Source organism: Pezoporus occidentalis, unplaced genomic scaffold, assembly GCF_034315485.1.
Source record: "Pezoporus occidentalis ecotype Australia unplaced genomic scaffold, CSIRO_AGI_Poc_V1 ctg7, whole genome shotgun sequence".
Taxonomy (NCBI): Eukaryota; Metazoa; Chordata; class Aves; order Psittaciformes; family Psittacidae; genus Pezoporus; species Pezoporus occidentalis.
Genome location: NW_026916052.1, coordinates 1061452 through 1125596, shown reverse-complemented (window position 1 = coordinate 1125596; position 64145 = coordinate 1061452). Strand labels below are relative to the sequence as shown.

The following is a 64145-nucleotide window of genomic DNA, read 5'->3' as shown; positions in this document are numbered from 1 at the left end:
AGATAACTGACCAAATAGTTTCCCGCAAACTATTTCTGTGTTCAGTAAAAATGGGCTGTGCAGAGCCCCTAAACACTAGATTGGTTGCCAACATTGCTATATTCATATTGGGATGTACTTAGGCTATCATGTCTACATTTGCTTAGTCTGAACAAATGTTCACACATGAGCCATCCTAGAAAGAACTGTCATTTCCCAGACAGCATTTATTCTAAGTATTAATGTGACAGTCTACTTCTATACTTGATACCCACTGTGGTAAGGTGAAGTAAGGGAAAAAAAAAGATCATTTAAACCACCTTTGAAAGTTTCTTAACCTTTCCTAGCCAGTTATTTTGATTGAATGTTCTTATTTTAAGTGGCAAGAGGAAAAAAAAGCAAAAGAAACAAAAAAGGAAAAAAAATACGAGGTGTGTCACATTTGTGACTGTAGGCTGAGAGAGACCCTGGGCTGATCGTTTAACTTGCAAAATCAGACAACGTTGAGCGGTGAAGTAAAACGTCTCAAAAATGGTAATTCCCTGGAAAGTTACCACTATTCATTACTGGCATAAAAGCAACAAATGGGGGTGGGGAGCAGTGGTTAGACAGTAACTTATCTTACACTGTCAAGTGTTCACCAGATATTTGAGTAAACCAGTCATCTATCAGGCATGGCATCATACAATCACTGAATGTAGCTCTGCACAGATGGCTGCAGCGTTCTGCCTATGACATAACATAATGTAACGTAAGATAACATCTTTATGTATTTCCTGCATTACACCAGACCAAGCGTGGCATGGTGGCAGCCCTCATTTCCCATCATTTCCTACAAAGAGGTGATCTGGGCACAGGATAGCAGGAGCTCAGAGTCAGCTTCACACATGAACAATAAAACAACGGCTACAGAAAGAGATGCTGTATTGTAAATGATGACAAGTTGCTCTCACAAAGGAGCCCAGCTGGAGTTCAAGTAAGACATGACTGCAGATTTGAAAAGACCTTTTTTCTGGAAAACAGCTTGATCTTGCCTGAAAACACATACCAGACTGCAGATATTTCTATACGCAAAAGGAGGAATCTGGCTGTGAGTGAAGTGATTAAACAACAGCTTTAAGGTTTGGTGACAAATGTCTCAGCAGCATCTGAAGGCATTTGAGAGGCCTGATACTCCTTGTTTTACAGAGCACCAAGGAGAGAAGAGATGCCTTTAGAAAAACAATGGAAATCCAGTGTGTGTAAGAGCAAACCCGGCTCATTCTGACACTGTGGGACAAATCCTTGTGCTCTTGCTCACTTTCAGACACTGCCTTTGGTTCCCCAGGAAGGTCCTATTTTAAGCTCCTTAAAGCAGTCTAACAGCTAAGCAGCTTGCTGCATGCCAGAGCACGCTGGAGTCTGTGGTGCCATGGGCTGGAGGCCCAGCTGATCCCTCTCAAGCCACCAAACCTGTTGTCTTTGGGCTCATCTTGTTAGTTTTTGAGGATTCTGTGAGTTCTGTGGAAGTTTTCTGGCCTTCAGCTGCTGGAGCAGGGAGCAGTGGTAGGAGCAGGAAGGTAGACAATGGAGTGTGGAGGAAAGGAGTTATTTATTTCCCTCTAAATAAAGAATTGTCTGACTTTAGCTAAACTAAACACACATACACACATGTACTCCCATAGAGCTGTCACTTGCATAAGACAAAGTATAGGAAAAATTATTATCTCAAAAGTAGTTTAGCTTTTGTAAGTAGCTAAATTAAGGGACTAGGACTTGATTTTAAAGTGGATAATAGACAGACATGATATCATACTATTTTTGGATACTTAAAAACTGTTAAAATCTTTCTAAGCCATGAATTCCTCCAAAAATGTCTTGTCCTGTTTGTGCATGAGCATTGTGAGGCTGGATTCTCCTGATGCATCTCTCCAGCTAAGGGCAGCATTTGGTGGCTGAGAGTCTGGCTGAGTCTTTCCAAGCGCAGGGAGCACTTCAACTAACCAGTTAAACCATCTCCCTCTGGGCATCACAACTGATTAAGACTCAGTCAACAGAAGAGCCTGTAGGGTCCAAACTTGGTGGGTGTGATTTAGGACACACCTTATATTGTTCTGGGACATGAGAATTAGAAAAACTAGTTCCCTAATCTCCATCCTGACAGTTCAGTGAAGGAGCTGAGTCACTGCAGTGACAGGAATGCTGATGACATTGGATTCTTGGGATGGAGGAGACCTGTCCTTTCTGCAAGAACTATGTCATGGATTCAGCAGGAGGAAAAGCAGATTTTTATCTGTCCCTTACAAGCCTCAGCTGGTGGATCAGGCATGGCATCCCTCAGCCTTCAGTGCAGGCTACAAAGTAGTCCAGTTGTCCACTCAGGATTTGGTTGCTACGCACATTTTGAAACACGGAAAAATGCATGTTTAAAGTAACCCTACTTTGAGAACCCCGTCTTCAAGGCTCCCTGGACAGAGTTATCCCTCTGGTTGTCAATGGAGCAGAGCTGACGGTGGTGGGCTGGTGGTGGCAGGATGGAGGGATGGGCTTGAGCTGCCTGGTGTGCCCAAGATAGACCCTATTTGGGATGAGGTATCTATCTATTTTTGAGGTTTCTTCTTCCCTGAGGCTTTGAGAGAAGGAAAGTTTCAAGGACTAACCCTTGCTGTAAGCCCCTTTTATAAAGTGTTGAATGCTCTTATTTGCTATTTTTAAGGATGCCACTTGCTCAGATGTGTTCACAATGTAAGCTCCTCAGTCAAGACCCTCTGGATGGAGCTTGGCACTGTAGATTTCCACCCAGGGCTGTGGCTGCAGGCACTTCAGTGATGCAGACTGTAACACCTGTAAGACTTGCCAACGTGATGAGTATCTGACTGTTTGCACAATGCACCTTTGTACTTGGGTGATGTTGAATCAAATCCTCGATACACTCATAGGGTGACAGGGATATTCCTGTTTATAGTTGCTTAATTGTTTTGAATGGCTTAGAACAGCAACTGCAACAAGCACAAACAAGCAAACCATGAGAAGGAATGTTTTCTCCAAGATCCAGGCAGCGTCTACGCTCTTTCCACAATATGCATTTGTTTTCTGGGGGAAATGAAGCATCTAGGTCAGGGCATGCTTTTAATAGGCAGGACTAGTGCAGGAAAGCCTTGTAATACTCTGCTAGTGACATGCTAGGGAGAAATGACAGTAATCTCATGGAAATATATGGAAATTCGACATCCCACCTCTCTGTTTCCCTCCCCTCCCCGCCCCCTGGTATGCATGACTTTGAATCTGCTTTCGAGAGCCCCCCCCCCCCGGGCAGAGGCTGTCCATCCAGCTGGCAAGGTTACAAACACATTTCAGCACTGTCTACAACATGCCTGATGTAACCTCCTTTCTATAGCCTCGGCTCTCCTCACAACCTTTGTTTGACGTGGAGGAGTGAAGACCTGCAAAGCAAAACCAATGAACTGTGAAGAATCGCAGGGCCCAAACTGCCAAATCCCAAGAGGGGAGAAGGGGGGGATAAAAAGCACAAAAGGAAGAAAGGGGGAAGGAGGTGGAAGAAAGAGCTAAAAAAATACAAAGAAGGGGTGGGGGAGAGGGGATAAAGAGAATGCCAGCAGAGATGGTCTGCGCCCTCGCTGCGGGGGTTTAGCACTTGGTTATTACTTGCTTTGCAGCTATGTTACATCTGTCAAAATCTCAGATTCTGCCTGTCGAGGTATTTACATTATGCTCACTCATGACAGCACTGAGCCTGTCACCAGCTTCCCCTCTCCTCTCCAGGGCTGTTCAGGAGGGAGCAGGCCTTTGTTTATTTGTCAATTGTGCTTTTTTTTTTTCTACTGGGAGACTTTCTCTAGCCAGGTCATGGAGTGGGCCCCTGCTATAGGACCCAGGCACAACGGCATTGCAGGTGTTGGTGGTTGTTGCGGCACTTGGGAGGAGATGTTGAAGTTCCCGTGTTAATCAAGAGTTGTGCCTACTCAGCTAAGAGCTAAACTGCTAATTTAGTTGTTCAGTAATTTATTTTTGTTTCTTTATGGCACCGAGGCAAACTATTCTGTGCACATCAGTCAGAAGTTCTATGGTTCATGACTTCAGGATGTTTTATTAGGAATTAGCCAAGAAAAGGGGAACAGTCAAATCTCTCTCTGATGTGACTCCATGGAATAGCTGTTTGTATACTGACAGCCGGTGCACTGAATACAGAATATGTGAGTCAGAAGCATTTGAGATTGAAACAGTCTCTTGGTTTTCTCTTTCTAAGAAATTTAAATTGTCCGAATAATTTATGGAGGAAGCCTGGGTCTTTCTAGCTTGATGCCTTTGAATGTCAGCATGAACAGGGGAGGTTTTCCTGATGAACCTGCAGAGGGAAAATTTGCCCTCAGGAAACAAAGAGCTTACCTGGTAATTTATAGAGGGGCAGTGCACTCAATTTTGACGCCGTTCTCCAGCAGGCCAGCTTCCGCTGCTGGATGAAACTTGCAGGCACTGTTCAAATGCAAGTGCCAGTCTAGGCAGTCATACATCTGTAGCAGGGGAGCCGAATGTGTTAGCAACTCATACAGGAGCATCTTTCCACTTTTCCACCTCAGTTTTTTTTCAAGAGCTCTGACTCAGCCTCACTAAAAATATGCCATTCCAAAATAGAATATTCCCCTGTGCCCCAGCTTTTGAGATGGTGGAGCTTCCTGACACCAGACCTCACATGGGCCACGAGCAGCTTTCCACTGACTTTTGAAAAGAGAAATTAATGTCTTTGACCTTCACTGTTTGTACATTACACTGCTCATACTAAAATGGAGCACCTAAAAAGGCAGGGAAAGGGGCTGTATGGTTACTGCCTTTTGCTTTTGCTCAGAGCTTTAAAGGCAGTTTGAAAGCAAAGGCAGAGGCTACAAAACTCTGAGCCAGGTCTCTAACTTCTGGAAGAGTGGGAGTTTAGATGGAGTCAGGGGAGCCATCTCCCTTTTGGTAACAGCTTCGGATCTGGCCCCAGGCTTCTGCATTTCAAAGAGGGCTAATAAGGAAAACATCGCTCAGTGGTTTTGCAGGTTATTTCCCTTTCTTTCGAACCGGAATTGAAGCTGATTTTTGTTTATTCTCTGCGGAAGCACACAGGTTACTGTGAAGTCAAAATCTGCTTACGTAACCGTAGAGGAAGATCATGTAGCTGCTTGCAACCTTTCATATCTATTAAACTTAATCCAGTCTGCCAGGCAACAAATAAAAGATGGGATCACTCCTGTGCTCTATTACTCCACTTAAAGGCCTTTTAACAATTTGCTATTGTTCGAAAAAAATTTGCATGTCATCTGTATTAGTCACACTTTTCCTCCCAGGAGCATAACCTTAATTACTGTTACTAGGTTTGCATGCCTGATGTGTTTGATCCCACCTATTTTGCTTATGAACCTGTTATCTTCAATCACTGCTTAAAAAAGAAGTGCTTCGTTATTATGACTGTGTTGTTTCTTCACTAAATACCACGATAGTTATTTTCCTCTGGGCTAGAAGGATGAGCAGAGTGTTCCGATTGCTTTGTTTGGCATAGTAGCATCCCTGGTTGTCCCTGTTACTCAAAAACTATAAATATAAATGGTTAAAAAAACCAAACCAAAACAAAAAATATCCCACAAAACCAAAGCAAGTGATAGTGGATCATTCTCATTTTATGACTAGCTGAAACTGAAAACCTTATTCTCTGAATGGGAGCTTAGAAAGAAGCTTGGTGGCAAATTCCCACCTGCAGCAGCTACATGCTCCAGTGAGGCACTCAGAAATAACCCCACTCACCTACAAATCTGGGGCTTCTCAGGCATGCCTCACCAAGCTCCACCTTGGCTCCTGGGAAGCTGCTTGATAAAGAGGTGGCACCATGACTCCTGCTGCAGGATGTGCAGTGGGAGACTGTTTTTCTCTCCTTGTCTGCACTGTACCATGGTCACGATGACTGGCTTCTCCATGTTGTTTGCTTTTCCATAAGACAATGCTTCGGATTGGCTTTTTCTTTGTCTCCAGAGATGTCAGTTTTGGACTCCATTTTCCATCAGCACTCTCAATCTTAAAGCCTGTTACAGTGCCATTAATAAGAAGAATTTCTTTAGAACATTAGGTCATTTAACACGGAGTTCAGCGATACTGGCATTTTCAACCTCCTTTCAGCCCAAACCTGATGAATGCCTAACACAGGTGTTGTTTTCTGAATTCCCACTATTTTCAAGAGCCCTGCTGAGTGAGGCTGAATATATTCTGCTTGTGTCCTAGTCAGGTGCTGAAAATTTTCCAAATGCCAGGCATTACAGGAAAAAGCAACACTGAAAAGCATTATTAAGGTTGCCAAATCACATGCTCAAGAATTTGGTCATTAGAAATGTATCATGTCTGAAAACACCTTGCCCTCATCAATTTTCTTATCATAGAGCCTACTGCAGTGACATAGTAGTTTGTGATCCCTTGATGGGCAGATAGTCAATATTTTCTATTCCAAATGCAGCCTTCTGCAAATGAAACCTACCTTTCTGCGCCCTATACAAACCTTTCTCAGAAAGCTGGGTGTTTCCTCATCTGGCTGTCTGCCAGTTAGGCACTACAGTCTTTGAACCCATCTCAAATGCTGGTCCAACAATCCCAAGCTGCTTTTCCCAGTACAGCCTTTCTGGCAAGCCCCATAATACCCCTCATCCTTCGCACTGTGTCCAACACAATGTGACATCCTCTGCCATACTGCTTCCAGCTCTGTAGCCATGCTCTGGGCCTCACAGTACATCCCATGGGCCACACACCTCCCCACAGGCTGATTCACACCTTGAGACCTGCTGTATTGTGTGTGACTGCACCACAGCAGCGCTGAGAGGGGGTGGAGGTTGTCTGATCCTCCTTTCACAGGCACAGAAAGGATGAGGTCAAAAGGTAGCACTGATTTCGGCACCTTGTCTGAAGTGATGAGGAGGTGATGATTTGGACATATTTGGAAATTTAGAGCATGAAACACACCCATGAGCACTGTCCATTGTCAGCCTCCACAGCCAGGAGAGCTCCAGCATCTCAAGTCAGGCACCAAAAAAATAGAAAAAAACCCCACAGTATCAGTGATCATCAATGCCAAATTTGGCGTAAGTGGCATGTCAAGCATGACACAGGATTGCTTTGATGATTGTAAGGAAAGAATTGGATGTTCAGAGCAGTGATCGGTTGCTTCAACCTTGACATAAGCTGTTAATTTCCTGTACTCCAATGACTAATTCACCCTTTACCTGCCAATTTCTGCAGCAAATGAATCTTCTTTCTCTTCCCCAGTCTTCCCCCCTCCATCAAATCTACTTTCCCTCCCATCTCACTCCATCCCATCCCAATTTCTGCTCCTTAGTTTCTCCTTGTGCTGGTACCTTTGCCTGGGATGCTCTCTTTCTTCAGTCCCAGCTTCCCCTCTCCCTAGGTCCTCACAAGCCTCAGTCATTCCTGGTACTTTTGCCTCATCTGTGGGACCAACCTCCCCTCCCCAGCTCAGCTCTAGTTCTGCTTGCCAGCCCTGTCTTTGCTCAGTGCAGGTTTTCCCTTCCTCTTCCTCCCCATTCCAACTTGCTCAATCCATCCCCTAGCTCCTCACCTCAGATATGGTCGCACAGGGCGATAGGGCACCAGCCGTCTCACCAGCCACTTCCCATGATAAAGGCAGTGTAGGGTGAGCCTGTCCGCAGGATGCTAGGGTGGGATGACATTCTCTACTTAGCATGGACCACTGGCTTCAGTATCCAAAGTATCCTAGTGGGCCTGGGGCAGGACAGAGACAGCTCCCTGCTACTGTTAGCACCTTAACTGTTAAACTAAACCAGCTAACCAAAATGGTTACACATACGCAAATACAAGATGTTTCCTGCCCTAAGCTGCGAGAACACAAGGGCTATTCCAATAATAGTAAAAGCTGTCCAAATTTTTACAAGACAGTAAAAACGTTGCAAACTGAGAAACTATAAGAAAAGCAAAGGAAGGTGCAAGTATGCAAACTAAAACACATGTTCACTTTTCAGATGTGGCCATTTGTTACCTTTTTCCTATTTAGTTATCTAAATAGTAGATATCTCCTAGTCAGAGATGTTTTTCAATGATAAAACGAGAGCAAAAACCAATAAAAATTGTACTGTGATAAGAATAACAACATACAGAACTTAATATTTCCAATTACTTGAAGAAATTATGAGCTACAAATAAACACATCTATGTGAAAAAAGACCACTTTTGTGCCTCACCAAACCATCATCTCCTATTCCTTTCATCTCTCTGCAGTTTGTACTGCAACTTATGGCTGCACTTTCCTTTAGCTACATTCAGTGTTTGTTTTTTCTTTTTCCACTCTTGCCTCAGAATTGTTCCTGATGTTTGCATGCTTTTTCTCCTGCTATTCTCTCTTTAAATACTTTCTTCCTATTATTGAAATAGAAAAAGCTGTCTGTCAAACAGTGAAATACCCCATAGCAAAAAAAAAACCCCAAACCAACCCATAAGACAATTTTGCAGGAATTGCCAGTTTTGAAAGAGTCCCCATAAATAGCTAACAAGAAGTGGGAAAGGTAATGAAATTACCACAACTGTGTGGAAAAAAAGGAGAAGTTGATACAAGGGATGAAGCAGTCTGTGAGCATTTTCATTGACCTTTTCAGTTTCACTTTAACAATTTCATGGAGTAGAAGTTAAGCAATACTAGCTCCACATGCTCTTAAAACTTACTTGTAATTCACCAGGCAAGCACCCCTCTTCTTAATAAAGCAAAGACTTCAGAGTCTGGCTCCGTGCAAGACTGTTTTCTTGGTGAGTACCAGCCGCTGGTCACTTGCTGCACCTGGACTCCAGGACTTTGAACAAGGCATTCTGGTGGATAGTCCTGAGTCAGTCAAGACTTTAGTGGGCTCTGATGAAAGTTGTTGCCAAGATGCCTGCCTGTCTTCTGATATTCAAAATTTAGTGATACTTCTACTGAAGGCTGGCTTGTGGTAAGAAAGGTGGCGTATTGTAAAGGCAGGCACCTATTCTCTTCTGAGGAAGAAGTTATCTACAAGAAAGGGTCATTAATCAAATGATGGGGAATTGTAAGGAGTTAAGCCACTACAGCTGTTTTCTGTATGAATAATAATCAGTCCCCTGAGTCATTACAGAACCTGTTGAAACACTTTGAATATGCAAAGCATGCACTGAGTAACTGATACTGTGCTGTACCAGAACTTAATTTGCCCTCCAAAAGAACCTCTGTCTAGCCTAGGAGGCAGGGAAATGACCACAGAAGAAGATGCATAGATGGCTTCTCAGATACTCCTCCAGTGGTTACACCTGATCAGGGAGAGAGCAAAGCTTCTCAAGTCTTGGTGCTCTTTTCCCAAAACAGGACTGGGGGAATATCAGTGACAACAACACTACCTTTGCAACTCTGAAGTCATACCTCTTGTTCACAGGGCCATAACTTGCCATCGTCTCTTTGTCCATAACACCAAAGGCATGTGGGTCTTTAGATACCTATCAAGATTAGAGCTGCAGTACTACAAACTTTGGTCTATCACAGGTACATTCAGGATAGCGAAAGCAATTCAGTTAAGGCTTTTTGGTGTATGTGAGATGGCATGAGTGCTGCATAATGCCAGGTAGAGCACAGACACCCATCCACACTAGCTCCAAAACCAGAAGCCCTATCATCATATCATTGTGCTATCACTATTACTATAGCTGCTTAGCTCTGCTGACAGGCAAGACTAATTAATTACCTTAGGTGCTGCCCAGTTATCTTCCAGCTATACATCCTTAGGGAATCAAATTAACATTTGCTACTGCTAATAACCTGCAGCCCATGTCATCAGGTGGCCCAAGACCAGTCAATGGTAGCCTGGGATTCCTGGCAGCATGTTTATGTATGAGGTAACCCCAAGATTCTCCCTGAGCATTCCCTATACCTAGTGGGCAGCAGCAGTGCTTTCCCCTCATTAGAGTCTGGGTGCCATTTTCTGCAGCATTCCCAGAGACATAATTTCAACAGTTATGGACAACAACAGTAGTCTCCTGTGTGACTTTTTGTTCTGTCAGTTCCCTTAGACATAATCAGATTTTTATTGTTTTTTTTTTCCTGATGATCTATTGATCTAATGTACTGCAGTTTCATTGACATTCCCATGTTAATTCCACTCCTGTCTGGCATCACAGAAACTTTTGCTTGCTCGTGCAGTGTAAATTAGCTTCAGCTCAATTAACCTCTTGACATACGTTGTTTTCCCCAATTTCTCTTCAGACCTGCTAGTTTTCCTTCAAACCAACAGCACGCAGCAACTTTGGTGAACACTCCTCTGTAGTGCAATACTGTGCTGTTTCAGCAGTGGTTGCTACAACACAAGAGTACAAAGCCACTTTCCAGCACAGGATTTCTGAGGAAAGCAGCTGGGCACACTAGTGCATGAAAGCTTATGGCCTCTTGGTCCAGAAACTCTGCATAACCTCAGTAAAAACAGAAATTAGAGAGTAGAAGGGCACAAGAGCTAGGGGCCCTGAAATGAAGCCTGTGGACTTGTATTTCCGTTTAATGCCTACGACTGTATAAGAAGAATTTGGCTTAGTTCTATCAGGTTAGGTGTGTACAAGTTGCAGTGTACTGAAGCACTTTACTCACTCATCTTCATTAGCAGCTTTCCTTTAATTTCCCCCAAATCTACAAGGGGAGCTGAATCCATTATGGTCAAGAAGGGTATTACTGCATGTGAAGAATGCATAGATTTCTAGGGGTGAGCTCCTATTTAATTGAATTCAGTGAATGACAACACCATGACATTGCTAAGATTAATGACTTAATAATTTTTGAGACAAGGCAAAACATGAAGTAAATTGATTGCATTAATTTTACTTTTTCCCCTTGGAAACAGTACTGCATACCAGCTCAGCAGAGTCCTGAGGAGGATGCTTTGCTGTTACACAGGGAAGCCCAACTACCCCTTCACCATTCAACTTGTGCACTCTGACATCACTGTGGAGTAACTTTTAATGTAATTTCCTAGTTGCAGATATGTAGGCTGACAATAATTGAGCTGAGATCTCTACAGACCAAATTATTAATGCAGATGGCTTTTGGGAGTGGAAACTTCAGTTATTATTAGATTATTCAAGAGAAGGAGAGAAGGTGTCAGAGCATGAAACAGAGGACTGCAGTGACTGCACATCTCACTCTTGAAAAAGTATGAATAGTTTTTAATTTCTGCTGTCTTGTTAGTTAACTCTTATTCACATATAAATCAGTTCTTGCCTAAACACAATGTCAGATGTAACATCTTGTTTAAAAATCCATTTAGAGACAGTGAAATAGCTTCTTCTTTCCTACATGTGGCGTAAGTTGAGATGACTTTTCACATAGTATCTGTGACAGTTGTGTCAAAAGTGTCTCTGTAAAATGTAGTGTTTACTATTGCTCAGCATCATCTGTAGTGTCACGTTAATTTTTTACAAGATAGTCACCAAAAAAAAAAGAAGATTGTAAGTCTAGCAAAAAGAGCAGGCATCATTTCACAGGCATGGTGTTTTGCTTGCCTGCAGCCAAGTATTCCAGACAAGTATACATAAAGACAAGTATTCCAGACCTAGGATTTTGCTAATTAAGATACAGATGAAAAATGTTAATCAAAGGATCTTGAGAAGCAGGGAAGACAGAAATAAGGTAACTCTTTATATGATGCCATTTGGAGTCCAGAAACTAATCACAGTGTTGATAATAAAGTTTTCTGGAGTAAGCTATGTGATAACTGGGGTATTTGAGCTTTGGATGGCTTGAAAAATAGTCTTAGCTTTTGCCCTCTGCCCTTCCCTCCCTTGAGTGAATAAGGAGCGACAGAGGAGACAGTAGCGGCGGCAGTCATCTCTGGCAAAGAAACTCCCTTTTATGACAATAGAGAAAGATTCTGGTGCCTAACACAAAAGAAAAACATAAAATGGCTGAGATTCACAAAGGATTTTTACCAGAAAGTATAATCTTAACAGTGGGATTTTTATTTTTCTGTTTGTATCCTACTGCATTATTGCAAATACTTTTCCCTTAAATTTTGCCTACTATTAAACTTACCCAAAGTTAAGTAACACATATCAACATGCTCCTTGTCCAAAGTTTGGTGACCTACAGAGCAAGGGTCCTCATATGTGTGCCCTCCTTCCCAACACAGCCCTTTCTGGAAGAGAAGGGAGCTCAGGATCACAGAAGCTCTCCCTCCAGGATCTTCTTTCTCAGGGCTCACCAGGGAAGAAAGACATCTTGAAAAGTAGGCACAGAAGAAGAAAATCTCTGGCCATGTCTGAAGGGTTGCACTCCTGTACCCTGTGACTCCCAGAGAAGGTGATAACAATGCCATATCTCTTGCCATATCCCTATTCATTCTCTGGACTTCTCTGCTTTTAATCCCAGAGAAAATCCAAATGCTGTGCGATGGCGTAGAACAGACACTGCTGAAACAGAGCCTGAGAACAGCATGACTGGCCACCACTACAGAGGTCTCAGGTCCTGTGCAAAAATTGGAGTCAGTCCATGGCATTGCTCCTGTGACAACTGTAGAAGAGCCAATACCTCTGAGAAACTGAGTCCTTAGAGACTACTTGTGTCCTTCTGGCTAGGGGCTGTCTTCTTGCCCAAGGGATCTAGATGTAGGAATTTGGGTGGTACTTCAGATGGATAACAACAGATCTGAATTCAGGCCTACTGCAATGTGATAAGCCTTTGAAATTTAGTGCAAACCAATTGTTAATTCAACCAATATTTGGGAGCACCTGCAGCCTAGGATTTCATCTTTCTTCTTTGTTGTCTGACTGAAGGGAATTTCATCACTGTAGATATATATATGAATTGCAATTATGGTTCTACCCCAGTGTGCCTTCCTTTGTAATAGCCAATATTGAAGAAAAAAAAACACAACAAAACAAACCAAAAGCATTTTCAGTCTGAAAACAGAACATTTTCTACTTCAGTGGCTAAATGTGATCTCCTTGTTTCAGTGCTGTGTCATTTACCTTTGCTGTCCAACTGCAAGCCACCTCATCCAAACCTAAGTGTACAAGAGACGACATGAGCAAGGAAAACTGCTTCTTTCAGTAATATTGCAGCAGCACAGAGGTTATGATCCTGAAAAGATGAAAGTTTACAGCTACAGAACACTGAATCATTACAAGCTTTGAAGGAAGGAGGGCAAGGACAAGCCTTCCCTGAACAATAAATAAACTTATGAGGTTCAAATACCTTCTGGTATGAGCTGATGATCAGCACCCAGTGTCTCAGACACTGATTCTCAGATTCCACCACAGCGGCAGAACTTGTGCATTCAAGGATTTCTGCAGCATTGTTATCACGTGCCTGCAGTAAAGCTCACTGTGTGCTTATAACCACATTTCCATAAATGTCTACTCCTTCCTTTGGGTACTGTCAGCTCGCAGTCCCAATTTCAGACATGATGGTCTGTCTAAGTAGTGCTGGAGGCTCAGAAGTCTGCATGAAGTTCACAAGTAACTGAAGTTAAAGATTGTCTCTGCAAATCAGAGCATGGGTGTCACCAGCCAGGCATTCAGAGGTAACCAAAACAATTTTGAAAACTATGACCTTTGGGGAGATCATGTCATGTGCAGATTGACATGAATTCATCAATGTTTGGCCAGGAATTCCAGCTGTCTGAAGGGACTGTTAGCAAAGGAGTGTGCTAATGATCTACATTTCTCTTAACCAAAGGGAAAAACACTTAACTATAGCCTTTGGTCAGCAGAAATTGCTCCAGCAATGTTCTCCAGTGAGTCTAGGAGCAGCTCTAAGGCATGGAGGAAGCAGGAAACACAGGGAAGGGGCAGAGTCAGCTCTGGCCAAAGGCTTCCCAGGCATGTAGGGATCTATAAACTAGCCTTATTACTCCTCCTGCCACTGACAAAATAGGCAGGATGAAGACAATGACTGCCCTTTGTTACAAGGGTTGCCCCAGCAGTAGCTACTGCCTTGTACTCTCTTACCTTCTCCTTCCCGCGGGAGCAGCAGGAGCCAGCCTGGTTTCCCAGGGTGGTGGCACAGGTAAAACAGGCAGAAGGGAAAACCAGCAAAGGCCTAAACTAGGGGTGTGTGAATCACTTAAAGGTGCTGTTCCCTCCCACTTTCATCACAGCTGACTTTATGAATTTTCTGTTCCACCCTATCACTTCCCTTCTACCTATTGGAGTTAAGGATTTTGGTAAGTGCTTGGTCGCCAAAGGAGAATATCTCTAATGCACTCCTCATTAAAGTTGCAGAAATGGGCAGCGCTTCAGGGAAGCCACACACAATACATAGGACTCTGGGGTTTATTGTGAGACAAAAGGCAGGAATCTCAGCAGGGTTATATTTGCCATCATTAATCAGCAGAACTAAAAAATCCTTCAGCAATGCTGACAGTTCCAGTTTTGGCTTCCTGCTAGATTCAGACCAGATGTGACTTGAGTAACCAGCCAGTTGCAGAAAAAATAATAACTGTTCCTTTTTATTTTGGAAGTGAGAATCCTTCAGACGCTCAGTTCCTAATTAAATAATAGTGATAGTGCACTAGGTGGAGGAGACACCCAGATGGATTGCCAGTTCTCAGTTTTATGTTGCCACAGTATGTTGCATGCATGCTTTCACTGACTTCAGTTCAGTGTATAGGTAGTTTAGATGGAGTGTTTCCCTTTGCTCTTCACCCCAGGCCAGAGGTGTCCTAGGTTTCCCACAGGAGCACAGGACTACTTGTGCCTTGCTAGGAAGCAGAGGCTGGGTGACTTCTATCATAAGAATTTTAGGGGCTTGCAAAGATAACTGAGTAACCCTTCTCTTTTCAGTGCTGGAAACTCCTCTGTCCCATTCTTACCTTGCTGCCACACAAGCAGCAGCAGCAGCAGTGATTCTCTGAAACTCTGCCATGGACAAAGTAGGACATGGGACTAGTCTTTTTGCTGAATGCTCACAGACATCAACTATAGATAAACACTTACTGTGATCTATAATACACCCAATTACACTGAGTCCTGGCCACACTGTTTGCCTTATTTCATGATGCAGCTACGCTCAAAGGAGGTGACTGAGAGAGTTCAGCCAGAATCCCTTCTTCCTCTTCTTTTAGACCTTTGCTAAAATGACATCACCTATTCAAACACATTGTCTGCATTCCCTCTGAATGGGCCTGCACCCTTCATGGCTTCTCAGGCATTGGAGCTTTTAGGATGTTTTGTATGAACCCAATGTTGTTGTGCCACGGCTCGTGATGGTAGACAAGATTGCGGTAGTCCTACAGTACAAATCAACTGCAAACACATCTTAACCTGCTGTCTAAGTTACATTGGCCTTTGCTTTGTGTCATCATTTAGAGTAGCAGTATCAGGAAGTCTTGGTGAGTCTTACCATGTTGTTTATCCAGCAGGAAAAATCAGATCCTACCTCATCCCTTGGTTGTATACACAATGAAACTGGTAAGAATCTGTGAGGTAAAAGCTGAGTACTGACTTATTTGAAGTCAGGCATTTTTAAATGTGCTGGTCCTACACTGATTGCACTAAGTGTGGGACTTAGCTTACACGTAAGAAAATTAAGTGGGTTTCAAGATAGTTTTACAAAGATTTCTGGCATCAGCTTTCTCCTTGACAGTGTCTGCAAGACTCAGACTCATGAGGAGCATTTATGCAGCCACAAGAAATTCTATTTTTATTTGAGGTACTTTGCATAAATTTTTCCAAGCTCCTGAAACAATAGGCACAATATAATTGGCCTTCAAGGAATCTCTAGATACATTGCAACTAACAAATGATGGGGATGTTGGTTCTATATGTTGTCTTTCATCCAAATAAAACAATATTCTCAAAACGCTGGGCAAGTCCAATACAACTGTACACGGTCATGAATTGTCTGGCTACAGAAATCCTGTCTATCCTGAAACCCATGAGGAATTGTGGAGAGAAAGGTAGGAGGAAATGTGTCCCAGAGCAGTGGGTCTGGGCTGTGCCTGGCAACGTTATGAACACACCCAGCACATGGGGAGCAATGGCTCATGCCAAGAAAACATCTTCCAGCTTTGAAGTAAGCAGCAAAAGTTAAGCTTAGGATACAAGATCTGAGGCACACGCTGGAGTGGGTGTTTCTCTCCTTGTCTGTGTTCAGTGAGACTGTAGATGAAGAGAAACGTGTGTTTGTATGTGATGCGTGCACGGGTACGGCTCACTCAACCATCACTAAACCACAATCTGCTCTGAAGTGGTAGACAGATGCCTCTAAAGTGGATGCATGCCTACGCAAAAGGTTTGTGATCATTGCTTTATACAAATAAGCAATAAGGAAACTGAGACATGTAAACTGTAATAATGTAACTGGAACTCACCCAGGGCACTCAAGGCAGCAGCCTTTCATTACTGCTGTGAAGATTGACGTGGGAGCTGGAACAGCTCTACAAACGTTCAAAAGACTGCATCTCTTGACAGCCAACTGTCCCCTGGCACTATTTTATTGCACTGAGTGAGAAGAGAAAAAAAGGCTAATGCTGACCTACTTCTTGTGGCACCTGTATTTGCCGTGTGTCGTTCCAGGGACTGAAAAAGGTGCAAACTTGCCTCATTTATGGTATTTAGCTGCACTTCCATGCAACGTTCAAAGCTAGGCTGTGGGAGAGAAAACGTACAACAATAAAGTGAAATGTGCTACAAATAAAATCAAATAACTGAGGCTTCGGAATGATGGTAAATGACCAGGTCTCATAGAAATGATCATTTCACTACTTTGAATTACAACATAGCAAGGGAATTGTCATTGAGTCCAGTTTTATTAACACAATCCATAACTGATTCAGGGAAGGCAAAATGCAAACTCCCTCCTGAATAACCAGTGTGAATTTGTGGGTAGACTAGGCCTCAGTCAGAACAAAAGAGAAAATAATCCCCTTGTAATGCAGCATTTAACACCTAGCAGGCAGGTGATAATTGCTTCAGTCCAAGGGGATTAGCACATTGTAACCTCATTATAATGTAAAATGTAACTTCCCTATATGGGGTTGTCTACATGGAAAACTTACAGTGGCATAAACAAAGGTATGAATTCAAACTGATTTAGTTTTCCTGGAATAATTCCTAGTGTGAATTTATTTCTTTAGAAAGAAGACCGCCTTTTGTTTGTTTGGGTCTTTTTTTTTTTTCTCTCTTTTCTCTCCTTTTTTCCTCTTGGAGTTTAGTCAATAAGTTTTTAGAATTAAATTACAATAAATCAAAACTACCACTATTATATTCAAACAAGAATGTTCACATAAAAAGTTCAGTCCGATGTAAACCACATTATTTAAGTCTACATCATTTACTAATGTAGCTAATAATATTTTCCTGCATGAACAAGCTTTAGGCAAAATGAAACTTCGCTTCAAACGGGTGATGCAGTTTCACGGTAGGCTTAAACAGCTCTATATGTGTCTTACCACTGCCCTTAGTAATGGCAGTAGCATTTTGGGGGTGCTGTATATGCAATCAGATCAGGTACTTTTAAAATGATATTACAAGTAAAGAATGAAAGGCAAGGGAGGGGGCAGTGATGGTGGAGAGGAAAAAAGGAGGAAGGATCCTTTTCTCCATTTTGGGGAGTCAGGGTAGCGACCTAGAAATGGCAGGTTGCCTCCATCTAGGAGGGGTTTAGACTGGTGTCAGCTGATTGTAAAACCCCACGGTATTTTTCTTGTATCCTGAGTATGGTAACTTAAGCTGTCTAAAAAGCAAACAACCTGGTCTCAGTTAGTCTTTCAGGGTTTGTTTTTTTTTTCTACTGTCAATGGAGAGACACGGTCTCACAGGTTCTTGACCTCCCTTAGGCACTTAGTGCATCCTGTGTGTCTTCACTATTTAATGCTAGGTGAGATGAACCCCAGCCTGAATGTCCAATGAAATATGCTGAAACAATTGAGTTCACTTTTAATTGTGTCATTTTTTTATGTGTCTCTCTCAAAATGAGAGACACTGGATGTCAGCCACATCCCCCACCGGTTGACAATACCAGCATATTCCCAAGCTAAGGAAGTATATGGTTTAAGTAACTAAGTTTTTATTAACTAGCAAACATACTTAATTGTATGGACCCAACTACTAATGCATTTAAGCAATACACATACACGGGAACACTAGACAAACATGCATTCTTGATAAAGCAAAATGATTTCTGATCTCAGTGGGAATTTTTGCTTAATTGCTGGTGCAGGATCAGCTGCCCTTGTACTCTGGGGCTGCTTTGCTTTGTCTGCTAGTGCAATACAATGCTAATGTTTTTTTTGTAGACAAGTCCTGAGGAGAGTTTCCAGATTACACCTTACACTTGAATGTATTTCTGTTATTTATTGCACCACGGCTGTTCAGTAGGAAATAGCAAAACCTCATTTTATGAAGGACCCTCAACGATCACTAATTAAGGCTGTTGATTTTGTAAGTAAGTGATCTAAGTGAGGAAAGGGGTTAAGAGAGCTCTGGCTCTCCGCCACAACGTGAGGGAATGGGAGGGTGCTGGTTGTGAGGGTCTTCCCCCAGATAATACCAGAATCAAGAGTTTTATCATACATTTCTTTCCATTTCTCCCTGAGGAGCAAGCCCCGATGAGGTCTCACCTAGGTGTTGTTTTATGCATAGCCGAAGTCACAACAAAGAGTGAAATGTGAACATCTAATCTGCTTTGCTAATGCAAAATAACTTCTTTCTGTATGTAGCCTCACACAGATTTCTGCCAGTCAGATATAACAGACTAAAAATTGCTTTCAAAGGCTTAATTCAATTTCTGTGAGTTTGCTGTCAACTCCCAGAGAACAATGTGAGTGCCTCCCTGGTTTCCTGAAAGGAATACATCTTTGGGATGAGCTCATTGATTTCAGATGCACTCTTACACATGTCAGTCAGCTCAGATGCATGCTTCATAATTGAATTACCTGGGGATTAGGCTACCTTATAAACAATGCATGTTGCCATTTACCAGGCATTTACATATCAGTGAAGTCTAAGGAAAATCCTTCTTCCACGTGCTGCTGTAAGCTTTCTCTTAGCAAGCAGGAGTATACACAAGGGCACACTTTTTTTAAAGAGGATACCCATTATGGATACAACAGTATGTAATAGCCCAGCTATGTTTTGCTCTAGTGTTCTTTGGCCCTTTTTGTACATGGGTGTATGTGGGTGTACAAAAAGCATTTGTTAATTGTTCCATTAACTTCTCACTTCTTGATGCATTCAATGGAATTAGGCACCAAGGAGCATGTGAAAATCCAAGCTAGAGGCCTGTCTCTTCAGACTCTCTGAAGATACCATTTCAAATGGCCTGTATACAGTTCTTTGCAGCTTCTTCTGAAGAAATGTCATTGCTAGCACAGAATATTGGCTGCACAGATTAATTTTTTTTATTGTAGATTTCTCTCCTGTATATACTACTGATGCCAATGGAACCTTGGGATACATGGTATTATACATGGGATCAGCACCAATTCCTGGGAAGCCAGGCTGTCAAGGCAGAAATGACGGTAAAGATAGAAAAGCAGTTGTATAAACTGATTCAAGTGTGCTTCCTTATATTGGAAGTGTAGTTGGGAATGTGCAAGATCTTACCAGGTGGCTTTATCGAATACCCTCCTTTATAGTGGTGCTATATTCAAGTAGTTAGGAATGACAATTCCTTTCATATAGATTGTTAGGATCATTATCAAGCAATAAAGCATCTGTAAAAAAGAAACATGTTATTTGATTTGACTGGAAGTATCAAATGGATGTGGCTATTTGGAAAAAGGTCTTTTGACAGGAAACAAATATTCATCTCCCTACAGCAAGTGCAGTGAATGGTTTACTAATTCTTTATAAGAGGTGCTAATCTTTTTGTGCTTGTTCCCTCAAACAACTGGAAGAAATTGTTTATTTTCAGTTACTCTGAAGCATCTTAACTACATTATTCAATTCAGCTTTAATAATAATAATACTTATCACAAATGCAGCATTTTACATCTTCATGGTGGCCTACAGCATTAACAAAACATCCTGTACTCGAATTAAATACGTACACTACTACAGGTAAATATCTATTTCCTTTGCAGCTTTTGTGGTGTAATTTAAGATTACACAAGTATAACAGAAATCACATTCCTGTCATATGTCCAGGACCAGATCCAGGTCCTGGGATTTCTCCCTATTCTGTTTACATTCAGCTGTTGTTTGATGTAACTTTCCCATCAGATACTCCTGCCGAGGAAAATAGCTCTTCTGGGATAAAGTATGTCCAGTGCTCTTTTAGGAAACTATAAACTGGAAGCAGTTCTCCAGCCTGGGAAAGGAGATGGTTATTTTTACTCTTAAATTCCTCTAGGGGAGAGGCCCTCAGATATGAGTGTGACAAGAGCCATTCAAGTACATAGTGAGAGAGAGCGAGAGGAGGAAAGCAGTGATTAATGCAGCTACACTACGAACTAGAAGATGAAACCAGCAAACCCAGCATGTTGACAGAAAGATTTCTTTTCAACTATGGTCACTTCCAAGTTAAACATACCAGTGGTGCTATTAACCCATTTTTCAAGGATCTCTGACAATAGCCATCACCACCAGCTAGGAATGACTGCTCCTCCTAAAGCAAATGGTAAGAGATAACCAGTACCAGTTGCTTTTCCCATGCTGCCTGGTATGCTCAAATCACTCCCAGGCTCCTCTCAGGTCTTGCTGGAAGTGACCAGTCTCCAGGGAATCTTGCCAGAAATCACCTGAGTGTCAATGCCTCTCTCATGAACCAACTGGGAAAGAGCTGATCCACAATGAAAAACAGTACAGGAGTCCCTGCACTGTGCCACAGCCAGGACCCCAGAGCATTGCATCCTTTCCCTTCCTGCTCTGCAGAGATGCTAAAGGCAAAACTGCGAAGCCAGGCCATTGCAGAGCCCCAGACACCAACACATACAGCTCCACCACCAGCACCAGCAATGGTGGAAAGTGCGAATCAAACAGGCATATTCAAATACAGATATGGAAAGGTCATTTCTTCTTGACTTTTCATTTGACTTGGGAGCAGATGAGCTGGTCATGACTAATCCTCATGACACAAACCAAACAGCTCTGAAATTCACAGCAGACTAGTGGGCATGAAGACGGACTCATAGCTGATTTTGCCTTTTGGTTATTTAAAGATGACAGAAACGTCTAGAAAATTCATGTAGCAAACTCAGCTATGTTTCTAGGAAGGTTATGCGGTTTTATACTTCGTTTTTTTTTTTGGTGGGGTATCTGTGAGACTGCAGACATAATTTATAGATGTATCAAACGGCAGCCTAAAGAACCCTGAAACATTTTCTGCACTGTGGACATTTCTCCTCAGGAGCTGTTTGTGCCTCGCTGTTCCTGTCAGGCAGGTTAATGTGCCTCTAAATTTCACCAGACAGAAAATGTATTACAGTGTCAGCTGCGGTAGAGAATGACAAACACAGACTGATGGTGGCACTATCAGACACCTCGAGGTTGCTTTCAGCAAGCACAGGTGGAGAAAATAGCCTGCTTTGGTTCCAACAAAATAAAAGGACGTGGCCATCTCGAGGACACACTAAGATGAGATCAGCAACTTGTAAAAGCACTCATTAATCTCTCTAAAATAAGCCTCCCAGGTTCTTGAAGGGAGGGCATGTTGAGGTGGGATTTGTGCGATCTGCTTATAGGCAGAAAACCAATTTAGAAACAGTGTTTGGCATTGAACAACTTCTGCTGTTTTGAAATCCCCTTCCACCAGTCCATCACCCAAGCAGACACAGCCTGTGCAGAACAGGGAGCTTGCTGGCTCCCATGACTGGCTGGAACCTGCTGAAATGGGGCACGCTCTGCAGCGAGGGTGCCTGCATGCTGCCAAGGTGGTCATCTTGCTGTGGACCAGGGGAGCTCCTAGCATCTTCCCCTGCTTTTTGGACCCAGCCTCATAGTTGCCTGTGTTGCAGATGTGTCAATCTGCGTGGGATTAGCTGGAGATACCCCAGTGTGTTACTCCCTTTAAATGAGAAGACCAATGCCTTTAGCTTTGTTCACATTGACTTCAGCTTTTGTACTGAAAGAGGTAAGTTCACTCCCTGTACACGTCCTAACTGCGATTAGGATCATACAGAAATTGTGTTTATCTTTCTAGAACTGGGACATTCAAGCCACAATATTTCTTGGTTTTGTACTTCAGGTTCTTGGCTGTTACATCCAGGCCCAGGTACAGAATGATGATAGCTCCTTTACTGACGGTCCCAGGGGCACACTACACCATTGACTGAGTAGCGGGAATCATAGATCTGGAATGAAACTGGGTGCAAAGAGGGAGTATTCCAGCTCTTGTCTTCTCTGGCTGCTCTGGGAGTTGTTACAGAGAATTTTTTTCTTTCCCTGACTGATGCCTCTAGCTTCTTCCACTGTGAGATTCTAGTCTGCCTGCAGAGCTGGATTTATTCCTCTTGGTTTTTTTTTAAATCCTTTTTGTTTTAAGTCTAAAGAGTGAAAAGAAAAATACTAAAGTAATTGCAGTCAGCACTCATTTGTCTATCTATATATCTTTATCTAGTCAATGATGCCTTTTTTTTTGCATAGATCTCAAAGAAATGGATGGTGGATGCAGGGCAATAAGTGAATACTTCCAGCCAGGCATTAAAAAGGCTTAGAGGTAAAAAAAATCATTTGTAAGCAAACTGGTTTTGAGCTAATGACAAAGATCTCTATCATACAGTGCAGATAGTCTGGATAACCTGTCTGCATTGTGCTTGTTCTTCTTCATCCCTCCTGGTGCAGTGAGGACCAGCAGCTCAGCAGAACAAACATCTGTCTCTGGTGTACCTCCCCACATAAGCTGCCGTGGGAGATACGGTGGGTAACCCATCAGTTTCAGCCAGATTTGTGGTGAGTCTATTCCGTGAGTAATCTGCAAATTCTTTGAAATCTCTGGCTTTCTGGATTCCTTCAGAGTCCTTTCCTTCACACTATAAACAAAGACAAACACTGTAAAAAAGATTTACTGGAAGAATGGTATCCATCTGCTGCTACATCTCCACAAACCCACACTCAATAGGTTGAGATTAAGCAGTTGGACAGACAAGATAGCCAATGAATCAGCAAACATAGCTGTAGCATAAATAAAACCAGTGTGTGAAGGCAGTTAATGAGAAATGGGCCTGTTTCTCAAAATCCCTGAAGTTCTCCCCAGAAGCCTGAGGGGTCTTTTTCTCTAGTTGCATTCTTCCTGACCCTACCACTGCCTTGGCACCCAGCCTTTTCTCTTTCCCAAACAATCAGACTGGCTTAAAAGCCCCAGACCAAAACAAAAGGTTGTGTTCTTTTCAAAATCAGTATGTTTATTTTCCTGTGAAAATCAGAAATGTGGTTTTTGAAAAAAGAAAAAAAAAAAGAAATGAAATGAAAAATTAGCCTTTAACTGTTCAGGTAACCATTTGTTTCCACAGCTATACTCTCATTAAATCATCAGCTATCATAGGACTATGATGGAAGGTAAGAGCTGGTAATGTTGAGATGTCACATTAAATCACAGTTGTCAGAAGAAGGCTGGAAGAGGCAGCTGCAAGTGAGTCCTTTGAAAGGCCCTGTCCTGGGGAGGGTCTGCTCACCATTTGGGGTGTTGTGTTACGTGCTGGGGATCTGCAGCTCAGAAGCAAGGGGAAGGAACTGCTGCAGCCTCTGTCAGACCACGTGGCTCAAACTCATTTATCACCAATCTCAGCAAGGATGCTGCAGAACAAGAGGAGAAATACTTCCTTCTTGCAGCCTGTGCACAGTACCTTTCAGCAAACATGCCTTGGCCCAGTCTCCTGTGTGCATGGTTAGAGTGAAGCAGGTTTAGAGACATACTTATTTGTCCAGAAAGGATGGGGAGGGTAGAGCAGGCAAGCTTGTTGTTCTGTCACCCACAATGTGTTTGTCCTGTTGCCGGAAGACTACACTTCTTGTGCAACATAACATGACAATAAACAAACATTTAATGCCTTGAGGAAAGAAATAAATGCACTAGTGCCCAGAGTAGATCTTAGTACACTGCTGGTGAGGCCCTGAGGAAAAGATGCCTATTTTTATATCTGTGTTGCAGGCGGGAGGCCAAGCCACCACTCCAGGGCAAGCATGCCACCAAGGCCACTCTTTCCTGTATGCAAGTTGTGTTCTCCGCCATGCTTACAGCCATGGTGTCACCTGCTATTCTCTAACAGAGAGTTTTTCCTCCTCATGGTGGGATGACTATGTGTGGATGCTGAGCACTGCTTATCACAACCAGGTTAAAGCACACATTTGTGTGAGGCTTTCACTCTGCCCACTGAAAAGACAGGCAGGGGGCTATGGAGGGGTCAGAGAGAAGCCACTTCACAGCATCTTTGGCGGCTGTTTTCTTTGGTGGATTTAGGTTACCATATATCACTGCCTCTTTAAAGGCCCTGGGTAACAACTTCTCACTGTTGTTTCTCAGGGCATAGATTTAACACTCATTGGCATCCCACTACCCTTCATTCCACACACCCTTTACCATAGGGGATGGAGTCTTCAGTAGCAAGCTTTGCCTTCAGGCCACCAAAATGTGAAACCTCTAATGTGCTCACAGGCTGGCTTTGCCTTTCCATCCCTAAGGGCATTAAGGTCCAGAACCTGCTCCCTTGGGTGACTCCAAAGGCCATTAAAATTAGTGGAAAGGCATGCTGTAGGCAGTGACAGGATCAGGTGGGCAATCGCTTCATAATTGAAAGGACTTAAAAAATTCACGATCAGTTTGTCAGGGGTGGAAACTCATTAGCAGGCAACTGATTTTTGAGATGCTGCCAGCCCAACCTTCAGAAAGCATCCCTAGTTCCCCATGTGCCGGCAAGGTCGAAGTGTATTTGTTGTGCCTGAAATGAATCCCATGTGCATCGTATTGTAACGGTCAGCACCCAAAGGCTTTTCAAGTTTGTGGAACTCATTCCCAAAACTTTGTCTCCAGAGTGTTGGTTGAAATGCTTTGTCATGTACAACTTAGATCTTTTTTGCTGGAAGTCCTCGTGGTTACCCCCGCTGCTTTACTGAGCACATATTGTTACTATTTTTGAGAAACAGCATCTCACTAAGTTCTTCCCCTAGTCTAAGAATAGAAGGTTTTCAGGGAAATGGCTTTATTGCAGAATGGCCTTAAAGCAAAAATCTAACTGTCCCTGTTCAAGACAGAGGGTTTCCAAGTTTGTTAAAAAATAGGTGCATTTGACAATTTTACTGTAACTTATTATGAGTGTGAAATAAAATAGGGGGATTTTTGTGGTTTGGCTTGCATTTCTGCTCTTATATATGGTAATTAAATGTAAAAAAATGCCAATTAGAAACAAACTTTGGCAAAAGATTAGTCAAAATATGCGCAGTTGAATTTTTTAGAGGCTTGAGGGGGCATTCCTTTGACATTTGCTTTTTAAAAAAGTGCCTTAAAATATGACACTTCAAAAGCAGCTGCTTCATGTGTTCACAAAGCAGTTTCCATATGCAAAGTTCATGTTAGCATGTCAGGCGTACAAACGTGTATTCGCCCAAATGACCATAACCATTGGTAATAGGTTAAATAATTATTTGCATAGGGCTTTCTCAAGACTGATGGATCTCTGTTAGTGGTCAGTTTATACATAATAACTAAGGACAGAAGATGAACTTTATGTGTAATAAATGCCCCTCTCCAATGCAGTGTGCAAGGAAATGAACTAGTTTTGGTGCTGTGAAAAAGAACAAGAGATCTTATACAGCTGTTAGGATTTTCTGGCTTTTCTTACCTATTTGGGTAAACACAATTGTGCCTTGACCTGGTTGCGTAACTTTTCTGTATCTCGTTTTCCTCATTTGTGGAGTGGGAATAACCATCGTTCTAAGGGCCATCCAATATAACAAAGCAAAGTACTCCAGGAGTGTGGAAAATCATTAGGGAAAAGGGTTGTTCCTTGTAATATACAAAAATTGCCTAATTAGCTACTGCTGTTGTGAAAGATAGGAAGGCACAGTGCTCAGATGGAGTGAGAACTCATAAAGTTTTTTTTTGTTATTGCAAAATATTGTTTAAAATAAGATGAAGGATCAGATGTGCTATTTCAGGAACGGGTTGTGCCCAGCCTGTCGTGCTTTGTTTCTGTCCTGTGGGCCTTTGCGCTCTCAGTAGGCAGCAGTCCCAGCTATGATCTGTCCCTGCTCCTGCCAGAAGGCTCTTTCCAGAGATGGTTCCACACCTGCCTTGGGGACCACTCAGCTGCTGGGCCATAACAGCTCTTCTTGCTAGAAAAAAATGCAGCTTCTGAGAGCAAAACCATCTGCTCTGAGAAAACCCCTGCAGGAAAGTCAGGCAAGCGTGAGGCCTCATGGGGACTGGGAGTGTTAGTGCAATATACAGTCATCACTCGAGACAATTAAGAAATCTGCTCACAGGAGAAGAGATGGTAAACACAGTTTTGTGCACTACCCGGTGTTTATCATAGAGATTTTGAATTTAAAAGATACATAAACATGCAGTTTCTGAGCAGCAGTCAGGAAGGAGGTACAGAGCTGTGTCCAACCAGGATAGAGGTCTGGTTTCAGCAAGAACAAGGAGGTGTGACTTGTGACAATACATTCATGCACCAAGATCCCTTTGCTAGACTGCAGCTCTCTTCCCCTGATCAGAAGCCTACCCGAATGTGGAGATGTTCTCAGTTCAGCTCCCTTTCTCCCCAACTTTCTGCCTGCTCTGAACCTTATAGCTTAGCTATTTGCTTTCAAGTTTGCAGTACTTTCTGGCCCCTGCAGCAGTGGTGCCTGGGTGCTGCTGTGAGCTGCTCTGCTGGGTGAGGGAGCCTGGCTGCCCTGTCTGGGTAGGGAAAAACATATTTCTTCCCACCCAGCCCTACCACCAAATTGTTCCCAGTATGGACTGGTCTGCAACTGTCCAGATGCAGAATCAACAAGATGGGTGCATTGGGAGTTTTTCCTCCAAATAACTAGAGATATGCACTAAAGTTCATGCCTAGTGGTTTTATAACAAATATCAATATTGCTATAAAATTAAATATTAAATATAATTATCACAGTAGAATCTTCCAGTCACTAACTGCAGACCAGTGACCCTTGGCATCTCAAGGTACTAGGGTGAAAGGAAGAGGATAGGGGGAGGAAGAAAGAAAACATAAGATTCAGACATTTTCATAATAAAAGAGGAATATAACCTGAATATCCAATCATGGACCTTAACATCCAGATGCACACACTTATAAAGAAGATAATAAATAAATAAATAAAGACGCAATTGCCCTCAAGCATTTTGGCACATCTTCATTCCTTTAAAGCCCAGAGGATTTGATGGAGAATTTTCACGGCAGTGTTTGCAAGGAATGTGTTGCAGTGCTGGAGGGACAATTTTTCCATTTAGTTCTCTGCCACTCTGGTTGTGAGCACCAACGAGGTGCTTTTTTTCCTAAACGTCATTTTTGGTTTGTTGGTTTTGGTGATGGTAGTGCTGCAGGAGTAGTGCCTTTCCCAGGTGATGTGCTGAAGGCTGCCTCTCTCTTGGCAGGAGACAGGAACTGTCATAACCAACTGGAGGGAGCACGCATCTTGTTCAGGTCCCTGTATCTGGCAGTCCCCTCCATGGACTGCTTAGGAAGTATACGGCAGTAACCCAGTGGAAAGCAATTACAAACTGCCCTGCTCCATATTTTATAGATTTACAGAATCACAGAATCAATCACGGAATCACAGAATGGTTGGGGTTGGAAGGGACCTCTGGAGATGACCTAGTCCATCTCCCCTGCCAAAGCAGGTTCACCTAAAGCAGGTTGCACAGGATTACATCCAGACAAATGTTAGTATCTCCAGAGAAGGACATATTCAAGGAGATATTCCTCTGCATCTTTCTTTGAAAACTGCCATGGAAGGAGATTTCCCACCTTCTTCTGATTTCCCTGTTTCTTTATAGCATTTACTTTCATCCTTTGGCAGAGTTTCACAGGCCATGAGCCCATTCTTTGGGAAAGCAGTTTCATTTTCCCTTTGTACTATTTGGTTCATCACTCGTGGGACCAGATGCTGAACTAGGAGAAAGCAGTTTAACGCTTCTCCAAAATAAAACCTTCTTTTACAACTCACCCTTTCAGGTCTTGTCAGCAGCTCCAGGACTCACCAGAGCATATTGAAAAGCAATTTGTGACATCTGCATTCAGCAATTTAAGTCTAGGTCTTGCCACAAACAGCTTAAACTGGAAGAGCATTAAAAGGTTAAAAGGACAAAGCTGCACAGAGTAAGTTCTCCAAAGGGATCTAATATTACTTGGTTGCATGGTCTTGGAGGTAGAGGGAGGTTAAGGAATAATTGCAGGCATACCATTGAGCATGGCTGAGAGTCACTCTCCTGTTGCCATCCAAACTGGGCATGGAAGAAGCTGAATCTTAAGAAAGATCCTTGAGCCACACACACATCCCTTTGGGCACAGGGCCACAGCTAGACCGCCTGCCCACCAGTCTTGTCCTCCTGAATGGTGCAGGATGCATGGAGGTTGGTGCTTCCCTCTGAGCCCCCATCCTGGCCTGAGCAGATCCTCCATCCCATCCCTCCCATCTACCCCACCATCTGCTTGGTCCCTGACAGCCTACAGTCTCAGCAGTGCTCCCTGCAGTGGAGCAGAGCATGGGTGAAGGCAGGGACCCCTTCCTCTGCATGCTGTGCCTGCAGGGGGGAAGGAAGCTTTGCTTGATAGTGGGGTGGTGATGAGAATCTTTGTGACTGCAACTCTCTGCACAGAGGGGAAAGAGAAATCAGACACAGTTGGTTTTGTTCTTTTCCTCTTCTCCATCATACTGCCACTGCTGAGCAGTTTAAACAGTTTAAGTGTTTTTAAATTGTATTTTACAGAGTAGGCTATGATCTTAATGTGTAACATTTTACAAAACTATGTCAGTTAAAATTCTGTTGCTATAATTCTGAACTGAAATGTTCTTCTACACTGTTTGAAATCAAAACCAGCTCTTCTTTCTGGCATACAGGAACTAGAAAAGCAGGAAACAAAACAACTCTGTCTTGTAAAGAAAGACCACTCAACACTCATAAAATACAAGAAAGAAACATCAGTCAGAGGAAAAGAGATTCGATTTTAAAAGCTTACCTGTGTCATTCATAACACAGGTAGATAATTTACTTAACTATTTGAGCTGAAGTCATATTATTTTCATTTACTCACCTGAAAACAGTTTGATCCCTACTTTGTTACATGTGACCATGTTACATACATGTTGCATATAACCACATGGCAACAGAGAACAAACTAAAGGAAACTTGGCCTGGGTTTGAAGTTTTCCTTCTGAGAGGTGAAGTTTTGCTGCCCTGAAAACCTGATTTCATGCCATGTATGTTAGAATCATCAGTAGCTTGCTAGCAGGTACGGTTGGGAGATTAAATAAAAAAAAAAAAAAAAGAAAAAACAGGTTAATATCAATTAAAGAAAATTCCTTGTCCATCAACAGCCTGCAGAGACCAGCAAGAACATCCCCGTACAAGAGCCAGCAACGCGTGCAGCACTACTTTGGATTTTTTCTCTTTCCAGATATGATTTGTTCCACATGCTGTTTACCCACTGACTCTTCCAAACCATGTCTTGGCTAGAAGGCAGGTGATGACAGATCATGGAAGAAGCAGAAGAATTTTGCAGCTTGTCTTGGCTGTACTGAATATGCCCTCATACTTGGAACAAATCAAATCAAAAGCTTTGTGCCATTGACAAACTGTGGCAAGTCCAGTGAGCCTTTCATCTCTGGCAGGGACTGGAAACATGCACCAGGACTATAAACAACAGAGAGTAATAGGATGAGTTCAGTGCTTTGACACTCATAGTGGAGAAAAAAGGGTATGGGCTGGCTTTTTGAGTAAAGCACACAAGCGTTCTTTACTCTGGATGGGTGGCAGGGAACAGGGAGGGGTTGTTCTCCATGACCAGTATGTTTCACGTGTCTTTCTTTACTGCCTGCTTGGGAGCTGCCCTTGGAACAACAACAGTGCCCTCATATTTCTCCAGTTTTCAAAATGATACACAAACTTCTCCAGAAAATTCCTTATCCTACAAGACACTGGGATGTCTCTTGCTGAAGACACACTCTGGGAAGTAGCTGATGAGTATGGAGAAGTTTACCTGTTTCATTGATAAAATTTCACAATTGCGCTAGGTATCAAAACTTCACAGTCAGTAACATCAAAGTAACACCACCATGAAAATGCATAAATTACAGCTTATGCAGCACAAACCTAATCTTTTATAAACAGACACGAGGAAAACTCACTCTTTTGCAAGTTGTCCTTACTCTGGAATATGCAAAGAGAAGAAACCATACACCTCTGTCTCCACTGGCTCCCTTGGAGAGTAGAAGAGCTATGTGCTTCCTCATTAATATCTTCTCTTCTCTGGGCACCACTGAGGGAAAGCCCAAGATTTCGTATGACTGGGATCTCAGCAGTGGATGTGAAAGGCTAAGAAAATAGGTGGAGAAATGTGACAGCTGGAGGCTGCATGGCTGTAGTGGCCCTGTTTCTGTCCCTCCGTGCACACATCCAGAAAGGGCAGTACAAGCCACAGGACCAAGCCTGAACATGGACTCAATAGCGGCTGAATAAATGTTCACGGATTTACGTCAGTGTGTTATTTTTGCTGTTGAACCCCGCTGAAATTGTTTGACCTGGAAGTCACAGAACATCTCCCCAGCTGGGAACAGAACAGCAGTGAAGGGTGTGATCTATATAAAAATCTAAGAGAAAGGAAGAAATTTGTTGACGTATATTTATGTGCCTGTGCCAAAAGATCAAGCCTACAAAATCATTGGATTGTTACACCAGTATGATATGCCTCTGTAGCTAAAGTGGAATAGAGACAGAGATGAAAAAATTGTGTTCCTGTTGTGCCAGGAAGTTCACCTAATTCATCTCTATGAAAATGTACATCCATTTTCTGCAACTCATTTCCTAGGTTTTGGCTGTTTTTTAATATTCCAAGAAATGAAACTCCCTCCCTTTCCCATGAAAAGTTACTTTGCAAGCAACTTTGCCTGTACTTGTGGGGTTTGTTTTTTAATTTTTGGCAGTTCAGGCAAACTTTTGAAGATCCTGGTTTTATCTCATCGCTAATAAATACATGATTCTTATTCTCACTTAATGCCTGAATCTTTCAAAAATCTGCAGATAACCACCCCTTAACCGATAGGGTCCTTTCAATTAGACTTTTCAGTGACAGGATTATTTTGTTCTGCCTGAATTCTACCAGTTTCTGCCTGGTAATACAATACAACAATTCCTTAAACCCCAGCCATCAGCTACTCTGTGGGTTTGTTTCCTATGACAAATCAGTGTCTGTGATTGCTTCTTGGCTGGTTTAAGAGTCTAGAATACTTTAGATGTCATTGGAGGTCATCAGGATTTACTTTCAGGGAAAAATAAAATAATCCAGCACTTCAAAGGTGTTAGAATCTGGCCATTTACTGATAGGAATATTCTACTCAGCTACACCCTCTTACCCAGCTATTTGACATGCATGTTTCCTTTCCTGACTCAAAAGCTGTGAGTACATCAAAGGCTGTCCAAGGAATGAGCTAACACAATGCCACAGGCCCACATTACCTGAACTTATTACAACCTTCATCCCACATCTCTGTCTTTCAAGTTATTTCCCTGGTAGGACTTACCGATGCAGTCATCCAGGATCCAGCTGTGTTGCTTCTGGGAATAATTCATAAAAAAATATTTATAACCTAAAACGTGGTAAAATTCCTGCCTTCTTTGAGATTGTCTCTTTATCAGGTTGTGATCTGCAGTTTGGAGTTGGCATATCAGTATTTCCTTGCATGTGCCAGCATCAAAGGGAAGTACATGCTCCTGTCTCCAAATAAGAGACGTTTTCCATATGCGCGCTCTCCTTTCTGTCCTGCCTAATGACTATACATTAAGATAATATGCGGGAAAGGTTGCAACATTTTGCAGCATATGTCTGCACAAGTGAGAAGCATGTCTCACACCTGCTTCTTGGCTTTGGGACATTATTCCTCATAACTCTTTTACAGCCTGGCTGGCTCGTGGTGCTGCAGGCTTCAAATGGCAAGCCAGGGCAGCAAAGCAAGCCTTTCCCTGCTTGGGGCGGCAAGATATGCAGAAGCCTGCAGTCCCTTCTCTGGTCTTGTGCTCACTGGGGAAGGGGTGCTCTGTGGGAGCTAATGGCCTGCGCCCTCCAAAACAACACTGCCAAACCACCTCCAAAGGAGGCTTACGATTATTCCCATGGAAAAATGGTTACAACTGATATTCTCATTTGAAATTCAGAAACCTGGTTTGAAATAGAGACCATTTTCCTTTAAATAAATGTAGAGCAGTGTTAGAGCAGGGTTACATCTGTCACAGACAAAAATGCTCTATTTATGCCTTATTGTAATCCATTCACTGGTTTATGGTCCTCGTGTCCTTCAGGGAGTGTTGGAAACCCACATGGTGTTCCCGAGCGCTACATTTTGCATTCGGATCTCTGATTCTGTTGACAGATGTGTACAATCACACGCAGCAGTCAGACAGCTCCCTCTTGACTCTGTATTGGAGGAAGAGCGAGAGGGCAAATTATTTCAGCTGAGGTCAGCATTAACTTAAGCTCAAAATAACTCCCTCCAGATCCACCTGTTTCAGACAGAAGCATGCAAACAAGTGGTGGTCTTTGGTGAATTGTAGCCACTTCCCTATTTCACATCCCATTTTGGGGCTTTGCCATCACAGATGTAGACAGCAAACATGTGCTCGATTAAACAAAAAATGCTGCAATCAGCCTGATAAATAAAAGGAATAATAATAAAAAAAATGGCCTCACTCTGTAATGTAATGTGTTAGCAAACACATATTTCCCATTTAATGTATAAGCATTGAACATGTAAATGCAGGCATTTCCTGGATGCTTCAGGGAAAACATAAACTTTCTTGAGAGGAATCCATTTAAAAAAGTGTCTGATGAGTGCATTGATGTTAAATTAAACAAAGGTTTCTGAGAAGATACCCTTTAAACAAGAGTTTCCAGATTCTCTTAGTTTCAGTTGCTGAGAGTATCAACTTCCTCCTTCCCTGTCTTTCTATATAAAAAGAAATGCTTCTTGTTTCATTCCTTATAAAGGGCCATTCCTAATTGTCCTGGGTTCAGCAGTAGCAGTCATGTTTCTCCTTCTTGGTAGCTGGTACAGTGCAGTGTTTTGACTTTCGGCTCGGGAACAGAGCTGATAGCGATGTTTTGGTTTGGCCAAGGACTTTGTGAGCCTCATGCTCCGCCAGGGAGGAGGGGAAGCCGGGAGGAAGCAGAGACAGGACACCTGACCCAAACTGACCAAAGAGGTATTCCATACCACAGCACGTCATGCCCAGGATGTAACTGGGAGTTAGCCGGAAGGGCTGGGAGACTGCAGGGCTGGAGGAGGTATCGGTCGGTGCTTGGTCGGGCTGAGGGGAGCAAGTTATTGGTTGGCTGGTGCTGAGGTGTTGTATTCTCTTCCCTTGTTATTTCCTTTATCATTATTATCATTGGTGGTAGCAGTAGTGATTTGTGTTATACCTTAGTTACTAAACTGTTCTTATCTCAACCCGTGGGAGTTGCATTCGTTTCGATTCTCCTCTCCGTCCCTCTGAGAGCAGGGGGAGGGCAAGAAAGGGGGGGAAGTGAGTGAACGAATTACCTGACTGGGTTTAAACCACGACACTAATAAATCTGAGTGGTTCCAAGGAAATGCATTGAATCACTGACCCACATTCCTCATCACCTTGTGGTCTGAGATCCACTCATCCTCCAGAGCAGGGACTACTCTGACCACATTCCACCCAACCTCAGGTCAGAGGGCTTCTGGCCTCACTGTACCTTGTGGGGACCATCCAGAAACAGAATCCTTTTTTTGTCAGCTCCCATTATCGATACTGATGTGAACTGGCTGGTGTCTAGCAAGCCCTTCACAACTGCTTCTCAGATAAAGTCACCTGGAGTTTACGAAGAGGATCTCAGAAGGGCTTGGGAATCAAGAATGGGACTCTGCTCTTGAAACTGTCATTGCTCTTGGAATAAACCTTAGTAGCAAAATCTGTTCTACTTTACATTCTCTTAAAAATTAAACTTTTGAGAACTGGGAGATTTTCCCTGAGTAACCACAAAGCTTCTTATAGCTGGAGGCCAAAGCTGAGGAGGGGTACCATCATGTTAACCTTGGGCGGCTTTGATATTTTTATTGGCTGTGTTCTCAGAAAATAATGGTATTAGTAGCTCTGACTTAAAATACCGAGCACTGCGGCTCCCTCACAGCAGGTAAACAATCTGTGCAACTGGGCACAAATGCTGATAACAAGGCCTCCTTCCAATTAGGAGGCAACAAAACAAACTGCATCAGCAAAAATTCCTGCAAGGATATTCCTTAAGGCTTCTTTGTGCTCTCTATAAAACACAAACATTTTTACCATGCAGTACACCCAAATTCATCAGCTGCCCACAGGAATACTTAAGCACTGCTGCTTTGTGAAACTGCACAGAAAAGATTGCCTGGTGCGGTTGCAACTAAACCTTAGGGTCAGAGCCAGAGGGACACATTTGCATAGGAGAGACACAGACAGACATGTACAGACACAGAACTGCAGCCTCTCTGTGTAAAGGGAGTTTGCTGGTGTAAGCTAAAACCTCTGTGTAAACATCTGAATTTTCAGAAAGCTGCTTGAATGGTATGCACTTGAAAAACAGATGTGTTTTGAGAGCAGCCACAATAAATATCAAATGTGGGTGACATGTGGGTCTGAGATGGCACCGTCACAGACATCCTGCCCTTGGTCTCCTTCTATCTGAAGATGGAGGGCTGGCTTTTAACACTGCAGAAAGACAGGAGTGCTCCTAGAGATAAGCAGAACAAAAATCTTGCAGATGCTTTTTCATCAACGTCCATACAGTTCTCAAGCACAGACAATTACATTGTTTGACTGTCTGAGGCATTTATTACATTGTCAGAGCTGCTTGCCCCCTCTGTGAGCCTCCCTGGTGATGGTGCATCCTGTAGGTCTGTGATCTCTACCTTTCCTAAAGGTCCAATTTACAGTCATTGGCAGCATGTCAATGCAGTGCACATGCAAAGCAGTTGGATTTCAGCCTTGCTCTGGAGTGGTGAGAAAGGAATGAAGGGAACCAAGTTGGAACTAAGACCATGAATTATCAGACTCAGTCACTGGCTGTATTTGAGGCTTATTCCTGATATTTGGAAGGTCACCTGTGAATGGCATTGATGACTCTTGGAAGAATTACTGAGGAACAATTTCTTGAGGTATGATGGGGTTCTAGGGATAAAACACATCATCAAAGGTGAAAAATAGACTAAATATAGGAGTTTATAAGATGACACATTACTTGATGGATGTTAGTGTTGGTACCACTGGAAAATATCTTTTTTTTTTTTTTTACAGTATGCAGGCTTGGCCACTTTCTTCATATTGCCTAAAGGAGTGTTTCTACTGCTAACCTGGATGCAAAGGGCACACCTCCCACTCCCTCAGTGCAGTCAAGCTAAGGACTTCCAGGCCAGAGATTTAGTTTGCCTGGCTAAGGGTAACAACACTGACTCTGGAAGACTGGAGTTCAGTGGCAGGGAATTCTATTTGCCAAAAATGGGGCTTAACAGCCAGTTTGGCTGTGATCTTGACAGCCATTTCTTTCAAACTGAACTGAATGATATTCAGCAGGACTCTATCTAGGCACAAGACATGAGATTTATAACAATCTCTTGGAATTGTTTCGTAAATGCTTTGTAAATGGCTCCTTTGTTTGCACATAACCTTCTTCAGTGGAGATACTGAACATCATTCAAATGATGTAGCTGTCTTTGAATGGGGTAAATATGAGCTAATCTCCTTTCCAGTGTCAACGGCCTTTACTGCAGCTCACAGTAGGAATGGTCCCTTCAATTAGAGTAAGGATTCATGATTATGCTGAAAGTTGATAGCTCAGCACACCTGTGTCTATGCCAAAAGTCTGTATGGGATGCCTGGACAGTAGCCCAAGTGGGGAATGAGAAACTGTGGTTCGTCTGGGTAAGATACCCAGCCAAGTCCCCAGAATTAGTTGCAACCCAGGAGGCACAGTAGTTCAGGGTGAATACTTGTGTTTAGATACGGGTATGAGACTTAGACACCTCTGCCATGTTCAAATGACTGTCTGACAGTATTAGAAGGCTGGGTTGAGTGTGAAATGTTCTGTATCAACAAGATCAGCTCTTATGCAAACAGCGTGCCCATGACTTTGTTTCAGAGTAGAGTAATTAGCAGGTTCATAACCTTTAACAGTGAAGCAGCAAGCAGAAAGAGAATTCATGTATATTTTCTGCAGGGAGTTCGCCCTCCTGGAGAAGGATGCACTGGACTCCCTTAGATGTTCAAGATTTTTTAGGGATGGGGTTAAATTGTCTTTTAAACATGGGATTTATGACCAAGGTCACCTGAGAATCCACCCTGTGCATATGTTAGACCTTCAGTGGTTGAAGCGTGGTTTTCCCATGTGTGGATGGGGTATAGGATGGAAAAGTAGTTGCAGTTTATCTTAAGGCCAGTATTGCTGGGCTCCAATGATAACACAGCGGCCATCAAAGCTGTTAAATAACTGGTAAGAATTGTTCTAATGGTCCCCCTCTTGAGGGCTAACAAAAAAATGATTACGTGAAAACAAGAAAAGAAATAGGTGGTGTCAAGTGGTGGAAGGTTGAGATGTGTTTCAGTAAAGATCGAAGGCAGTCAGATATACGTGAGGTGTGAGGTGTGGCTGCTGAAAACCCCACTTGTCTTTATGAAAGTGGGCTGTTGTACAAAGTGAAATGCTACAGACATTTCTAAGGGCACAAGCAAAGTCAAAGGTAAAGTTAGGGAAGAAAACCCAGGTTATCTGATCTTCACTACAGTGACAGGCAACAAGAGCAATCCTTGGATAGAATGCTCAAAAGGGTGCACATCCAGAGCCTACAGCAGGAAGCGTTAGCCTGCTTCAAGAAAGGAAAGAATCAAAATCTATAGAGGGCTTTATTGAATAGGATGAAATGGATGCCCCATCAGGATTTAATAATACAGGATTGTTGCAAACACATTTCATACTGTCGAGGATCTCCACAATTTCCTTTGATTAAAAAAGAACTTTTTGGTGGAGCAGTCCAGAATATTTGTTGAAAAATAGTCATAAAAACATTGTTTTAGCAAAAACATTCATATTTGTGTGCATGTGTGCATGTGCATGCCTAGGTGTATTTGGGCTGACATGCATGAAATTTTTCAGAAATCAAATCATAGGTTTTGAACTGATCTATTTTTCAACACTAGTGCTCATTTTACGGACTTCTATTGCTTTTCAAGGGTTCTTCATGTACAAGCAGATTAATCGTAACAGTTCTGCAGTTTCAGAGAGGTGTTTGCATGTCACATAAAGATTATGTCCTATTGAAGACTTTTTGTGATTCTTTTTGCTTTTATTGAGACTATCAAAAGAAAAGCATACAAGAGTTAAAACCTGACTGTTTTGATTTTCACACAAACCTTTGTGCCTGGAAGCTGCCAGAGATATATTTGTTATGAGAGATAAGAGGAAAGCACCTTGCGTATCGCCCTTGGAAATTTCCACTGATACATGCGCAGCTATTTCTAATTGCTGCAGCTATGCAGTGGAAATGTGAGTCCTCTCTTTCTTTTTCAACAGAATAATGGCAAGCGGATGACATGACTGAAAGACATCAGTGATTGTCTTGTTATAACTGTGGTAGTACAAGGACATGGGTAAGACAAAGCATTTGTTTAGAGCTGCCCTCACAAACAAAGCACCCCTGTTGTGTGCTCATGTCTTCCCATGAGCTTTTTTCTGAGATCCACCCTGCCACAGTGAAGGTGCATTTAGCAGCAGTGGGTGCTGGGTTCCTCACTACTCTCTGTAACTCTGAGACTTGCCCCTACAGGCTGTCTTTTATTAGACTAAATGGTATGGCTGGAAAAGATCAGACAAGGTTTCTATCACATAGCACCCTTGCTAGGTCTGATACATAGCAGCTGACTTCAGAGCTAAATGCAAAACAAAACCAGTTGCTTAGAATTTGGTCCCTCTATTTACGTTGCTCCCTTACCATAACACTGCTTTCAGTCATTTTCTCTAGCTGCAGTCAGCTGGTGTCATACTGAAGCCTGAAATATTTGCCCAAAAGAGTCTGTTCAAGTGCAGCATCTGGAAGAGGACAGGAGCAATAAACAGGCCAAATTTACTGCTTTGGGAAGTGGGCAAAACCTAACTGGTGCCAACAGTGAGCTCAGCTATGGGCACAACAGTGGGAAGGACTGAGCAAAGAAGTGTGTAAGTACTTAGGAGCTAAGTTTATAACTTCTTAGGCAGGTATTATACATCATTCACTCTATTTATACATGTGTTAAAGGGGACATCCTGGCAGCAAATAAAATGAAGCTACAGCATCTGTTACTGTGGGGCTGTTTTATTGGGATGCTTCCCTTGATTAACAGCAGGACCAGGATGTCTCGGCAGCCCACTGCTCTGCTTCTGTAAAAGCAAGACCCTCCCAGAACCCTCAAGCCTTCCTCTTTCTTTAAATGGTTCCTGTCCCTTTAGTTTTCTCCACACTTCCCCAGTTGAAATGTTCCAGCCCTGGACATGGGAAGTGGTGCACAGCTGCGTGCCCAACTTTCCAGCCTGCCGCCATGATGGCTGGTGCTGCTGGTTAAAACCTTGGAAACGGATTTCTAATTTAGATTTCTAGCCAAGCTGTGGCCTATTTTAAGCCTTTAAAAGAACTCTGAACCTCATACAGATCTCTGTTCCCTTGGAGTAAACTGGTGGCAGCAGCACAACCAAGCTTCCCAGTGTCAGCCCTGGGTAAAAAAGGAGGAGAGGGGATCAGGATCCTGCCTGTTGTGTTACTGTTCACACAGAGGATAGAGTAACTTCAAGTTGTGTTCCAGACTCTCATCAGAGGCAGACTCTCTGCTGTTTTGTCAGTTTAATAAAAAATTAATGTATCTTTTCCTTCTCTCCAGATGTATTAAGAGATACACAGATCAGCAGCTTTACAGTCAGATCCCTGAATGAACGTGCAAAGAAGATAAGGGTGCAAAGAGCCTTTCCTTGTTCTCTCCAGAACATGTCACAGGTGGTCCCAATACCCAGGATGTCCCTGCTACCTACCCTGCTGGCCCACAGGACCTAATGGCTGGGCTGGGGAGGGAGTGCACAGGCACTGGAAGCCCCCACAACCAGCTGAGTCCTGGCAAGGGGCCATGCTTCCTTTTCTAGAGCGGTCCTGTTGCAGGTCATCATGGCACTGTTATCAGCCCTCTCCCAGAAACCCTTGGCATCTTTCACAAGTGTGGTCCCATTAGCCCAGTGCTCTTTGTCTGGCAGGGTAAGAGGAGGCAGCAGGCAGGGAAAACCATATGAGCCTGGCTATCACCTCCTGCCCACAGAAGTATTTCCCAGTCAGGAATATATCTGGTTGGGAAATAAGAAGGTTTTTATGAACTCAGAGCAGTGAAATTCTGTGGTGGACTTTGAAAAATAGTAAGGACAAAAACTGAGCTGGTTTAAAATGTAGTTTAGGATGTGATTGAGCTTACATGGTACAGTGACCTGTGAGGAGGGCACCTGGGCAGCTGGGCTGCAGCAGCCTTTGGCCACCCTGTGCCTTGGTAAGCCAGCCTTTCTAAGGAGAAAGGCAGATGGTGCAGCCGTCTCGTCCTTCACCAGGGACAGGGATGGGCCAGGTTACACTGCCTCAGCATCAGAGGGCACTTTTGACATAATCGGTCTCTTCACAGGAGGAAAAGCACTTTGACTCATCTTTTACAAAGGGCAAGCAGAGATGTCAAATATTAACTTTCCTCTGTCGCCAGTGAGAGGAGTTAGAGTTTAGATGAGGGACCTAAGGAAGATTGTCTGCGTATGAACTCTGATCCTCTTCTTACAAGCTTTAGGGATGAAACTTACCTCAGCTCAAACAAGTTCTTGATACTTAGTTGCTCTGTGCCTTAGTTCTCTGCAAATGGAAATCTTGCGAAGATGAGTGTGTTGAAGGCTTAAGACAGATATGAAGCATCACTCCTTTGCTCTGGGTGGCACTAATGACTGAGCTCATTTATGCAGAAAATATACTGGGTTTTTAACAGTCTGCAGTTGGGCTGAACTGTCTGGTGCAAGGCAAATTAAAATGCATGCAACATCATTCATTTTCAGTTACTACTCCTCTCTTTTGCTGTTAAAAAGGGAACGTAGATCTATAATTCAACTATAAAAGGTGCCTGGTGACTAATACATAGCACTGGCCTGCAGAATGGGTTATTCTCTGCCATCAGGCACGTCTGCGGAGGCTGAGGCATTGCTATACTCAGTGACATGCTTTTCTCTGTGAACAGTGTTTGAATGAAGTTTGTGAATGAATTTGCTGTGGCAGTTTTACAAATCTCTCTTCAAACCTAACGCTTACTAAGATTGTGTTCTTCTCAGTTGGACTTCCTTACAGTTGTGTCTTGATGTTAGTATATTATGTCACCCATCACTGCAGGGAAAATGACAACAGCCAATTTATGTATGTTGGAATAAGACAGAGTAGTTATAAGGTGTCCACTGTGACTCAGCATTTGCTGAGCTCTTAACACATTTCTTTTCAGCTGACAGTGCTTGCTAAACCTGGAAGTCTAATTGGAGTAAGAGACTTGTACAAATCTGCTGTCTTATGAAATCTGATTTTGAAATCAATGTGCAGTACAGTGAGCTCCACCGATGCTCTGGGTTTTTTTTTATCAATGTTTTTCTTTTAAATACGGTGCTATTTTGTGTGTAACCAAAACTTATACGTAAAAAAAAATTTCCAGAAGATGTGAGTTACACAATACAGCTGCACAGCAGCCTGCAAAGCTCTGCGGATCTAGGCAAGTAAAGCAGACGTCTCGTGATCCCATGATCTAGCAACTCTCCCAGTAATGACAAAATGTGTAATAAAAGCTTTTGATAGGAGTCAAGACTTGTGTGCTGTAGGCAGCCTTGTTAGGATGAGATTTGAATGCAAATTTTCATGTAGCTTCTCCTCACCAGATCACAGCAAGACCCATGCAGGGTAAGATTACTCAGTGGCAGCCCCTTGCCCACTCTATCTCTGTGGGGTGGCCTGTGATCTCTGCTATGTTGCTGCTTCTAGTCTGTTTTGGGATGTGGCTGGAGGAGTGAAAATGATGGAGCCTCAGGGTGGACTTTGGGAAGCGAAGAGAGCGTAATTGAAATAGACCAGAAACAAGAAACCGATGGTCAAGGGGAGGGAAGCAGAAAGGAAGTGTTGAAGGTTTGGAAGTCAGAGGTGAAATCAAGGGATATACAACACAAACCAATAGCTAGCAACAAATGCAGGAGCACAAACAATATGGTGATTTTTAGCCAATATTTTTCAACGAAAATAAATATGGCATCCTTCCAAGAGGACAGATATAATCAGGGAGGAATTTCACAAACAAACATGAACAGAGATCAGCTCTTCAGGGTAGCAGAAATGAGGAGCATGGTTCCTTCCAACCTTGAGATAACCTTGGGATAAGGTCCAGACTGGGACAGAAACAGCAGAAGTCAATGTGATTTGGCACTGGTCATTGCCGAGGGAATGTGATATGTCAGACCCATTTCTAAAAATCCTGTCTCTGTCTGTCTCAATTGTTGAGGACAGAAGCGCAGGCAGTTCTTGTGCAGACTGCACGGGATGGGGCATGGGTGCACAGTGGTTTCCTAAACCTGTTCTTTGGCCTTGCCAAGGTCTATCCCCTCAAGCAAGGACCACTTGTCCCTTTGTTTCTCCTAGGCATAAATCTCTTTAGAAGGAGATGGGAAATAGGCCAAAGTTTGGTTGGTCTTAACCTTTTCCATTCTGCCTCCACCTTATGATCCTTTCCTTATATCTCAGGAAAGGATGTAGTTCCAGTGTCAGCCATACAGCCAGAGCCAGGTTATGTAGCAGACACTGCAGATGCTGCACAGACACAGCTCAGTAGCAGTGATGGGGGTTAAACTCCTACAGCACCCCAAAATATCTATGTCTGGTCTTCAGCTGAACAGTCATTTACCTTTTGATCTTCATTCAGTGCATAGGCTAGGTGAGAAAGGATTGATAACAAAGCTTACTGGCAAAAAAATATGAATGTAGCCCGTCTGAAGCAGATACCTCCTTCTTGTGTGCAAGTTAGCTGCCAGTTTGTGCACCAAAGGGGCAGACCATGTGCATAAGGATATTAAGTTCTAAACTCAAAAGAAGATTTACTGTGGAGTTATAGGACTGATCAGCTTTGCCACTTTGCATTCATCAGTTTAAAAATTAAATGAAAGACTGCCTGCTTGCTTTCTGGTTTCTGAGAAATACGGTTTAAGAAATAAAAGTATAAAAATGTATTGCATCTGCAAAACAACCCATAGTAAATAATAGCTATTCATACTCTATGTAAATTCATGCCCTAGTTACGCAAACTCTAATTCAGAAGCTTGTTGGCAGGAGCTGCAATAGACAAATATACAGACTATTGGCAGAAAAAGTGCTTCCATTATTCATTTGTCACTGGTACCCAAGACTGTGATGCTATTCAAGGTAATGTACTGTCTCAAAATAAATCTTTTATCGCTACTCACTTCAGCGGCTGGAGCTGGTGATGTATACAAACACATACAGATACAAGGATAAAAGGCAACCATCTCTTGCAGGAACTGCTGTATCACAGCACAGTTTTATTTAAATATTATGCACTGTTCTTTTGGAGGATTTTATCCAGTTAATGGTCAGATGTGTCTGCTGATGTACACATTGCTGATATGCACAATGCCTTATGTGCACAACATCTAATAAGGCACCTTTACAGTAAAGACTGGGATCTGTGCGAGTCTGCACAGAAAAGTAGTAATGGTGAGTGACTGAGAGCATTGGAGAACGTGAAGGGTTTTTGTGTTTCTCTGTAGTCTGGACCACGAGAGTTATAACAAGACCCAGCATAGAAAAGCAGCAAGATAAAGTAAAAAAATATAAAATCTTTCTTCAGTTGCTTGGACTGATGCTAAGGTAAATGGAAATTCCTTTCACCCCTGAAGAGATGAAACAGTCTATAATCAAGTTAATAATCTTGATCCCAACTCAAGTCAATCTTACTTGAATCAAATCAGGTTTTTCCTCAATTTAGATCCTAGAATAGACTTGAAAATTGACAAAGGAAAGAGCAAAATATTTCTGCTGAAATTTTGCTTAACAACATAGTAGGAAATAATATATATGCACAATCACATTTAACTATAATTCCATATAATAAAAACCAGAATGGCAACTTTGCCTGTACTCAAGAAAGTATTTAGATTTAAAGCTTAGCATTCAGAGTCCTTTCTTCCATCTGAAACATGGTGGAGGAGAATTGGTGTGTGGAACCTGAAGCATAGCAAGGGAGACTATTTTATGGTGTAGAAACTCAAGGATATAGGAGGAACAGTCAGAGAAAGGTGGTTCCCACAGAGACTGATTCACTTTTTTCTAGGTAAGTGGCGCTAGTAAAATGAATGACTAAAATGGAAGGTACTAAATACTTCCTAAAAATTTTTAGTGGAGATTTTAGCCACTCTCCCATAGTCATCATGGGACAGGAGAACCCTCCAAAGAAGCAGAGCTTGTCTATAGTAGATTCACTTAGCGGTTGGTGGTAGCAGAAGGTGGGCTGTGCTCTGAGGACATGAAAACAAGGCTGGCTGCAGGGGAGCCAGCAGCAAGCACAGGCAGGGGCATAAACAGGCACGTGAGCTCCAGTAAAATGCAGGGTACTTTGCAAACAGTGTTAAGGCAGGGCATGAGCGGAACCACAGTGGCAGAGCATCAATAGCACTGAGCATCTAGAAGGGGGGCTCTGTGCGTGTGTGTTAGGACAGCTACATTTTAGCTGTGTGGTGCTGCTCTTGGCTATTGGAATTGCCTCGAGTGTGTGGCAGGCCATTTTTCCAGAATCAAGATACCCCATACCCTAATGGTTCACAGCATCACTCCTCCTAGAGGATCACTGGGCCCTGCAGGGAAGCTCCAGGGGCTTTTGTCTGCTTCCTTGCTGCTTACTACAGCACTGCAAGGCATTGCTGGTGCTAGGCCACATAACTTCCTGTTCCTTCCCCATGCTGCCAGCTTGCATGGATGCCTGTACGCATCACAACAAGGCTGCACCCCACTGCTGCCCCACATGAGCCCTCAAGGAGCTCCAGAACAGTAACCAGAGAGAGGCATAGTGGGCTAGACCACCATCTGCAAAATCAAATTCCTTCTGTAAGCCCTGAAGCTTGAAACTAGCCTTACTACTGCATCCCCTCCACTACCAGCACCTGTGCCAGTGACTGTTCTCATATGGATGGGCTGAGAGACGTTGCTTTAACAACATGACTCCTCTCCTCCTTCTGCCTGGCCAGGCCTGGTTCTATACAGGAGAGACAGAAAATGGCAATTAGATATGCAGCTGAATTGGCTAGGGGCTAAGATATGCAGTGTAGCATGCTTAAGATAACTGCTTATGTCATTCTTGGAAACTCAGTCCTCCAGAGTTTGATTAACAAGAAGCATCTTACTTCTCAAAAAGCTGATGATGGAAGTTGACATAGATAGTGCTGCTTTAATCCAGACAGATATAATGCTGTCTTTTAAATTAATTCCAGAGTCCTCATCATTTTCTGTGAAGACAGCAGCAACAGTTGAGTCCATTTAGTAACAGTAAAACCCTTGTTTTTCTTGCTCACTATTACTTTCAATATATAGATGTTTGTCCCTCAAAATCCTTTAAACACTATCCAGGTCTCAGTGTCAGTTGAAATAACTGTATTTATTGATTTTCTACATTTTAATCCATTGTTTACTAGAGTATTCAGGTACCACAATTCGATAGCCTAAGGAAGATTCAGTTTCATGGGATAAATTTCTGGTCCATCTCCTAATGAGTAAAATAAGATTGCCTAATTTGGCTGAAGAGTTATTGGTCCTCCCTGTTCTGCTTCCCACCTGTATGAGCTGAAGACATCTGTTTTTTGTGCAGTGTGGCTGTTTCTTCTGCAGGTGAACCCAGATGGTCTTGCTCCACCTCTGGTGACTGGGCCATGAGTAAGAGATGAGGCAGCTGCTTCAGTTTTGACCAGTACTGGTAAGTCTTCTAACACAGGCAGTAGAAAAAATGGCCTGTGCAGTGGAAATAACATTTTTCAGTGGTTTAGATCACAGACACTGTCAGCAGGGATCAGGTGAGATTTGAAATAGTTGTTTAGAGGAGAATTCCTGCATTTCAGCATTATTCGTCAGAAATGGGATGTGAAATTCCTGTGGGGGAATACATTCCCAGCAAGGTGTCTAACATTGTTAGGAGCTTAACTTTCACGGATCTAGTGCTGGCTGGTTGTTATAGATGCTGAATGAGCTGAAAGGATGGTTACAGAAAATCAGAAGCAACCAACACAATTTATATGCAAGTGGGAACCCTCTTAACCAGACAGTGCAGCAAACAGAAATCCCACACTGAGGTTTTAAGGTGTTCACTACCATCTGTACAAACAAATAAACACAATTACTCATCAGAGAGATCCACTGGGGTTTCTGAAAGCTTACACATCATGTACACTTGGGTCATCTCAGCAGTGGGAGCTTTCTGGAACAGGAGCAGGCTTGTGTACTTGCCCCTGTGCCTCATGGCAATCAGAGCAGGCAACAAATTCAGGCAGGGCCTGTCAGCTGAATAATTATTTCTTTTTTTCTCCTGACCTACGGAAAAGTGCTAGCATGGAGGTGGAGCTCATGTCCTCTGCCTAGGGGAGAGAAGATCCAGCTGTGGGCTCAGATGGCAGATAAGACACCAGGCACACTGGTGGGACTCTACTTCTGAGACTGCGTTTGTCTTGCCCACCTGTGGCCTGGATGATTACCCAGGTTTTGTTATTTTTTTCTCCTGCACTGTCCTCCCTCCTTCATTCTCTCCTATGCCCCTATTACCTCAGTTTGCCTCCTCTTCAGCCTCCTTCATTCTAGGAAGTTTTGCCAATAGAAACTTTACATGTAAGGTGTCTGTGGGTCACTTACATTCAAGGCGTGTTTTGGCTGAGCACCAATGCCTTCCTCAATGACACAAGCCCTCACACTTCCTCCAGCCAGTGACACAAAGCCAAAGAGGGCACAGCTTTTCTCCCACTCTATGGTGCATGGCCTTGTAGAGCTGACTGAAACTCAGATTGCCACTCCATGGCTCTCTTTGCTTTAGAAGCACCTTTCCCACTGCTTGTCCATGTGTGTGAGTAACCAGAACACATGGTTACTCATGCAACTATGAGTTACATCATGAAGAACTTTCATATGCGTACAAAAGTTCTATAGCTAGACCTGCATCATAATATGAACCTAGTGTCTCAGGGCCTCAGAAAGAAACCATCAGGTTCAAATAAATGCCATATGTTTGTGAGCTTAAAGGCTACTGACTCTTTGCTACAGCATCCATTCCTGCTCCTTCGTTGCCCTGGCTTCAAACCAGCATTCCTTGTTTGTGCTTATACCATTCAAGTGGATCAAATGCAAAGAAGCATTTCTGTGCTGTGTTTGTAAGAAGGACCTAAATACACTGGAACATCTTCAGTGAGGACAGAAAATGTGGGAGAGTGTGGGCTTTCATGTGGTATCACACTAATTAAGGGATAAATGGATGCAGAGAAAATAGTTTTATGGGGAGCTGAGCTCTGAGCATATGGAAATCTCTGGGCTCATCATCAGCTTTGTATAGTACATCATTCCTATGTTACATGGTCAGGAGTTGCTGTAGTGAGTCCTGAGGTGCTCTATTGGGCAGTGCTGATGGCTGTTAATCTGACAAAATTGGCTGGAGTAGGAAGAGTTTGTGTTCTTCAGTGCAGGGAAGGGAAGGCTGCCTGTGTAAAACATAGAGACCACAGAAACATAAACCTGAATATAAGCCCTCTGTATGGGCTGAAATGTTGGCACCTGCGTGAGGCTGGATGTGTGACCACTGCCCTTTACCCTAATTGCCAAAAGAGTATTTCACCTGAAATACTCATCTTCAGATCAAATTCCTCATTCCCTTAAAATGCTAAGCCTCACTTTCCCTACCTCCATCTTTGGGATGCATTCACAGAGTGCTATACCACCCTTGCAGCCTGTTACTTTGCTAAAGCTAATATAGTTTACTCAGGTGGCTGGATTTTTCCAAGGGATTAAGCTCATTTGTCAGAGCTATCTCTGCCCAATGCATCCCTATGCCATGTCCATATATAACGAAAGCCTGCAAGGCACCTCCAAGTAAATCTCCGCCTCTCCTCAGACTTAATTTCTGAGGGATTTTTGATCTCTGCTTAATGAATCTGAGTCCTTGGCTCTCCATTTGATGACTGTTTAATCAGACAGTTTAGCCTAAAATAAAAAAAAAACAACTCAAAATGGCTTTAGAGGCAGTTGACAATTAATTGCAATCCATCCATCTAAAACTTCCTCGTGGTAAGAAATTACCCTGTGCTGTTTATGATATTATAGTCCCTTAGATAAGAACACAGATGTTAGTTTAAAATGAAAAAAGAAAGTCTAATGAACAGCTGCTAATCGAATCAATCCCCTCACTCAATTTGCTGTTCAGGTTAGAGCTACACATCAGTGGCCTGATGGGTAATACATCAGACAGATATTTGGAATCCAGGAAATTCAGAATTCAGACTGAATTAAGAAGTAAAAGAACACCAAATAACTCAAAAGAAAATGTGTGGAATCTGCCAGCTTTTTCACAGGAAAATGATGTGGAAAATTCCAGAAATACTGCAATACCTTGGGTTATTCATAACAAGAAGTATAGCTGGTTCTGCTCAAAAATTCTTTGTAGCAAACTGGAGAGCAGCAGCATCCACTAGTACTTTACTTCTAGCCATACATACTGTGCTGAGAAAGACATTATTGCTAAACAGTTCCAGATTTTCTCATATACAGGAGTATTGTGTAATTGCATACATCCGTTAATTTTAGCAACTGCTTTTCTTTCCTTTAGAAAGGTGAATAAAAGCCTTCACTTTTGTTCATATACTGCATTAATGGTACATATAGGTTAATGGATTTTGCACTTGACTTGGTGAGTTTTAAGAGTAGTTTACCAGTAAGAAAGGAGTTAAAAAATCACAGTACATTAATTGCTGATGGACTCCAAAAGTGATTTTGGTGCTGCTGTAAGGGAAACGTTGTGCACTGAACCTATCTCTTCTATTTGTAATTGATAAACCTGAAAAAAACACAGACATACACACATGCACACACACACAAATCCCTGCTGCTGCAAATTCAAACAAAAACTGCTTCTGTGTGCAATTTCACTTCTCTGTGCAGCTGGGAGGATGAGGCCTATGCATTGCTGGAGGCTGTCGATCACTGAAACCTATCCCGTAGGGACTATAATTACCCAAACCCAACTGTTCGGTAAAGGGTACTAAAAGCAAAGGCTTCTGAATAATGCCATCTTCCTAATTACCTAAGAGTTTCTATCTTCAAGAGACTGACTGATCAATTCTCTTAGAAACTCTAAAGCTAAAGTTCATGCTGTGCTAAGGGAACATCTTGATAAATCTGATCATGTTTGCTTTCCTCAAATATCTGCAGTGGCAAAAGCTGTTGCTCATCCTACTGGTTCTGCCAGAGAGAAGCAAAGCCCCAGCTGGAGGGTGCTATATATACATAAGCATCCAAACATCAGTTGTTCTTTCAAAATGCATATACAAAGCGCCTCAGCCTCTAGTGTCTGCAAATTTAGACAAAAATCTCATGACAGTAAACTTTTCTGTGAAATTTCTGAAATATATGCTCCTTAATGGGCCAGAAGTTCCTCATGAACCGTCTTAATTTCTGTGCAGAAGTCTAGCCCCTGTTTGAATCCTGCGTACACCTGACCTTTGGGAGCTCCTGCAGCAGCACATACACACGTTTCATTAGGCTGCGGCTGGAAATGGATTCCTTCGTCAGGAATATGTGGCCTGTTATTTAGAGAGTCTGTCCTCTTTTCTGATATAAAAAGAAAGAAGACCCTGAAATACCTTCTCTGTACTAGTGTTTTGTCATATTTTTAGTTCATGTTCCCCTTTCTTTTCTGTACGCATCCATCTCTTCCTGTGCTCCTTACATCTGGTGTCTGCTTTAGCCTGTCCTGATGCTCTGCACCCCAACCTCCAGATCTGACAGGTAACCCATCTTCTCCCCTGCAAATAAACCTGTGATCTCCGCTCTGTAGCAAAGGGAGCTCTGCTTCCCTCTCTCTAGCCCAGCAAAGCTGCCATTACACCCTGCCTGTCAAGATATCCCCTGCTTGCCCCTGCCCCACTCTCTCCAGCTACAGCCACCAGCCCTGATGGCTCTTGCTGTCAGAGGTCCAGACAAAATGTGTCTTCACTGAAGCACAGCTCCCCATGGCCTTTGTACCCAGGTCTGCCTGAACAACAGATGCAGCCTCTGCAGTGCATCCTCTTGGCAGGCACTGTAGAGGGAGAGGGGACGGGCACAGCGAGGAGGCAGGTCTGTACTCACATGCAGAGGCAGTGTCACAGCCACAGGGCAGCCTCTAAGCCTGTGGTAACTCCATCCACTGCCCCATCCATCTCTGTTCATCTAGCTCCATACATGTTCCTGTTGCTCAAGGCAAATACCTTGCTCTTCATCCCGCTGCCTGGGAAGAAAGAGGGCCCGGGGCGGAGAGAGACACAAGGGCTGGCTGAGGTTCCAGAGCTCCCATTCCCCAGCCTCAAGATCTGCCCTCAGCGTTCAGCCTCTCCCATTTATGCAAACCATTCTCAGTAGCTGGGAGATACCTTAGCTGCTCGTCAGAATTGCATCCTTACCTGCATGCCATTATTTATTTGTTATTCAAAGCATGTCAGCTTTGAATTTTTATTCAAAGCATTCTTGCTTCTGCACTTTGCTTGGGCAAGTGAAGCCATAGAAGCAGGCCCAAACACATCAGTCTCAACGCTGAGAGAGTTGTGCTCCTTTAAGAAAGCTTATGCAGTGATAGATCTCCAGAGTGAAACACTACCTCATAATTAACATGCATTAGATGTATTTATGTCAGCATGTAGCCCCAGATATATAGGTTGACATTTAGTGAGTGCATATGACTGTTGTTGTAATAAACAGATATGCAGCTGCTTCAACTCTTGGTGAGTTAAAGTCAACTTTAATGGCAGTCCACATTTGCAGGATGGCCTGGCTATAAGAGTGAGTCACACGTGATTTTTCAGCTGAAGGGATGGGATTTGATTTTGTTTCAGTGGAGAGATAGCAAAATCTCATTGTCTTCCTTTGAGCTGGATAAAAAAAAAAAAGAAAGGAAAAAATGAATAGATTTTCTGTCACGGCAAATCATTGAAAAAAGATTTGTTTCCAAAAATATTAATGATTTTCATAAAACTAAAAAATAAGTGTGTGAGTTTTACTCAAACTTTAGCAAAATGTTGTCTTCATCTTAAAGGAAAATGCACATCATTTCAACTGAAAAGAATAATTTTTCAGGCTTTTACAGACAGAAGAAAAGTGGGGTTTATAAAGTCCCAGAGCAACCTCAGCTAACACTTTCTGTACTAAGGCATGATAGAAAGAGGAAAAGCTTATGTTCCACATACACCAAAAGCACATTTTTAACAAGCTGTTCTTTATCATACTAAATCACACTGTTTATGTTTTTCCCTCTACAAACAATTTTGTGTGCTTTAGACAGAGAAGGGAGGAACAAAGAAATGAAAAAAAAAAATGTCAAAACAAAGCAACTTCTAAATGAACTCAGATTCGTTCAGCTGAGATAATCAACACATGCTGTACTTCAAAACTGTTGAAAAGGACAACAGAATGACTTCATTAGACAGGCTGTCGTATAAAGACCAGACCGACTGAGGCAAAATACCTTATGAAACCATAGAAAATATGTATCAGACATTAGAGCTGGGTTTCCTTCCTTACCCTGTCCAGAACTGACAAAATATGACATTTGGGTTGCAGCCACTAAAGGCAAGAAGAGAGGTAATCCATTTCACCTTGCATTTTTCACAACAGCCCTTTTTCTAAGTGTGTTCCCTCTTCCTTCTCACTATGCTGCTTAATTGGCGTTTTCAGTGCAGCACTGCCGACTGATGATTTTCTCAAGACAATCACTGGTTTGGGGCTTAGGGAGCCCATGAGAATGGTAAAGCACATTAAATCCCACAGATTTCATCCTGAATACTGCTACAATGTATTTCTCTCAGAAAAAGGAGATGTCCCCAGCAAAGAAGATCTGCAGCCTTGGAAACCCACTGAACCCGATGATCTGTGCAGATGATGAAGCAACACGGGCACTTCTGCTTGGTGTTCCTTTGGATGATACCTTGCTCTCCTTCGGTTATTCCTCATTTACCAGGCCTTTCTTGGGGGCACAGTGCCTTGAGAAGACATGGAGCCATTAACTCCTTCCTCTCTGACTGTCTGCCAACCACTAATTACAGGGACACAGAACTGCAGGATGCTTTTAATGTTCACCTGACCAGCTTTAATTGCCTTGCAGAACTCACTCATAAGAAGGGGGATTTTTTCCTCTAGTCATCAAGCTTGTTGCACATGTGCATGGAGGTCACACAAAACCCAACCAGTGTATAGGCAAGAATCCATGAAGCATGAGATGGACTGCATCTCTACATAGCTCACTTGCCTGGGCTCGCACAAAGATGGAAGAAAAACCTGGACCTCACTGCTTTAATAAACAACAGCTTGCAAGTGGTGTGCAATGGGATCCATACATGAATTTGGAAAATACAAAGCGATGAAGAAGAGACATATGTTTTCCTGTGTGACAAATGAAAAGGTGTGGAAGGAGCCATGACCTGGAGAAAACTGATTAATACAATAAGCTGTGCAAATTTTCATGTGGAACCAAGGGATACAGCCCTGTTAGTCTTCCACAAAGGGGAACTGCTGTTCAGAGCTGCTGTCAGGTGCCAAATCTTACTAGGAAACCTGCTTGGTTTTCATACAATTGATATTCATGCTGCTTTAACTAGGCTAGTATCTTTAAGGTAGCTCTGCACTTTAAAAGAAACTGCATTACACTGAGGATGGGAATAAAAACCTACTACATGGATGTAAGGTGTCATTCAGCTATAGCCTTGCTAGAAGCTGCATGCAGGTCTGCTGCACTGCTGTGTGGAAATCAGTTCATGGCTGGTTTAATGAGAGAATGGCAGAGTCTGCTTGTGAGGACAAGGAACACGGCAGATGGATCTATGGAGCTGGCCAACAGAGTTATGGGGGTGGAAACAAGAGCTGGGGGTTTCTCAAAAGGTTTGGACTGGCAGATCTGACAGTCTTTGGGCTCTATGCAGCCTTTTCCAGAATGTGAGGGTTGGGGACATGCAGGCAGCACAGGGTGTCCCCTGGTCCACACTCCATGATGGGGATGCTTCATTCTTGCCACAGTCAGCTGTTGCAGTCCCAAATCTTAACCCATGAGTTAGCCTCCACAAACTGCAAAGTTTAGCTGCATGCCAGGTTCATTGAACAGGTTCCCATACCATGGCACAATGGGAAAAAGCTATAGGTATACTTTGTGCCAGTGGTCAGGCAACACAGGGTGGAGTCTGGCTGTTCAGCAGCATATGTTCAAAGAGAGGTTTTCCTTTATATATATATTCCATCTTCCCTACATTGCGTAATGTGCTCTCCTTGGTCACCATCTTCTATCACACACCTGCTTTACATTGTTTTAAGCACATTTAGCATACAGATGTTATAATCACTAGGAATACCTTTATTCAGTTAGTGTTTTATTATATGTGGGCATTTGCCCCATCCACTCAGTTTCCTCCCCATGATGATTTGAGTATCTTCTGCAAACCTCATGTGATGACAGATGTAATTTTTCTCATTGTTGATCTATTACCAGTTGTGTTTTAAGGCTTCCTAATACTGCCCTTATACAACTGCAAGAGCTAGATGTCACACTTCTCGGGTTCTTAGGCCTCAGTAACAGTGCTTTCACCAGCTGGGGTAACTTCTCCACATCACTTGCAGCACTTCAAGACAGTTGCTTGTGCAATAGTTAAAGGCATCATGGGAGAACTGGATACCACCTCTTTCACAAGCAATTTAAGTATTAGAAATAAATCTTCTGTATGAACAAATTACCATGTAGATGGTACTGGTAGCTGATGTGAAGGAAGGCTCATGAGAAACTGAGTTTGCACAAGCTGAAAACCAACAAAACTCAAAGTTGCTGAATACCCATGTGGATTTCTGTCATGCCTTTTGCACACAAAAAACAGATAGGAGAAAACTCACTGAACATCCCCAGATGACAGAGAACTTGGAAATACCCTAACAGACACAATGGTAGGAGACCTGTTCTGGAGGCAGGATTAAGAATAGAACTATTAAAAAAGTCTAAATGCAGTTGCCATCTTGTCTGTGAAGTACTGACTTTCAGAAGCATTGACGTCAAACTTCTCCTTGACATTTGGGTATTCTCCCGTTTTCCATCCACAGAAAATGCTGCTATATACATTTCAGTCACTGGTAGGAAATGCAACTGTGCACCAGCCCTTTGTCAGCCCACCCTGAGGACTGAGCGTGCTGTGTGTGTCAGGCAGGCTAAGCATAACAGATGGGACTGATGGATGGATACTTGCCAGCAATAGAAATCAAACTAGGAGCTGTGCTCCTGTGGCTGGATGAAAGACCTAAATAGGTAGAACAACTTCTAAACCTGCATGGCTGACAGACAACCTGCACTTTGCATGCAACAAACTCCGCAAGCCCTCCCCAGGTGGATGGGGCTGTGACTGCAGAACATGTGTGCAAACATGGATTGGATTCTAGGTGAAAAATAGGGTTTCTGGGTCAAAGAGAAATTCAAGTTTTTAAAATGCATTTTGAGTCTCTTGCTCTTGTCTTATCTTCTCTCTTTCATGTACCTGTGTTCATTTTTCCATTTATCTTAGCCATGCTTATTTAAGCTACACACAGAGACAGAAAGAAAGCACTGTGAGATCAATATGATGGATGAATGTTTCTGCTTGTGTGTGTTAGATGCTTTTTTCCCAACCTCTTCTCTGGCTATTGAACTGTAACTTCTATGTGTCAGGGACTGTCAGCTAATCTTGTACAATGAGGATCTGTCCATGGATGGTCTTAAGACACTAGCACAACAAACATGAATAACAGTAATGATGTTACATCCTACACAGTATCACATGATTAGCTTCTCTTTGACCTATAGCAGATCAGTGAATTGAACGTGTGGCCTGGCCACTTACTCTAGAGGGTCCTTGGGCTCTGTATCTTCAGGAAGCAAAGTTTGTTCTCTGAGCATCTCTGGGGCACACACCTCAGAATCATCTACACCCAGGGCATTAAAAGCATGATTTCATCCCTAGAAAACAGCAGAAATGAGAAATAAAATCAGATTTAAACATGCTTTAGCAGGTTTTGAGTTGGCTTTTTTTATGCCATGTAAAGAGCATTTTAGCTAGGTGGCTCATATCCTCTCCAAATAGTAAAAAACAAACCTGTTTCTGACAATCCTTTGTAAAGCTATGCCAAGTTTCCAGTGCTGAGACTCAGAGGAATGAGAATACAAACTCTTTTTTCAGAAATATCCTATAGTGTAACATTTATGTCAGCTCTTGTCAGGGTGGCACTGCAGCTTGCCAGGGTCCTGTTGAAACACATCATAGCATGGCACCGTGAGAAGTGGCATGGCTCTGTTTGCCTTTTCTGACAGTTGTTATGTGCTCTGCTATGGGACTTGTGACTGTCCCAGAGGAGGTGGAAATCACTATCTCCAAAGCAGATAAAGTGCATGCCCTCTGGTTCCTATGCTCCCAGGCTGTGGTGGAGGGGAGGTGGCAAGGGGGTCCTTGGGTGACCCATGATGTACAGAGGGGTGGCAGTGCTGTGCTCCTCCAGACCACACTTGTCCATGCACTGGGTAGATGTGTCTGCCTGGTCATTACCTGTCCACAATCAAGCGCAGTGAAGATTGCTGCAGCTGGGAGAATGGAAGCCAGAGAGTCCCAGAGGCCCTGCCTTCACTGGGATATCTGAAGAGAGATCACCCTAAAGTCACCCTAACATGCTTCACTGCTGTACATAACATTTGGGAGACTGGATACATGCATGAGGCAGGGGCACTCTCAGAGACAGTGAAGGTGAAAGGCAGCACTGAATGGATAGCTCAAAGCAATTAAATGGTAGGTCTTGAAAAGGGCTCACATGTTTACATGTTTCCCTGTAGGGCAAGCAAGGCTGTTGTTGATAAGTGAAAATTAAATGTCTTTTGCTAATCCCCTCAGGGTGACGATACCTGTCAGATGTATCCATAACTTCACTCAAATCTCTCTCACTTCCTTCAGCTCTTGAAAGTAATGGTTATGTTCAGCACCTCTGGGCTTGTATGCTGTCATTGAGCTGGAAGAAACCTGAAGGTGTCATCCTCCCATCCTGCAAGATGGAAGGGAGCAAACAAAAGGAAAAATCAAATGAAGGAAAGAGAGAGAGAGGAAAAAAAAGAAAAAAAGAAGGAGCAGGGAGCCCATGTAAAGTTTGTTTGTTGGTAAACTTTCCAAGATGTGTACTGCATGGCCTCACTGGGAAGTTGTTCTACAGTCTCACTGTTCGCAGTCCTGAAATTCACATCTATGTAATTCACATCTCCCTTAAGCTTATTACTTCTTGACCTACTCCTGATAAATTTATATATTCATTATCCCATCCTGCAGCACCCTTGTGCACAGTTGATGACTCTTAGTGCACTTTCTGATTCTGAGATCTAGATGTGCCCTGCAGTGCCTTGCTGAACGACCATGCTGTTACCTGTTTTTCAGGACACTAACAAAAACACCAAATAGCACCAATGACAAGACAGAACCTATACCCTTGGCTTCTCCTTCCATTTCTGGCCCAGTGGAAGCATTCCCAATCTTTTTTTCACCCCTCCTATACCATGTTTTCCCAATTTCCTTATGAGAATCTGTGTGATATACTGCAAAAGCTTTACTAAACTAAGACGCAAGACAACAGTGCTTTGCCTCTAACTGCACAGACCCAAACCCTGTGGCCACAGGAAATTAGATCAGTCTAACACAGCTTCCCCTTGACAAATACATACCAGTTCCTATACTTTTTTCCTTTTTTTCTTTTAATTTTTTTTTTTAATTTTTTCTTCTTACAGGGATATACAGATAATCTTGCTGTTTGGATGTTGCTGTATTCTAGGAACTGAACAACCTACTGTCATCCAAGAGACCGTCCTTCCCTACCACTTTCAAACAGTATGAACTATTTACATTTTGCTGAAGCTTTTGAGAATGGCTCCTGTGAAAGAGGGCTGCTGCTTAGAGTTCTCTGGTGTTTCCTCAGGTTTCCTCAGCCCCTCTTACTGCCAGAGAGCTGCCACAGTGTAGGACCACCACCTGCCATGGGACCTTGTGGACACCCTGTCACTGCAATGCAAGAGGCACACTGCACTCAGGACAGCTTGTCCATGGACACTGAATAAATAATAAGCTAAAATAACCCCAAAAGGAAGGTTGAAGCCTTAATATGCAGCAGCAAAACTGAATCTCCAAAGGAGACACAGAAAAGGGCCTTTTCTTAAAGGCATCATATCCATTCACAGGTAGTTGAGACTTGCTGAGGTCACTGGCATTGCTTCAGGATGACTGACAAAGCTTTGAGGACAAAGTTCCTGTGGAGATCCGGTTACAAAACATTTTGAGAAAGTGGGAAATGGATGGTTGGGCTTAGGTTGAACAAATGTCCTTGACTGTATTACCTTGCCTAAATGATGTGTCTGAAGTACAGACACAGCACAGACAAAATCTATAAATGAAGAATTTATCAAATCAGGCGTCAGTGGGGTTTCTTGATCTAGAGCTAAGAGTAATCAGAGCTGCAGCCAAGGTGCCTAGAGATATGGGTGGCAGTAATTAGTTTCATGCTGTGTTTAAAAGATAACATATTAGATGTAATCATCAACAGCTTGTGAGACAACAGAGGGCAGGTTCAAATAACTGGTACCTAGAGAAAGAAGGTACATCAGGACAGCACTGAGTGAAATAATCAGTTTTCCTTTTACCTGACACTTATTAGTGAAATATATACAAAAATATGTCCAAATCTGATGCAGATTTGTTTTACCTGTTGTGCACGGAACATGAGTTTTCATGGTGGGAGAGGCAAAAACTGCAAGTGCAAGGTTTAAGTTTCAGGCTTGACACTGTTCACTCTCTCCAGACTTTTAAAAGCCTTGCTTTATAAAGATCCAAGTTGCTCACTTCTCTGCTAAGTGAGGATCTTCAGCTTGGGAAATGCCCAGCTGGTTGCAGGGTTGCAGGTAGGTGGTTATGAACAGCTTGAAGATCCACCTCCCTGCTTCACCCATTCTGTCACTCTGCTCCCCAGAGTGGTGTGTGACAGCAGTGCCAGCACTGTTCACACCAGTTCTGGAATGGTGAAGGGCACCACCAGCCTGGGAGGACTACATTAGGAAAGTAGGGTTTGGAAGAGGAAGGAAAGAAATAGGATCTTGTTTCCGCTTACCAACAGAGCAACACAGAAAGGATGGAGTAGGCAGTGTATCAGGCCCTATGTTTCTGAATGACTATCTGGAGTACAGGAGAAAGCAATTACAGGCTGAGCTTTCTGTGTCACAGTGGGCTCTTGTCTAGCAGCCATCCTCCTGGGAAAGCTCTGCCCGAGGCATGACAGAGTGAGGCAGCTCAGTACCAAGCAGGAACAGAAACTATTCTCACTAGCTGTTCAGGTACCAGGAGGTAAAAGCCTGTTGGTGCAAGCAGAAGAAAGAGCCTAAAAAAGGCAGCCAGTGTCAGTTACACAAGCTGGGATCATAAGACTGCTTCTTTTCTGAGTGAATATCAAGCACCCTGATTGTGGGTTTTGGAGTAGTAAGGCAGTATTTTATTCAGGCTCACATTATTCTGCTCATGCCTTTGTAACCTTAACTACTCAGCAGACACTGATGCTTGAAGAGATGCTATGTGAACTGTACAACTTGACAAGGCATGTGTGCAATGTGCACAACGTGCAGCTTTTTTCCTTGGTAAATGGAAGAAACAACTCTGTTTCCAGCAGAAACCAGGCAGAAAGTTTTCTGCTTATGCAGAAAAGGTGATTTCCTTTATGCTGTACGTGGGTAAGACAGGGTTTCAAAGGCAGTAGCTACCTGCTGTGAAATTGGTAGCAGGTATTGGCTCTGTAACATGTGTGGGGACAACTATGTGTCCCAGAAGGGTATTCCCAATAGCTGGCAGGCTGGACAGGGGCTGCCTTCATAAACCACTGAATTTCAGGCTGAGATTCTTTCCTCGAAGTAACCCTATGAGGTCAAAGAAATGCATCTCATTTAATGGACACACTAAGTTCCTGGCAGCATAGGAACTATCTTCATATTTCTTTGAGGTGCTCATTACTTTAGGTAGTACAGCAAAGAGGAAGCTGAAGGTTGCTAGAAATAAAGATTCAATCTGAAACAGTTCCTTTTGTTGATCTGAAATTAAGGCATTGTCTCCTTACTGAAGCATAAAGTTGCCTGGATTTTCAAATCAAAATGTCTGCTATATTTCATTGATGCTTAGCTTATCTGTTCTCTCAGATTTTGCTGTTATCAAGTGCACATATTGGGGTATGACTGCATTACAGAATGACAGCAGGATGAGGGTGTTTCCTTGTCCAAGAACTTAAGAAGACTTCCATCTGCTTTAGGATCACACAGTAGAGTTGCTAAGTGCACTTAGAGGCAGAGATGAAAAGTTCTGTTATCCATCATAGACTCATTTTTCAAATTGTTTTCTTAAATTGTACAAATGTGATATATGCAATTTTATATAATACAAAACTTGTGAATGAATGACATTTTGTCTGGTTCTATAGGGTTTTTTTTTTGGACATTTTCCTTTTTCAGCTAAATGTTCTCAAATTCCTTCAATAGCTTCCTAAATTACCCTTATACTACTATTAGCAAAAACACCTCTGTAGAAAACAAGGAAGAGCACAATATTGAGACAGAAAATACAAAACATATGGGAAGAGCAATAAGGAAAATAGACATGACCTTTTTATTTATCCCAGACAAACTTTACAATATATGTTATATATGGTCTATTTTATCAGTGCCTCTGTGGCAACTGCCAATATACTAGCTTAGCCAATTAATAGGGAAAGCAAAGACTATTCCCTGAACATCACTGTGATAGCAAATTTTCCATTTAGCAAGACATACAGAAGATGGGAAATCCCAAACAGTGGGATTTAGGCAGACTAACTCGTAAATCACGGGCCTGATTCATCACTGCTTTGCTCTCATTTCACACTGGAATACCTCTGTCATGCCCAACATATTTCTACAAACACAAAACGAAGAGAAAAACGTTGTTGAGTCAAGTGACTGAGTCTGATACAATCAATACTTTTTTGTTAGTGTTTTTTTTTCTTCTTTCACTTAAAGTCTGTGCAGATACTGTTTTTCTGCCCCAAGAAAATAGTCACTTAGGACTTGATCCTTTCCAGAATATGTGTGGCTTCCACAAGTACATGTTATAATACAAACAAAGCAAGGAACTATGTATTGAATAAAGCAAGCATGTGCTAACTATATGCACAGCAGTCAGGTCACCCTGCCTGGTAATGGGCATGAAAATGAAGAAAGTGATCAACTATTACAGGAACTTGATCCCTACAAGTCAATGGGCCCTGAAAATATCCACCCAAGGGTGTTAAGAGGGCTGTCTGATGTCGTTGATCCAACCTTTCTTGGCAAAAGCATGGTCTAGACAAGATGGCCCTGCACCCCGTCCAAGCAAATTTTAAGTGTCCAATGATGGGGAATCCAAAACTTCCCTCAGGAGATTATGCCAATGACTGATTGTTCTTATTATGAAAAGTTTTCCTCTTGTGTCTAATTGAAATCCCCCTAGTGCTAACTTGTGCCCTTTATCCCTCGTCTTTTCCATGTGACTCCTTGCAAAAATGGAGTTTCCATCTTCTTTGTAGACATATTTTAAGATTGGTGATAAAGTCTCCCCTAAGTCTTCTTCCCTGAAGGCTGGACAAACCCAGTCTGTCAGCCAAGTCCCCAGCCTCCATGAGGAACCATTGATGCACTGGTTTCTCTAAGAGCAGATGGCTGTGGGATACTGTATAGAAAGCCTTGGAGAAACCTTGGATTTCTATGGCAGGTAATCTACGAAAGACAATCTCAGTAATCTGTGCATTTTTCCAACTCTGAATTAAGCCACTTAACTCAGATTAATCAAAATGGAAAACAGGGGACGTGGTTAATTTTTATTTTATAGTTCTCTGGAGACAAGTGATTCAGCCAGCGTGTAAGTGTACCGTTAACTAGATATTTAAGTGAACCCTATTGTGGAATTAGAAAATCTCCAAGAAACGGTGTGACAAATGTCATAGGCAAACAGAAATATACTGTGAAAAAGCAAGCACCTCTAGAATATTTGACATGGAAAAGGTTTTGAAGAACAGATCAGAGAAACACCTAGCAGAGAGCACAGAGAAATAACTGATCCCACTATGAACTGGGAAGATAGATACTCAATGACATTTTACAGACTTTCTGTTAGTTGATTAATTCCCATAGGAGCCCTCAATATACCATGACATTCTTCATAAGTTTACACTTTCTTGTAGAAGTCCTATGACTTCTACACAAACTATTAAGTCCACATTTCTTTACTACTTTCAATGGGTTTCTTCATCTTTTACAGCGCCAAGCAGTAATTTCTGTAAATAACATGAAGAAGCACATCTTAGGCCAAGCTATCAGGCGATTAAAGTTTGCAGCTTCTTTTTTTATCCCTTTTTTTTCTTTTTAATAAGAACAGAGTTTACAAATAAATAATATGCTTTGGATGTTAATAATGTTTTTATTTAGTTAGATGAACATGAACAAATGAATATATGTTAAAAATATCTTACAATATATGTAAGATTAAAATCCAGAAAAAATCGGTTATTTCACTCTACAGTGTTCTACAGTGTGCTTCAACCCCTGTCTTTCTGCTGTTGAGAATGACACAGAGTGTGAACTGCCTCTGTCTCCAATGTGAATCTCACTTGTGCTAACGTGAATCCAAAATAACTACTCTGAAGTTGGTTTAATATGCTGGAATTGAGAGCAGGATTAAAGCTTTAAGGCTGTTTTTAAAATAGGGATGTAGGTACCTGGTCTCTCAAATACCAACTTAAATCAGATGATTAAAATTTGACTGCCAGGAATTTATACTACAGTCACTTACATGTTATGGTGACCTCACTGATATTCAGTGCCTGGGTATTTCAAAGATAAAGGCCCAGTTTCTCTTTATATCATTTCTGAGCTGCTGATGCAAGGATTCACAAAACAGGTTTTGCCCCTTGCTTGGCATCAGAAATATATATTTGTTTTTGATTAAGCTTCTTAAACTCCCAAGTACCAATCAACACACATAATTGTATTTTTCCCCTTAATGCTAATGGATGTGTAATAATACATGACATCTTTGAATATTCCTTTCATTTTTTCAAGGAAAGCATCTTAGCATTTTTGCTTAGCTGATCTTTGGATGAGCATCCATTTCCTTTGCTTTTCCCTTTTGTTTGTCTAATATAACTTGTTGACCATGCAGAGCTGTTTAATTAGTAGAGGAAGTGAGATTATTCACTGAAAATCAATTATCAGATTAGGAAAGCTTTCTCTTCAATACTTCAGTACAGAATTTACATCTAAAAAAATCTTTCATTATTTCTAAATTTTCCTGATAATTTAGATGTGTTTATTTCAGTCTGCGGTATTTTTGGAATTCATTCATTAGATCACAAATTCCTTATTATTTTCAGTGCACAGTGGTCACCTTGCATTATTTCTTCTCCCTAATTAGATGACTGTGCTATTTTGAATCAGGAATTAAAAGAAGGCAAATGGGGATCCATAAAAATTAGCATATATCTGTAAAGCTTTCTTGATAAAGTTCAGCTTTGGCACAAAAACATTCTTAGAAACCATTTTTATATTAAATCATCATTTCCCTTTTCAGTGCAGAATATTTGAAACATCTGAAGTCTGAAGTGCTTCTTTGCACACAGTGACGCTGGTACATGGTCAATTTGCTTTGTGAGGTTCACCCATTCTTCACAGCTGATGGGAGTGACTGACTATGGTTGCCAAGGGTTTTAGGGTGACTGGCCCACTGGACTCAAGCGATGGGGGTGCAGCAGATGCCTCTGCTGACAGGGACCATGGCAAAGACACCTCTGGTGAGCAGTGTCATGGTGCACATGTGGATGTGCAGGTGACCCAGCCACCTTCCACCTGACATTACAAAACCTGTCCAGTTTTCTTCCTTCTTGACAGGCAGGGAAAGTCACTCAGATGCACACATCCACTTTTAAAACACAGATGGGCCTTGTGAAGCTCCCGTTTTCTCTGATTTACTGCTGACTGATGCCTTGTGTTTGACAAAAGGTAACTGTGACTCCTCTTTGAAAGTGGGCTGTTCCCTTTGTATATCCCCATCTGTGTGTGTGGTGCCCCTTTGGCTCTCCTACAGGTGACCGACTTCCTTCAGAAACAGTCATTTTCACGCTCTTGGGATTTTCCCCATGTTTTTTAATGATGCAAGTTTGGACAAGAGCTTTTTAAACTATTACAGAATAAATCAAGATTGATAAAAGCAGGAGGTGAAAAGTGAGATAAAGCTTCTGGGAGATCAAAACTAGTTCAGTTAGTTTAAACTCGCTGGAATTTTTGAGTCACACACTCAACTTGGGGAATTCCGATCAATAAAATTTATCACCAATTAACATAAAACTCTAATCATAGAATCATGGAATAGTTAGGCTTGAAAAGGACCTTAAGATCATCTAGCTCCAAAAGCTCTAACACAGGCAGGGATACCACACTAAACCATGTCACCCAAGACTCCATTCAACCTGGCCTTGAACACTGCCAGGGATGGAGCGTTCACCACTTGAAAGTCTCCTACCAAAGCAGCTCGCTCAGGCCAGCTGAACCAGACTCCAGTAGACCTGGCCTCCCAAATTGAGTCCCATGTCCTAAATAACCAGACCTCTGACTATGGCACCACTGTTCTCACCATTTATTAACCTGCGAAATCCACCTGGCCTCTTCAGGGTCCTCCCCTTTGACCTGGAAGATTGATGAAAAAACTATCTGAGCCCCAGAGCCCCTAACCCACCTCTGCCAGGGCTCTGTAGTCCTTCGTAATGTTCTCCAGGCTACTGCTGTCTATGTCACTGGCACCCACATGGACCACAAGAAGTGGGTAACAGTCAGCAGGACTTACTAGACCAGGGTGCCTCTCAGCAACATCCCTGATCTGTGCCCCTGTTAGGCATCACACCTCCTCAAGACTGGGTCAGGCCGACAGATGAGAGCCTCTGTGCCTTTCAAGGTAGAGCTCCCTACTATTAGAACCCGCCACATCCTCCAGATGGCAACAGTAGTGATGCTCTTTACTGATACATCAGCACGATGTGTCACAGCACCACAGCACTGCTCTGACAGATTTAGAAAAAGAATATATAACCTAAACTAAACTAGGCTAAAATTAACGAAGCTAAGCTAACCTAACCTAAGATAAATAACTTTGTTTATAAATAAATTTCTTTTAATTTTAATGATTATTTTGTTTTATTTATATTATTTATAATTTAATTTTATATAATAATGGTCTCATCATTATACAACTCATTGTGAGTGCAGGGAATGGAATGGAATGGAATGGAATGGAATGGAATGGAATGGAATGGAATGGAATGGAATGGCTGCACTCCTGGCGCCGCCCCCTGTGAGTCCCTGCCCACCTCAGCGGAGCTGCCGGCTTCTGGGCAAGGCCTGTCAGGGGCTCGAGGCTCCCTCGGTGGCTCTCGCCGCTCAGAACTGAGGCCCTTGGACGCTGCGTTTCCCCTCGCTGCGGGGTGGAGGCTCCTCTCTGGAGCTGCTCAGCTTGGCACCTCTGTGCCTGGCAAAATCTTGGAGCAGATTCTCCTGGAAAGCACGCTGAGGCACATGAAAAAGAGCGCCGTGGTTGGCGACAGCCAGCATGGCTTCACTAAGGAGAAACCCTGTC

At 42.7% G+C, this 64145-nt stretch overlaps 1 long non-coding RNA gene across 1 annotated transcript; it reads right to left on the bottom strand.

The window, feature by feature from the left end:
- Nucleotides 1–31411: 31411 nt before the first annotated feature.
- On the bottom strand, nucleotides 31412–46424 carry LOC134175590 (uncharacterized). Its single transcript, XR_009969058.1, has 2 exons — nucleotides 46181–46424; nucleotides 31412–32525 (listed from the first exon to the last, which is right to left on the bottom strand). It is a non-coding gene; the product is annotated as an uncharacterized LOC134175590 (long non-coding RNA).
- Nucleotides 46425–64145: the final 17721 nt, after the last annotated feature.